General features: G+C 42.2%; 3 protein-coding genes across 7 annotated transcripts; all 3 read right to left on the bottom strand.

The window, feature by feature from the left end:
• Positions 1 to 18810: 18810 nt before the first annotated feature.
• Positions 18811 to 22526, bottom strand: LOC124019032 (ubiquitin carboxyl-terminal hydrolase 37-like). Its single transcript, XM_046334386.1, has 8 exons — positions 21517 to 22526; positions 20872 to 21069; positions 20466 to 20597; positions 19821 to 19953; positions 19575 to 19711; positions 19297 to 19396; positions 19092 to 19171; positions 18811 to 18898 (listed from the first exon to the last, which is right to left on the bottom strand). The coding sequence occupies exons 2-8, from the start codon at positions 21036 to 21038 to the stop codon at positions 18811 to 18813; spliced, it is 837 nt and encodes a 278-aa protein (XP_046190342.1). The 5' UTR covers positions 21039 to 21069; positions 21517 to 22526.
• Positions 22527 to 45796: 23270 nt separating this feature from the next.
• LOC124019034 (ubiquitin carboxyl-terminal hydrolase 37-like) lies at positions 45797 to 50732 on the bottom strand. Its single transcript, XM_046334387.1, has 10 exons — positions 50443 to 50732; positions 49794 to 49991; positions 49383 to 49514; positions 48628 to 48760; positions 48382 to 48518; positions 48106 to 48205; positions 47897 to 47976; positions 47452 to 47703; positions 46931 to 47012; positions 45797 to 45888 (listed from the first exon to the last, which is right to left on the bottom strand). Exons 2-9 carry the CDS (start codon positions 49925 to 49927, stop codon positions 46988 to 46990), a joined length of 993 nt encoding a protein of 330 aa, XP_046190343.1. The 5' UTR covers positions 49928 to 49991; positions 50443 to 50732; the 3' UTR covers positions 45797 to 45888; positions 46931 to 46987.
• Positions 50733 to 65953: 15221 nt separating this feature from the next.
• LOC124019035 (ubiquitin carboxyl-terminal hydrolase 37-like) lies at positions 65954 to 71967 on the bottom strand. Of its 5 annotated transcripts, none has more exons than XR_006835727.1 (11): positions 71445 to 71967; positions 70832 to 70993; positions 70420 to 70552; positions 69665 to 69797; positions 69419 to 69555; positions 69150 to 69249; positions 68941 to 69020; positions 68496 to 68746; positions 67022 to 67157; positions 66718 to 66952; positions 65954 to 66347 (listed from the first exon to the last, which is right to left on the bottom strand). XR_006835727.1 is itself a non-coding variant. In XM_046334388.1 (10 exons), exons 4-10 carry the CDS (start codon positions 69725 to 69727, stop codon positions 66916 to 66918), a joined length of 804 nt encoding a protein of 267 aa, XP_046190344.1. In that variant the 5' UTR covers positions 69728 to 69797; positions 70420 to 70552; positions 70832 to 70993; positions 71445 to 71967; the 3' UTR covers positions 65954 to 66915. The 5 variants fall into 5 exon arrangements, 3 of the variants coding, with proteins under 3 accessions (XP_046190344.1, XP_046190345.1, XP_046190347.1); XR_006835728.1 differs by adding an exon at positions 67975 to 68056 and having other exon boundaries at positions 65954 to 66952; XM_046334388.1 differs by having other exon boundaries at positions 65954 to 66952.
• Positions 71968 to 72089: the final 122 nt, after the last annotated feature.

Below are 72089 nucleotides of genomic sequence, written 5' to 3' on the forward strand. Positions count from 1 at the left end.
GGGTGCCACAGGGTTCAATTCTTGGACCGACTCTCTTCTCTGTATACATCAATGAGGTCGCTCTTGCTGCTGGTGAGTCCCTGATCCACCTCTACGCAGACGACACCATTCTGTATACTTCCGGCCCTTCTTTGGACACTGTGTTAACTACCCTCCAGGCAAGCTTCAATGCCATACAACTCTCCTTCCATGGCCTCCAATTGCTCTTAAATACAAGTAAAACTAAATGCATGCTCTTCAACCGATCGCTACCTGCACCTACCCGCCTGTCCAACATCACTACTCTGGACGGCTCTGACTTAGAATACGTGGACAACTACAAATACTTAGGTGTCTGGTTAGACTGTAAACTTCCAGACCCATATCAAACATCTCCAATCCAAAGTTAAATCTAGAATTGTCTTCCTATTTTGCAACAAAGCATCCTTCACTCATGCTGCCAAACATAACCTTGTAAAACTGACCATCCTACCAATCCTCGACTTTGGCGATGTCATTTACAAAATAGCCTCCAATAACCTACTCAACAAATTGGATGCAGTCTATCACAGTGCAATCCGTTTTGTCACCAAAGCCCCATATACTACCCACCATTGCGACCTGTACGCTCTCGTTGGCTGGCCCTCGCTTCATACTCGTCGCCAAACCCACTGGCTCCATGTCATCTACAAGACCGTGTTGGTAAAGTCCCCCCTTATCTCAGCTCGCTGGTCACCATAGCATCTCCCACCTGTAGCACACGCTCCAGCAGGTATATCTCTCTAGTCACCCACAAAACCAATTCTTTCTTTGGCCGCCTCTCCTTCCAGTTCTCTGCTGCCAATGACTGGAACGAACTACAAAAATCTCTGAAACTGGAAACACTTATCTCCCTCACTAGCTTTAAGCACCAACTGTCAGAGCATCTTACAGATTACTGCACCTGTACATAGCCCACCTATAATTTAGCCCAAACAACTACCTCTTTCCCAACTGTATTTAATTTATTTATTTATTTTGCTCCTTTGCACCCCATTATTTTTATTTCTACTTTGCACATTCTTCCATTGCAAAACTACCATTCCTGTGTTTTACTTGCTATATTGTATTTACTTTGCCACCATGGCCTTTTTTGCCTTTACCTCCCTTCTCCCTAATTTGCTCACATTGTATATAGACTTGTTTATACTGTATTATTGACTGTATGTTTGTTTTACTCTATGTGTAACTCTGTGTTGTTGTATCTGTCGAACTGCTTTGCTTTATCTTGGCCAGGTCGCAATTGTAAATGAGAACTTGTTCTCAACTTGCCTACCTGGTTAAATAAATGTGAGAAAAAAAAAAAAAAAATATATATATATATATTGGGCTCCCGAGCGGCGCAGTGGTCTAAGGCACTATATCTCAGTGCAAGAGGCTGCAGTACCTAGTTTGAATCCGAGCAGCAATGTCATATGGGCGTCACTGCAGTACCTAGTTTGAATCCGAGCAGCAATGTCATATGGGTGTCACTGCAGTACCTAGTTTGAATCCGAGCAGCAATGTCATATGGGCGTCACTGCAGTACCTAGTTTGAATCCGAGCAGCAATGTCATATGGGTGTCACTGCAGTACCTAGTTTGAATCCGAGCAGCAATGTCATATGGGCGTCACTGCAGTACCTAGTTTGAATCCGAGCAGCAATGTCATATGGGTGTCACTGCAGTACCTAGTTTGAATCCAGGCAGCAATGTCATATGGTACTGCAGTGACGCCCATATGACCTAGTTTGAATCCGAGCAGCAATGTCATATGGGTGTCACTGCAGTACCTAGTTCAAATCCAGGCAGCTTCACATCCGGCCGTGATTGGGAGTCCATCGGGCGGTGCACAGTTGGCCCAGCGTAGTCCGGGGTAGGCAGTCATTCTAAATAAGAATTTGTTCCTAGTTTAAATAAATGTTACATTTAAAAAATATGTTTTACCACCACAAACCGATGCTGGCACTAAGACCGCACTAAGACGAGTTGTATAAAGCCATAAGCAAACAAGAAAATGCTCATCCAGAGGCGACACTCCTAGTGGCCGGGGATTTTAATGCAGGGAAATCCGTTTCACCAAGTTTCTACCAGCATGTTACACGTGCAACCAGAGGGGAAAAAACTTTTACAAGCAAAAACTAAAGCAGGAAGAACCAGTGACTCGACTCGCTCAATACGGAAGTGGTCAGCAGATGCTAAGCTACAGGACTGTTTTGCTATCTCAGACTGAAATATGTTTGTAAAGCTATGATTGTCCAAAACGGGTCCCCACCCGTCTTCTACTGTTGTTCTCCTCTGCAGTCGTCCGGTATACGGGGACTTGTCGTGTAGTCCTGAACAGAGCTGCAGAGTTGATTCTTCCACTTCCATTCGCTCTGGAAGATGCTTCTTTGAAGATAGGCTAGCCAGCCGTGTCGATGGTTCCCAGTGGGGTGATGAGGGTAGCGTACTCTGGTGGTTTTGAGTAGCAGTAGTATGTTTCTACTGTAATTCACTTTTCTATATACTTTACTAAGGACAGCTAATCAGCCGTACCAGTGATTGTCCGGGAGGTGACTTTATCGTCTACCTCGAGTTGAGATTCAGAGTTCAAACCACTTTAAACGTGAGCTGCAGCTCTATGTCTCTCTGGTCTGATATGTTAATTCTTAACCCATCATTTTACATAGTTTGTTCAAAAGGGGCGGTTTCGTCAGGCTGACACGCTCTCTGACCACACTCAAGGGGGCGGTGACTACTTACTGTGCACAGTTCATTTCCTCTTATAGTTTCTAAAAATCACAACCCTCTCTTAACAAAAACACTTTCATCAGGTTTCATATAGCATGCGCAACGCAGAGGATGGACATTTTGTACATATAGTGTGTATACTTTTTAAGTTACAGTATTTCCTTTATAACATTTTTTATGACATCACAAAATAACATATGACAGTCTTCATTAGACCGCTTTTGACCATTCCTCACATTTTATGTTCGAAACATTGTTACATTATTCGCTTCAGAACGTGTTAGCGTTTTGGTGGGAAAAAGTATGTGAAACAAAGGCATATTCCTCTAGTGAACATTGGAGAGGGAGATGCTGAATGTTCTTGACTGTTCTTGATTTACAACAGGGTGTGAGGTGCTAACCCCCAAAAAGATTTGTCATGGGTCCTCAGATCCTCAAATTCCTACAGCTGCACCATCGAGAGCATGGTTGCATCACTGCCTGTTATGGCAACTGCTCGGCCTCTGACCGCAAGGTGCTACAGAGGGTAATGCGAACGGCCCAGTACATCACTGGGGCCAAGCTTCTTGCCATCCAGGACCTCTACACCAGGGGGTGTCAGAGGAAGGTCCTAAAAATTGACTCCAGCCAACCTAGTCATATACTGTTCTCTATGCTACCGCACGGCAAGCGATACTGGAGTGCCAAGTGTAGGTCCAAAAGGCTTCTTAACAGCTTCTACCCACAAACCATAAGACTGCTGAACAGCTAATCAAATGGCTACTCAGACTATTTGCATTGATTCCCCCAACCCTTTTTTTACGCTGCTGCAACTCACTATTTATTATCTATGCATAGTCGCTTTACCCCTACCTACATGTACAGGAATACCTAGGATAGGATAAAGTAATCCTTCTCACCCCCCCCCCCTTAAAATATGTAGATGCACTATTGTAAAGTGGCTGTTCCACTGGATGTCATAAGGTGAATGCACCAATTTGTAAGTCGCTCTGGATAAGAGCGTCTGCTAAATGACTTAAATGTAAATGTAAATGTACATATTACCTCAACTACCTGCACATTGACTCTGTACCTGTATCCCCTGTATATAGCCTTGTGATTGTTATTTTATTGTTGCTCTTCTATTTTTTTTAACCTTTGTTTATTTTGTCAATATTTTTCTTGACTCTTGACTTATTTTAAAAAATGCCATTGTTGGTCCAGGGCTTGTAAATTAGCCTTTCACTGAAATGTCTACACCTGTTGTATTCGGCACATGTCAAATATAATTTGATTTGAAAGCTTGTGTCTGAGAAAATGACTGATAGTGAGTAGTCTCAATAATAAGTAGTCTGTTTTAATGCAGCAGTCAGGTTTTTGTAGCAAATAGCCTAAAATTTCCCTCCTGTTCTTTCTTTTTGCTACAGTCTCGCTAACACCAGCCTCTACGTAATCCAAGCTAGTGGCTACTGCACTAAAGATCCAATCAAGAATTGCATGTTGCGTTGGCGCCATCTTGTGTGAGTTTTGGCCATCTCAATTGCAGAACAAAAAATGACATTTCCCCTGTCTTCTATTCGTTAGGGTAGGCAGATACACCCATATGTATCAACCATCCTATAGTAAGAGTTCTGATCTAGGATCAGGTCCCCTCTGTCCAGGTAATCTTATTTGTGGTGATCTACACTAAATGGCAAACCTGACCCTAAATCTGCTCTCCTACTATTGAGACACTCTTCTCTAACTTTTCTTAAATCACCACTGGGCAAGCAACCCATTGCAAAGTCACAGCTATGGAGCTAGCCCTAAACACCAACATCCACCCACCACTAGGCCGTCACAGAACAGCTCCTGGTTTCCCTAAAGCATCTTAACGCTAAGTTCCTCCTATGGTTCTAACCATAAACGTAGCCTTGTGAATCCGGGCCCATATCTGTGAGAGCTGTACTGGTCTGATGAGATGCCAAAGCCACAAAGAAGTCCAGTGGTATTCAGGTGGTGAGCCACACATCTGACACGCTGCCGTCACATTTAACAAGCATTTCAACAACCTGCTTCATTACGCTGTGTAGCATCAACAGCTTAAGTCCCTGTTTGGAGCAACAGTCAGCAAGATTGTAACCAAAGGCATCTGACTTGACATAATGCAGAGGACTGGGAGTTTGTTTGTGGTCCAAGATCAAGGGCTGAGTTGACTCCAATACACTTGAACATATGCAGCAAATGTTTATATGAATTTGGTAAACATTTCAATAAATGTAGTGTGGAGTGATGGGCATCGCCTCCTAAATACTACCACAAAAACCTCAATCCCCATATGGCATTGCTGCCTGGAGGCGTGGCTTTCTAATTAGACAGACTTGTAAAGGTGTGTGAGAGCACACAGCCAAGGTAACTAAGTATCCTTCTTAGAGATAGATATCAGTGCCATTATAGTGTTTGTGACAGCATAGGCAGAGCCATTGAGGTTACAACCCATTGGAATCCCCACCCAGTTGACTACTTGACTACATTCAAATGTCGGATGATGGCAATGTCCAATAACAATGGCAATGTGCATCCTATAATGTGTTATATCCACGATGAGTCCTCTATCTATCTCTATGGTAGCCTTGCACAAGCCTTGGCTTGTGGGTGCTGGAACAGCTCATAGGAGCAGGAGCCTGTCTCCTGTTTCTGTAGCGTGAGGCAGCTTGATGTACAAATAGGTATATCCCCTGGACAGGACGCTAGTCTATAGTAGGGCCTTGTATTACACCCCCTGGACAGGACGCTAGTCTATAGTAGGGCCTTGTATTACACCCCCTGGACAGGACGCTAGTCTATAGTAGGGCCTTGTATTACACCCCCTGGACAGGACGCTAGTCTATAGTAGGGCCTTGTATTACACCCCCTGGACAGGACGCTAGTCTATAGTAGGGCCTTGTATTACAACCCCTGGACAGGACGCTAGTCTATAGTAGGGCCTTGTATTACACCCCCTGGACAGGACACTAGTCTATAGTAGGGCCTTGTATTACACCCCCTGGACAGGACGCTAGTCTATAGTAGGGCCTTGTATTACACCCTCTGGACAGGACGCTAGTCTATAGTAGGGCCTTGTATTACACCCCCTGGACAGGACGCTAGTCTATAGTAGGGCCTTGTATTACACCCCCTGGACAGGACGCTAGTCTATAGTAGGGCCTTGTATTACACCCCTGGACAGGACGCTCGTCTATAGTAGGGCCTTGTATTACACCCCTGGACAGGACGCTAGTCTATAGTAGGGCCTTGTATTACACCCCTGGACAGGACGCTAGTCTATAGTAGGGCCTTGTATTACACCCCTGGACAGGACGCTAGTCTATAGTAGGGCCTTGTATTACACCCCCTGGACAGGACGCTAGTCTATAGTTGGGCCTTGTATTACACCCCCTGGACAGGACGCTAGTCTATAGTAGGGCCTTGTATTACACCCCCTGGACAGGACACTAGTCTATAGTTGGGCCTTGTATTACACCCCCTGGACAGGACGCTAGTCTATAGTAGGGCCTTGTATTACACCCCTGGACAGGACGCTAGTCTATAGTAGGGCCTTGTATTACACCCCTGGACAGGACGCTAGTCTATAGTAGGGCCTTGTATTACACCCCTGGACAGGAAGCTAGTCTATAGTAGGGCCTTGTATTACACCCCCTGGACAGGACGCTAGTCTATAGTAGGGCCTTGTATTACACCCCCTGGACAGGACGCTAGTCTATAGTAGGGCCTTGTATTACACCCCCTGGACAGGACGCTAGTCTATAGTAGGGCCTTGTATTACACCCCCTGGACAGGACGCTAGTCTATAGTAGGGCCTTGTATTACACCCCCTGGACAGGACGCTAGTCTATAGTAGGGCCTTGTATTACACCCCCTGGACAGGACGCTAGTCTATAGTAGGGCCTTGTATTACACCCCTGGACAGGACGCTAGTCTATAGTAGGGCCTTGTATTACACCCCTGGACAGGACGCTAGTCTATAGTAGGGCCTTGTATTACACCCCTGGACAGGACGCTAGTCTATAGTAGGGCCTTGTATTACACCCCTGGACAGGACGCTAGTCTATAGTAGGGCCTTGTATTACACCCCTGGACAGGACGCTAGTCTATAGTAGGGCCTTGTATTACACCCCTGGACAGGACGCTAGTCTATAGTAGGGCCTTGTATTACACCCCTGGACAGGACGCTAGTCTATAGTAGGGCCTTGTATTACACCCCTGGACAGGACGCTAGTCTATAGTAGGGCCTTGTATTACACCCCCTGGACAGGACACTAGTCTATAGTTGGGCCTTGTATTACACCCCCTGGACAGGACACTAGTCTATAGTAGGGCCTTGTATTACACCCCCTGGACAGGACACTAGTCTATAGTTGGGCCTTGTATTACACCCCCTGGACAGGACACTAGTCTATAGTAGGGCCTTGTATTACACCCCCTGGACAGGACACTAGTCTATAGTAGGGCCTTGTATTACACCCCCTGGACAGGACGCTAGTCTATAGTAGGGCCTTGTATTACACCCCCTGGACAGGACACTAGTCTATAGTTGGGCCTTGTATTACACCCCCTGGACAGGACGCTAGTCTATAGTAGGGCCTTGTATTACACCCCCTGGACAGGACACTAGTCTATAGTTGGGCCTTGTATTACACCCCCTGGACAGGACACTAGTCTATAGTAGGGCCTTGTATTACACCCCCTGGACAGGACACTAGTCTATAGTTGGGCCTTGTATTACACCCCTGGACAGGACGCTAGTCTATAGTAGGGCCTTGTATTACACCCCTGGACAGGACACTAGTCTATAGTTGGGCCTTGTATTACACCCCCTGGACAGGACACTAGTCTATAGTAGGGCCTTGTATTACACCCCCTGGACAGGACACTAGTCTATAGTTGGGCCTTGTATTACACCCCCTGGACAGGACGCTAGTCTATAGTAGGGCCTTGTATTACACCCCCTGGACAGGACACTAGTCTATAGTTGGGCCTTGTATTACACCCCCTGGACAGGACACTAGTCTATAGTAGGGCCTTGTATTACACCCCCTGGACAGGACACTAGTCTATAGTTGGGCCTTGTATTACACCCCCTGGACAGGACACTAGTCTATAGTTGGGCCTTGTATTACACCCCCTGGACAGGACACTAGTCTATAGTTGGGCCTTGTATTACACCCCCTGGACAGGACACTAGTCTATAGTTGGGCCTTGTATTACACCCCCTGGACAGGACACTAGTCTATAGTTGGGCCTTGTATTACACCCCCTGGACAGGACACTAGTCTATAGTTGGGCCTTACCCCCAATAAATCTCATTGTTGAGTGGCAAGGAGAGACTCTTTCAGTCCCATATTTACAATCTCTGTTGGAGGCTCCTACATTTAGGATGTATAGTAACTGCTATATATGCATATAGTCCTATGTAACTGGTCACTGTGTACTTCCTGTTGCTGTGAGAACCTGTATAACAACCACAAGTCCCCCTCAACAGGAAGAGAGATGGGGGCTGAGAAACCAGGCACCTATTCTTCATTTTTCATTTACAGATGATCCAAAAGAGATTCTTCAAACTTGGGATCTCTCACTATGGGGCGAATCCTGTCTTCTACCTAAGTGACATTTTCACTTATTCATGCATTGATGTATGTATAGTACCTGTGTCCACAGAACGCAGGGAAGAGACCCTTCCTACTTGCTGCATTGTGTCTGGGGCTGCTGTGTGTTCTACTGGCTGGGATCATAGGCCTGTCTGTCTACTATAAGCAACTCAACTTTATGTTACACTAAACCTCACCTAGACTGTGCCATTTCAGCATGTGATTTCTGCGGAGAAGTGTATGTTATTGGTCAGGGCTGTTTGTTGGGTTATTCTTCCTCTCTACAGATACCAGAGTGATTGGTGATAATGAGAAGAAACACAGTGTTCTGTATTACAACTACACTGTAGAGAGAGACCAGATAGAGACCAGCCTCAACCTGTTACAGATCAGCTACGAAGCCCTGACTAAAGAGATAGACCAGATAGAGACCAGCCTCAACCTGTTACAGATCAGCTACGAAGCCCTAACTAAAGAGAGAGACCAGATAGAGACCAGCCTCAACCTGTTACAGATCAGCTACGAAGCCCTAACTAAAGAGATAGACCAGATAGAGACCAGCCTCAACCTGTTACAGATCAGCTACGAAGCCCTAACTAAAGACAGAGACCAGATAGAGACCAGCCTCAACCTGTTACAGACCAGCTACGAAGCCCTAACTAAAGAGATAGACCAGATAGAGACCAGCCTCAACCTGTTACAGATCAGCTACGAAGCCCTGACTAAAGAGATAGACCAGATAGAGACCAGCCTCAACCTGTTACAGATCAGCTACGAAGCCCTAACTAAAGACAGAGACCAGATAGAGACCAGCCTCAACCTGTTACAGACCAGCTACGAAGCCCTAACTAAAGAGATAGACCAGATAGAGACCAGCCTCAACCTGTTACAGATCAGCTACGAAGCCCTGACTAAAGAGATAGACCAGATAGAGACCAGCCTCAACCTGTTACAGATCAGCTACGAAGCCCTAACTAAAGAGAGAGACCAGATAGAGACCAGCCTCAACCTGTTACAGATCAGCTACGAAGCCCTAACTAAAGAGATAGACCAGATAGAGACCAGCCTCAACCTGTTACAGATCAGATCTAAAGACAGAGACCAGATAGAGACCAGCCTCAACCTGCCCTGAACTAAAGAGATAGACCAGATAGAGACCAGCCTCAACCTGTTACAGATCAGCTACGAAGCCCTGACTAAAGAGATAGACCAGATAGAGACCAGCCTCAACCTGTTACAGATCAGCTACGAAGCCCTGACTAAAGAGAGAGACCAGATAGAGACCAGCCTCAACCTGTTACAGATCACTAAAGCCCTAACTAAAGAGATAGACCAGATAGAGACCAGCCTCAACTTGTTACAGATCAGCTACGAAGCCCTGACTAAAGAGATAGACCAGATAGAGACCAGCCTCAACCTGTTACAGATCAGCTACGAAGCCCTAACTAAAGAGAGAGACCAGATAGAGACCAGCCTCAACTTGTTACAGATCAGCTACGAAGCCCTGACTAAAGACAGAGACCAGATAGAGACCAGCCTCAACTTGTTACAGATCAGCTACGAAGCCCTGACTAAAGAGATAGACCAGATAGAGACCAGCCTCAACTTGTTACAGATCAGCTACGAAGCCCTGACTAAAGAGATAGACCAGATAGAGACCAGCCTCAACCTGTTACAGATCAGCTACGAAGCCCTAACTAAAGAGATAGACCAGATAGAGACCAGCCTCAACTTGTTACAGATCAGCTACGAAGCCCTGACTAAAGAGATAGACCAGATAGAGACCAGCCTCAACTTGTTACAGATCAGCTACGAAGCCCTGACTAAAGAGATAGACCAGATAGAGACCAGCCTCAACCTGTTACAGATCAGCTACGAAGCCCTAACTAAAGAGATAGACCAGATAGAGACCAGCCTCAACCTGTTACAGATCAGCTACGAAGCCCTGACTAAAGACAGAGACCAGATAGAGACCAGCCTCAACTTGTTACAGATCAGCTACGAAGCCCTAACTAAAGAGATAGACCAGATAGAGACCAGCCTCAACTTGTTACAGATCAGCTACGAAGCCCTGACTAAAGAGATAGACCAGATAGAGACCAGCCTCAACTTGTTACAGATCAGCTACGAAGCCCTGACTAAAGACAGAGACCAGATAGAGACCAGCTACAACTTGTTACAGACCAGCTACGATGTCTAGACTAAAGAGAGAGACCAGATAGAGACCAGCTACAACTTGTTACAGACCAGCTACAAAGCCCTGACTAAAGAGAGAGACCAGATAGAGACCAGCTACAACTTGTTACAGACCAGCTACGAAGCTCTAACTAAAGAGAGAGACCAGATAGAGACCAGCTACAACTTGTTACAGACCAGCTACGAAGCCCTAACTAAAGAGAGAGACCAGATAGAGACTAGCTACAACTTGTTACAGACCAGCTACGAAGCCCTGACTAAAGAGAGAGACCAGATAGAGACCAGCTACAACTTGTTACAGACCAGCTACGAAGCCCTAACTAAAGAGAGAGACCAGATAGAGACCAGCTACAACTTGTTACAGACCAGCTACAAAGCCCTGACTAAAGAGAGAGACCAGATAGAGACCAGCTACAACTTGTTACAGACCAGCTACAAAGCCCTGACTAAAGAGAGAGACCAGATAGAGACTAGCTACAACTTGCTACAGGCCAGCTACGAAGCCCTGACTAAAGAGAGAGACCTGCCACAGAGAGATCGAGACAGGTTTCAGGATATGTTTGCTGTGCTTGGTTCGTGCTGGACAATAACATGGCCAGCCTGGACATTTGGCAGGTATAGACAACCACCTAGAGGGGCAGATTAAAAAGGGCAGCATTTTATTCTCTATATGGTGCAATAATAGACAACAGTTACAGGAGTGTTACATTGCCCTGACCAATGAGATGGCAACCAGAGGAACCTTTACCGTCCGAGCCACCAACGATCGCAGATTCACTTCTTCCTTCCCTGCCAACATCTCCATGGTGACTGGGGGTGGTGCAGCCAATGGTACGGTGAGCCTCATGGCGCCCACCAACACCCCGTCAGGAACAGATGTAATTCTAAAATTTTATTTTTTTCAAAACTCTAAAACTCTAAAATGCCTTCCTTTTCTCATATCCTCTCTCCCTCGCAGCCACTGATTTGAAAGGAATTGGTTGCTGTTAGCTACCAGTTGTTATCAGCTACATCAGTTGTCTGACTTATTATTATTATATTATTATTTATTATTATATTACTAAGCTCTCTTGCTCTATCTATCTCTGTCTCTCGCTCTATCTATACCCTCTCCCTCTTACCCCCCTTCTCCTTCACTTCCTTCCTCCCTCCAGGTGACAGATTTTACCGCTCCCCAGTGGGGGCTACCAGGCGTCTCCTCCAAGGGACCTGCGTTCCGGTCTAGAAGCCCGGTTTTGATTGGTACTAGAGTTTAACGGACGCTTGCACCAGAAAGACCATTTTCCATACCCGGCCTCCATACACGGCCTCCATACACGGCCTCCATACACGGCCACATAGAGAATCCAGATTTGAATATTCCTAATTAGAAACTTTAGGGTTACGTTTGTGCACAAAACATCCATTGAATTCTTCAAATAATTGTCGCTGAGGCCGATTAAATTTTTTTTTTTTAACATTCATCCAATGTCTGCCATGTTTTTGGATGACGTAATGGTGTCGTTGCTGCTCAAATCAAATTGTATTGATTTTTTTTTGTATTTTATTTTATTTCACCTTTATTTAACCAGGTAGGCCAGTGGAGAACAAGTTCTCATTTACAACTGCGACCTGGTCAAGATAAAGCAAATCAGTGTGACATACAACGACACAGATTTACACATGGAGTAAAACAAACATACAGTCAATAATACAGTAGAAACAAGTCTATATACGATGTGAGCAAATGAGATGAGATAAGGGAGGTAAAGGCAAAAAAAGGCCATGGTGGCAAAGTAAATACAATATAGCAAGTAAAACACTGGAATGGTAGATTTGCAGTGGAAGAATGTGCAAAGTAGAAATAAAAATAATGGTGTGCAAAGGAGCAAAATAATAAAATAAAATAAAATAAAATAAATACAGTAGGGAAAGAGGTAGTTGTTTGGGCTAAATTATAGGTGGGCTATGTACAGGTGCAGTAATCTGTGAGCTGCTCTGACAGCTGGTGCTTAAAGCTAGTGAGGGAGATAAGTGTTTCCAGTTTCAGAGATTTTTAGTTCGTTCCAGTCATTGGCAGTCAATGAGTATGAAGCGAGGGCCAGCCAACGAGAGCGTACAGGTCACAATGGTGGGTAGTATATGGGGCTTTGGTGACAAAACAGATGGCACTGTGATAGATTGCATCCAATTTGTTGAGTAGTTTGTTGGAGGCTATTTTGTAAATGACATTGCCGAAGTCGAGGATTGGTAGGATGGTCAGTTGTACAAGGGTATGTTTGGCAGCATGAGTGAAGGATGCTTTGTTGCGAAATAGGAAGCCAATTCCTAGCTCCAACAGTGTAGTAACATACACAACAATACACACATCTAAAAGTCAAATAATGTAATTAAGAAATATACCGTATAAATATTAGAACGAGCAATGTCAGAGTAAAATTGACTAAAATACAGTAGAATAGAATACAGTATATAAATATGAGATGAGAAAAGCAGTATGTTAACATTATTAAAGAGACTAGTGTTCCATTATTAAAGTGGCCAGTGATTCCATGTCTATGTATATAGGGCAGCAACTCTAAGGTGCAGGGTTGAGTTCCCGGGTGGTACCAGGCCAGTGATGGCTATTTAACAGTGATGGCCTTGAGATAACAGCTGTTTTTCAGTCTCGCATTGGGCAGACCGTACCACCCTCTGGAGAGCCTCGCTCTGCTCCCTATACCCACTGAGTGCTAGTGAGCATGTGATGTTGGGCTGTGTAAACCGGATGCAACCCAGAAAAAGACGTCCATGCATCTGTGTATGTGAACGTGAATACCTTGAAAACAACAACATCTTGGACACAGTCTCCAGTTGTTATTATACCTCAGTGGTCTCCTCTGACTGTCCGTTAGCATGCAGCCCCTCAAACTGTTATTATACCTCAGTGGTCTCCTCTGACTGTCTGTTAGCATGCAGCCCCTCAAACTGTTGTTATTATACCTCAGTGGTCTCCTCTGACTGTCTGTTAGCATGCAGCTCCTCAAACTGTTGTTATTATACCTCAGTGGTCTCCTCTGACTGTCTGTTAGCATGCAGCCCCACAAACTGTTGTTATTATACCTCAGTGGTCTCCTCTGACTGTCTGTTAGCATGCAGCTCCTCAAACTGTTGTTATTATACCTCAGTGGTCTCCTCTGACTGTCGTTAGCATGCAGCCCCTCAAACTGTTGTTATTATACCTCAGTGGTCTCCTCTGACTGTCCGTTAGCATGCAGCTCCTCAAACTGTTGTTATTGTACCTCAGTGGTCTCATCTGACTGTCCGTTAGCATGCAGCACCTCAAACTGGCAGCTCTCTGCCATCCTCACTGACTGTGTCAAAGGGACAGGAATCATCTGCATCAGCCTATACCAGGGCAATGGGACCCTCAACACGTCTAGGGCAGTGGGCCTCAGGTCCAAGAATGTGACCAGGTTGGACTACAGCTTCACCTGCTGTTCAAAGAAGGTAGAGCTGGTGGTAGTGGACAGGTCAGGCAACGTGGGTGTGTGTCTGGGCTTAGTGAAGGACTCTGTGGGGGTGGTTGTGAGCTCTACAGCCCAGGGCCTGGTTTCCCAAAAGCATCTTAAGTCTAAGTCCATCGTTTCAACCATTGGATCCTACTTTTCTCAGATGAATTTAGCCTTAAAATGCTATTGGGAAACCGGGCCCAGGTCTCTATCACCAACACTACAGCTGTACCTGTAGTTAGTACAACATCCACCCAGGTCTCTATCACCAACACTACAGCTGTACCTGTAGTTAGTACTACATCCACCCAGGTCTCTGTCACCAACACTACAGTTGTACCTGTAGTTAGTACTACATCCACCCAAATCTATGGCAAGATCTGAAAATGGTTGTCTAGCAATGATCAACAACCAATTTGACAAACTTAAAGAATTTTGAAAAGAATAATGGTCACGTTGCACAATCCATGGGTGGAAAGCTCCTAGAGATTTACCAGGAAATACTCACAGCTTTTATCGCTGCCAAATCTGCTCCTACAAAGTATTGACTTAGGGATGTGAATACTTATGTAAAATCTATATTATATTTCATTTTCAATACATTTGCAAACATTTCTAAAAATATGGGGTATTTTGTGTAGTTGAGTGACAGAAAAATATATTTACTGCATTTTAAATTTAGTCGAACACAACAAACAAAAAAAGTCTAGGGGTGTGAATACTTTCTGAAGGCACTGTATGTTAAGATGAATTCTCTAATTGTAAGTCTGCTAAATGACTAAAATGGAAATGTAATAGTAATTCATGGTAAATAATGTATTGTGTAACTTTGGAGTCACTTTTATTGTAAATAAGAATAGAATACCATTATTAAAGACAATCATGAATGAATTGTGAATACTGATGAGTGAGGTATAAATATCATAACCTCCCTATTATTGGAAATGGTGAGAGGTATGATATAAAATGCTAACCTCCCCCCTTGGGGGTATGATATAAAATGCTAACCTCCCCTATTATTGGTAATGGTGAGAGGTTAGCATGTCTTGGGGGTATGATATAAAATGCTAACCTCCCCTATTATTGGTAATGGTGAGAGGTTAGCATGTCTTGGGGGTATGATATAAAATGCTAACCTCCCTATTATTGGTAATGGTGAGAGGTTATGTCTTGGGGTATGATATAAAATGCTAACCTCCCTATTATTGGTAATGGTGAGAGGTTAGCATGTCTTGGGGGTATGATATAAAATGCTAACCTCCCTATTATTGGTAATGGTGAGAGGTTAGCATGTCTTGGGGTATGATATAAAATGCTAACCTCCCCTATTATTGGTAATGGTGAGAGGCTAGCATGTCTTGGGGGTATGATATAAAATGCTAACCTCCCCTATTATTGGAAATGGTGAGAGGTATGATATAAAATGCTAACCTCCCCTATTATTGGTAATGGTATGATATAAAATGCTAACCTCCCTATTATTGGTAATGGTGAGAGGTATGATATAAAATGCTAACCTCCCCTATTATTGGTAATGGTGAGAGGTTAGCATGTCTTGGGGGTATGATATAAAATGCTAACCTCCCCTATTATTGGTAATGGTGAGAGGTTAGCATGTCTTGGGGGTATGATATAAAATGCTAACCTCCCCTATTATTGGAAATGGTGAGAGGTATGATATAAAATGCTAACCTCCCCTATTATTGGTACTGGTGAGAGGTTAGCATGTCTTGGGGGTATGATATAAAATGCTAACCTCCCCTATTATTGGTAATGGTGAGAGGTTAGCATGTCTTGGGGGTATGATATAAAACGCTAACCTCTCCTATTATTGGTAATGGTGAGAGGTTAGCATGTCTTGGGGGTATGATATAAAATGTTAACCTCCGCTATTATTGGTAATGGTGAGAGGTATGATATAAAATGCTAACCTCCCCTATTATTGGTAATGGTGAAAGGTTAGCATGTCTTGGCGGTATGATATAAAATGCTAACCTCCACTATTATTGGTAATGGTGAGAGGTTAGCATGTCTTGGGGGTATGATCCTCTGTAATTTTCTCATTTAACATGATTTACCATTCATTACCCTTAAATTAATGGTGACATTCTGTACAGTCACCGCATATGAAACATTTGATCTCCAATAGAAAAAAAGCCTTTAATAGTGACAGGTCACAATGGTACAGTAAGGGTGTGGCGTCATTGTAAACATCGTTGATATTAAGCATCTCAATCACATCACGATAAAGGGAAGGAGTTCCCATAGGTCGTTTGGTGACCCGTTACTCAACTCACAGTACCAAGGTCACATCCAAAGCCCAGCATTTTCATGTCTGTATTTATTCAAATGGAATACAACTGGAGAGTAACTTCAAAAGATTCTCATAGCATCTCTGAATCTTCATGTGACATTCCTCCTCCAGACCTGATTGGGTGTTAGAAGGCTCCATTACAGCTGCTTCCCTTTGTCACGTTTCCTGTTAGGACCGGCCTGAATCCCAGACGATAAATCTTCCTGAGTTAAAGAGTTACAACGGTCAACAGAATCATCTTAAATGGGATTTTCTTACATTTGCTTGTCTTTATTAATATTGCAGGTCTTCCGGTGTGACCATGCTGAATAAGAGGTTAGACACCACAGTGTATTTCACAACAGGAGGATTTCAAACCAAACCAAATAGAAGGGATGTTATATCCTCTAAATAATCACACTCTCTATCCACCACATATACATGTGTACTACATTTAGTGTGTATACTTTATACATTAGGTGAAGTAGTCAAAGGGCAGATATTTATGACATAAGCTACTGAAAGAATGTTCATGCTCGTGTTGAAGAGCAGCATGATTGAAGTTGGGCTGAATGCTGCACCTGTTGAGGCAGGTCTGTGGGTGTTGGGGCTGGGTCTTATTCTGCCCATGTTGAGACTGGGCCTGGTTCTTCCCATGTTGAGGCTGGGCTGGGTGTGTTGATGTTGGGCCAAGTGCTGCCCCTGTTGCTGGGCTGGGGGTTTTGAGACTGGTCCAGGTGCTGCCCCTGTTTAGGCTGGGGCTGATGCTGGTGGCCCTGTTAGGCCCTGTGTGCTGGGGCCTCCCGCTCTATTGCCCTGTAGGGTGAAAGGAACCGTTTACATAAATAGCAACACAAGAATATAGATGGCGAGAGTAAGCAGTACCTGAACATATAGAAGAGCATGTAGGCACTCCGGGCTCTGGTCCTCAGCACAGTGGCTTCATTGGACATTGACACCTGGCTGTCGTTACAGCTGAACCAGTTTCCACTGGCATGCAATATGTCACTAATGTAGTGCCCTGTGGAACAAGGAAGACAGACTAGAGGTCAAGGGTCAGGCTATTGTGGGTAATAGTGTGTTTTGTAACATTTAAACAGTTCATTTGGGAGGTATTTTATCGGTTACATGTGTCAAGTTTTGAAATCAGAGATAAACAAATACACATGGCATTAAATTAGGCATGCCTCTCCATTCTTTTGAATTAAATTGAGCAAACTCTAAACATATTGCAGTGCTTTTTGGGATGACACTTCACTCTGAAGCTTGCAGCCTTGCTCGCTTGGCCGAAATGGCTGTTGGAGGGCCTACTTATCCCCTAAAACAGGGTTCCACAAATTTTGCCTAAGGGTGATTTTATTTGCCCCCCCTATGTTTTCTGACATAATTGTTAAAAGACTGTAAAAACACCAGCAAATCAGCTCCAAGTGATTTTCATTTTGGAAATCTGTTTCAAAGTGTTCCCACACACAATAAAGAGATATATGTGGTTGTACACAAATGTTAGCAAGGTTTGAAATTAGGCAAATATTATATCTGTTTGGCCTTCCTACAGTATATTTGCAGTCTACAAATTATTTGTAATTTAGTTCCACACCCCTTCCCATCTGGCTAAGAAAAAAATGGACCCGAGGCTGAATCTAGTTGATGATCCCTGGCCTTCACCCTCGTTAATGTTCACTCCCTCAGCTTTGGGATACTTGTGTATACGGCAGAGGCACACGTGAACATGCAAATTGAGATCCAAGGAGAAGGGAGTGATTTGGAATTCAGCTGATGTCATATGTATTGTGCATCTGCATGTGTGTGTTTGATGGTATTTACTTACCGGAGTTTGCGGAGCCTCCCAAATGAGAGACTACGCCAGTCAGCTGGTAGTAACCATTCACTGACTGTACTGGCTTCTGCTTCTGTAAGAAAACACATGTGATCATAGGATTCTCATTCCCTCTACAGTCCACCACACTGTCTACAGTCTACTACAGTACTAGTCTACTACAGGTCTACTACATCATGTACTCCTCATAACTATCTCAGTGTTCTGTCATAACTTATTTTTCACTGGTTTCACTCTCTCTCTCTCTCTCTTCTCACCACTGAGGCTGTCAGCAACACTTTCCCTAGTTCCTGCTCCTTTGAATCTGAGGGGTCAAATATACATATCAAGAGCTGTGAAAACGTGGTCACTTGTCTGAATTGCTCTGGACTAAAACAGCTCCCATACATCACTAAAGATATCTGAGAAACATTTTAAATTGCAGCTTCCAGCTTCTCTGTCAGCAGGACCGTTTTGGGAGTGGGTGGTTTGTGTGGTGTTGGAGCAAGAATATTGTTATGGTGCCATGACCTACCTGAACAGCAGAGGGCGCTGTCTTTGGCCACTCCAGGTGGGCTGGAGACTTGGCTGGCGAGGGTCTGGGGGATGGACCCCTGGATGCTGGGGGCCTGGTTGGTGAGGGCCTGTGGGCTGGCACTGTGCAGGTGTGGCACCATGTCCCCACAGAGGGTGGAGAGCCTCAGCTCCGAAGGAAACAAAAAGAGGAGCCTCCAGCTTCTCCAACCCCCCCAGGTCCTCCAAACCTCTTCAGATGCAGAACCAGCACACTGCCCAGAAACAGAGAGGAAGAGAGATGAACAGACAGACAATGAAACCAGTCAACAAAATAACAGATGCGTGACATTTGTTTGTGGTGCTCACCTCTAAGTCCTACAACCTGCTCAGGAAGGTAACTACTCCTAAAGGCTCAGGACATTAAACACTGCTAGTACTATGAGAGGTTATAAAAGGACAACTCACAGAGGCAGTGTGTGGAACTGCTCCACCTTTGAGGCGTGGAGGCCTTTACAGCCCTCACATGTGAATTCAACCTGTTCACTCTGGTTAGAAACAAAAGCATTACATAATGAATGATACCACTACAATAATAAGCGTATTCTGAGGCAGTGGGCAGCTTGCCCTGGGTGTTAGTCTCTACATGCAGGGCTGAGCCCTAAGTGCTGACTTTGAAAGTGAGTGCTAGGCTGTTCAGCAAGGTGCGCTCAGGGCTGAAGTCCAATGAGAGGTGGTTGTAGTCCTCTCTGGTGGACGACTCGCGCCCACAGCTTCAGAAGCAGGACAAAGAGAAGAAAAATGCATCAAGTCTGTTTCTGTTTCAGGTCTCTACAATGTTTCTGTTCTGCCATGTGTTTTGTAATATTAATATATACTGTATATATATATATATACATATAGAAAGATCATGTTCTCAGTAGATACATTACAACCAATGGGAGCTCTTACCTGGTACATGTGCGCACCGACACAAGCTGGAACTCCAGCTGGGAAACAGGGCAGGTATAGTTCATCCCGAGTGTCTTCAGAATCATGCCCTCCTCCTTCAGCTGGCACAGCATATTGATGAGTAACTCGTGTGCGTCCTATGATGAGGAAGAGACAGAAACACACCAAGATAAAAGCAAATTAAAAAGAGAAAATGAACCCTTGTAAGAAGAGCACTCGTACACAAGAGAGTAGTGCCTCAGTTACCTGTTGCGTGTCCCCCAGATACTTCAAATCGTATCCCGACAAGGAGTACTTGACCTTCCACATGAGGTCTGCTTTTGAGGCCTGGTTTGCCACACTGTCAGGTAAACCCGAACGGTGCACATCAGACAGACTCCTGTAGGGGAGACAGAGAGTAAGTTAGCAGCTGACTGGATGGTGTCAACCTACTGGCTTACGCCTGAAGAGGCAGATGAGTAAATACAAATATGTTTTATCTAGTGGCACCCCATCATTAGAATTTATTCATTCCATTTGATGCAAATTCACCTTTGAGGACGGACAATGAAGCCAAAGTCAATGAGCATTATGGGTCAGGTAGTCATTCTACACTTTCCAAATTGGCCTACAAAATGCCTACATCATAATCAGTGTGTCATTGTTGTTCCTCTTGGTTATGAAGATTCCAAAAACAAAAGGAAACTGGAAAATAAACCATAAATACAATACACAGCAAAATATGAAGTGGTTAAGGTTAGGAAAAGGGTTAGGATTGGTGAAAGTGCTATCTTAACCTGCTACGACAATCCCTTTCTGTAGAAGTGGCATGAAAAGAGTGTTCCTTCTTTAATTTATGACCACAATTAATGGGTGTGTGGGGTGAGTGTCTGCTTTTGAGCCTTCACTTACCTGAGCAGGTTGGAGAAGGGGGAGGAGCTCCAGAGTTGTTCCTGGTGCAGGATTTCCTTTGAGAAGGAAGGCAGGACCAGGAGGCACTGCAGGGTGGCGTTAAGGAAGCAAGTGTTGCCAATGTTAGGCAACCTGTGAAGAAGAAGCAGGCATCAGTACACACATAGAGATTAATCATAACCTTCATATCTCTATAAAGTGATGATAATGGCAGGGGATAAGGGATACATTATATTTAACACAAAGAAGTGGATGTCCTTTAGACCAAGACTGACATAATTCATGGGTTTATAAATATCTAATAAAACGGACATGCTCGATAGTAAGCCTTATCCCCATAGTATATCAGACACTGATCTCTAAACAATAAATCACTTATATTCAATGCATGTGTGTTGTGGTTTACCCAAGAAGTTCCATGTTGACCAGTGCCACCCGTTCTCCTCTGGCCCCCTGGGTCTCTTCTGACCCTCTGGTGGCTGAGCTGGCCCTGTGAAGAGTCATGCTTCTGGGGGCTGAGCTGGCCCTGGGAAGAGTCATGCTTCTGGTGGCTGAGACTGGTCTCTGGGGCATTGGACTAGAGTGGTCCTGAAGAGACAGAGGTCTGGAGGAAGGAGAGAAACAGGTCTAACGCCTCCAACACAGAGATATTATCACTCTACACAGTCTCTCTATTAAATACTGTACTATAAACACAGCTGAGTAGTTATGCATGTACTGCTGTCCATATAAATGCAGTGTACCAAGTAGACCAGGCCAATAGGTTAGTACTCTCTTTATCCACTAGATGTAGACAGAAGAGGCTAAAACTAGTTTCTGGAAAATAACTTTCTGGGACTGTGTTTATCAAGTGTCTCAGAGTAGGAGTCTGATCTAGGACCAGTTTTGCATTTTAGATCATAGATCAATGAATCAGATTATTATAGACAGAGAGGACCTGATCCTAGATTAGCATTCATACTGTTGATTAACACTGGCCCTGGTCTGGTAGCACTAAACCCAACTCTCCAAAGAGACTCTAGGATGGCACTGTACTTGATGTTTGGATTACCTGACTGTTGTGCCCTCCTGACTGGTGTCTCCATGATGATCCAGAGGGTTGGTAGGAGAGGGAGAATTAGGGTGGGCCACCACTGGAGAAGATTTCACTGGGGAAGGGTTTTTGGCAGGTGACCGGGGTACAGAGGGTTGTTCAGCAGGAGAGCAAGGCTGAGAGGAACATTTAACAGGAGATGGAGGTGGATGGAGGGAGGAGAGTTGGTCAGAGGGTGAGGGGTCAGAGGTAGCGGAGCCATTCCGTTCAGAACGGTCAGATGGAATTGGAGAGGGGGATGAAGTGCCCCTCTCCTTCTTCTTTCTTGTCTTCTGCTCCACATCAACTGAATTTGCTTTCTGACGTTTTTTCTGTTGACAAGAAAATGTGATAGTGCTAAATACTTCCCCCCCCAGATCCCCAGCCAATGGAAGAGGGGGGTCATGAGAGCAGGAAGAGGTTGGCCTAAATGGAGAATCATAGGTATCTATCCTAAACCTCAAATAACACAGTATAGACAGGTTACATTGACTGACATTTGCAATAGCCGAACTTCATGTACATTTCATGTACACTTTTTACGTATTCGTCAATCAGAATGTCATTTTACTTTTATTCTTCCCACTAGGTTTAAGAGAAAAATACTACTCCAGAATTATAGTAGTTGTTAATTGATTAAATGACCTGATTTCATACCTTCTTGCACCAGCAGAAACAAGCCATGTCGATAACCAATGAAGACTGATACATTTCCTCATTAACCCATTGTTCAAATTGGCTTTAAGACCATTGTGATGTCATCGGTCATGTATGACATCACCACCTGGCAACCCAATCTATAACATTTTAAAATATATTGTTCAATGAACAAATATGTTTTATTGAAGAGCAAAGTTATGCAGTATACATACAATATTGTAGATAATATGCTCCATTGTATTCTTGTTTCTTTTTACATTCATTTTTTGTATGTTGTTTCATTAAACTTACGACCACAATAAAGGCATTTTAAGTGCCTTCATCTTCATCTTCATAGTTTTTCTTCATAGTTTTTAGCTTCCATGTTGTTTGCGGTTTGGTCATCGGTTTATTTAAATGCTAAATGCTTTTTCTCTTATTCACCAGCAGATGGACAAAGGGTTGGTTAAAAGAATGTGAACAGGTGATAAAGATTTAGCATAAACCTCAAACAACAATCCAGATTGGTTAAGGATAGTTTTCCGTATTCAATCTTGCCCTGAGGGCTGCTCTGTCTGACAACACTGACAGGTTAAAAAGTTGCATCATATTGCAGCACAACTTGCAGGCTGCCGCAGAATTCTATGGCACATTATTTATTATTTATTATTTAAGTGTCAGACATTGTTGCCATTAACGCTCGTTAGAGCTAGTTTGACCACCAGAGAGCATCTTTGAGAAACATTTAACCGTTTTTAATATGAAACTAATCGTTGGATAACAGATCTGCTCTCGGAACTCATTTACACACGTTACTGTGTGTGTTTCGATTCTCTCTCGCACAAACACACACATACACGCTCACCCTCTATAACCACTCTTATATTTACAGTGGTGATGAACAGCTGGAGGCATTTTGTTGTGAATTCTGAAAACAAGCCAACCAAACTCAGAAATACATTTCACTGGTTGCCATGGTGAATAATCCAATAACAATTGGTTGGACATATGAAAGGAAACAAAGAGTTTACCGGAAACTCAAAATGAAAATACTTGCAGATCAATTCAGATCAACAATTTTCAATAGTAGATCTCATTACATTTAGAGGATTCTAAATTAATATCCAATGATAATGCAGGGATAATAATAAATTCATATATTTGTTGGGGTTGGGCAAATCTGGTTTTAGAGTACTTAATTAAGCATTGAAGTTTTCCCATTTTGGCCTTTAGGCTACACTTTACAATAGGACTCATCTCTGACTGCCTGCAACATCTACAGTGGCACAATATAAATACATTTTTGAATTACTTTTTAAAAATGTATATGTTTATTAAGTTGTCTTGCTTTTCTCAGAGCAGCACAAAACGGTGCTGAAATAGTTGACCATACATAGGTAGGCTTTTGCTTCAAATCCTATTGTAACAATTGGATGACATTGGGAGTTCCAGTAAGCAACAATTTGTTGCCTTCATTAGCCTAATTTATTCTTAAAATAACTCCAGCACATAAAAGAGAAAGGAACCTTAATTAATTAACAATAAAGTGATTTAATTCACAAATGCATTTGACTGTACTTAATATTGGCCATCAACCAGAAACACACCGTGGTAGAAACATGTTGTTGATTTTTTACTATTTCAAAATGCACACGTTTAATCAGCTACTGTGCAGTCTGACAAGTAAACATAGCCCACAGTACATAGTAAACATAGCCCACAGTACATAGTAAACATAGCCCACAGTACATAGTAAACATATCCCACAGTACATAGTAAACATAGCCCACAGTACATAGTAAACATGGCCCACAGTACATAGTAAACATATCCCACAGTACATAGTAAACATAGCCCACAGTACATAGTAAACATGGCAAAGATGCTTCATTCCTTACATAAGGGAGAGCAGGCCATGTCAAGACTTTCTCAGTGACCTCAAATACTTATTAACTCTGTCTTTAATGGGTTTTTTCGGGATGCATCAGTCTTGGTCACAGTATTAATGATGAACACATGGAGGTTCACTGGTCAGCCACATTTGCCTCGGGATCCATCCCAGTTGGGGCGGCATGTAGTCTAGTGGTTAGAGCGTTGGGCCAGTAACCGGAAGGTTGTTGAATAAAATCCCTGAGCTGACAAGGTAAACATCTGTTGTTCTGCCCCTGAACAAGGCAGTTAACCCACTGTTCCTAGGACATCATTGTAAATAAGAATTTGTTCTTAAATGACTTGCCTAGTTAAATAAAAAATACAAGTATCTGTCTCTGTAAATAATGAGTGATACTGATTCACGTGCACCTTCATCAGATGAGCAGAATGGTACTGCTCTGCGTCCCCATCGATTGTGGTGTCCTATGATAGAAATGGTAGATCAATTAAGAATTAAAAGTGACTCCAACACACAAATGCTGCATAATGAAACATGTTTTAAGAATGTAGCAAAACCAACTGCTTTCATGGGAACCATGTGTTTTATCGGTGTGGCCCGTTGTCCAGCCCTTTGTCCACCGATCTCCACGGATGGTTGTCGGCATGGTTGTTTGCTCTGCAAAAACACATTCATGTTTTTAGTACACAAGTATCGATTGTATTACACAGTATGCCTACGCATGGACAGAATATATAAATAAAAAAATAAGTAAATGCATTGAATCCCAAAAAACTTTAGTTTTGGTGATCCTCCCAGCTCTGGCTCATTTTCTCAAGTCCTCTGGTGGTTACAGTCCTAACCCTGGAACATATAGCACCATAGAATGGGTGGAGTTTGGGGCAGGTAGAGGAGTACTGGAAAGGTGTGACTTTCAGGTTACTATAGGCCATAAGTATACAGCAGATCGCAGAAAAGTCCTCACTTTGATTATGCTGTAAGAACATACTGTAGCAACATGACCAGGATCTCTATTCATTTAAGTGAGCAGATTGGGGCTTTCAGGGGGAACAGACAATCTACTGGAGACATTTCAAAAGTACTGATAGACTTTAGGATTTTTGTCATGTCATCCAGGTCAGGATAAACAATTATTTATACAAAGTACTAACCCTGACTCTCGTTTTTTAAGTGTTCATAGGTCTCGGTCTATATATTCCTGGTGGGTTTTTTCACAAACAATGCTTGTTTTATTTAAACGCTCTTCACACACCATGCTTACTTGAGACCAAAACTAGGGATCTAATTGTAAAGTCGTGCAAGTTGGGGTTAATTTTCACGACTACATTAGCCGGGCTATGAAGAGTCTATTCTCCTGCTAATATTTCATCATGGGTGGATGGCTTCTTTTGTATTCCAAAGTATTGAATGAATGTATTAATTGCTGTAATTCATCATTCTCATTCTCAAAGGTGAGTTCACAATCTCATTCTCATGTTCATGTTTAAAAAATATTGATATTTTGGAGATGATTTTCTTTTCAAATAACTGAAAATGTGCAGATTTAATTTGAATAAAGGGAAAAGTGCCATTCTTGAACATGGGGTTAAACAATAGGCCCTTTTAATTTTGACTGGCTTGCCATTCCAAATCAAATTGAATATTTTTTCTCATATAATTTACAGGTCACTTGGTGTAGGCAAAACCATAAACAAGTTGGTAAACTGTGATATGACTAAATAGTTAAACAGGGTGATTATTCCACAAATAGACAGGTATTTTCATCAAGTACAGGAGATAAAGTTCCTCACAGGTGTGCCTGGCATGGATTGTGACTCAATCTCACTCCTCTTCAATGCATCATTTTTATTATATTGAACTTGGCAAGTCAGTTTAGAACAAATTCTTATTTTCAATGACAGCCTAGGAACAGTGGGTTAACTGCCTTGTTCAGGGGCAGATCAACAGATTTTTACCTTGTCAGCTCAGCGATTTGATCTTGCAACCTTTCGGTTACTAGTCCAACGCTCTAACCTCTAGGATACCTGCCACCCCATGACTCTCCGCATGACTCTCCGACCAATGCTGTCTGACTCTCCCCATGACTCTCCGCATGACTCTCCGACCAATGCTGTCTGACTCTCCCCATGACTCTCCGCATGACTCTCCGACCAATGCTGTCTGACTCTCCGCCAATGACGTGACACTCCACCAATAATTACATTTAGAGGACTGGAAGATTCTAAATTAATATCTAAGCAGCATTTTTTGTTAGCGCAAATCTGATCTGTGAGAATTCGGTGTATTTTTGGGGTGTGCATGTAGGACAGAGAAATAGCAATTCCTACACTATTTGTAACGGTTCTCTTGTGGTGAAGGAGAGTCGGACCAAAATGCAGCGTGTAGATTGCGATCCATGTTTATTCAACAAACGAAACACGAATCTAAATACAAACACTACAAAACAATAAACGTAACGAAAACCGAAACAGCCTCTACCAGTGTAAACTAACACAGAATAAGGACATCAAGACACTAAGGACAATCACCCACGAAACACTCAAAGAATATGGCTGCCTAAATATGGTTCCCAATCAGAGACAACAATACACACCTGCCTCTGATTGAGAACCACTCCAGACAGACATAGACTTTGCTAGATAATCCCACTAAGCCACACACCCAACACCCCACAAAACCCCAAGACAAAACACACCACAATAAACCCATGTCACACCCTGGCCTGACCAAATAAATGAAGAATCACAAAATACTTTGACCAGGGCGTGACACTATTGTTCTAAATTCAATCACCTTCTTCAATAGGGGCACAAGGATAACCAGATACAGACACAGGAGGCAGATGGTTCGAGCCCAATATATTTCTTAACAATCCAAAGGGGGTAGGCAAGATAATAGTCATGGACAAGCAAAAGGTCAAAACCAGTTCAGAGATCCAGAGGTACAGAATGGCAGGCAGGCTCGAGGTCAGGGCAGACAGAATGGTCAGGCAGGTGGGAATGGAGTCCAGAAAACAGGCAAATGTCAAAACTGGGAGGACTAGTAGAAGAGAATAGAAAAGTAGGAGCAGGGGAAAAAACACGCTGGTTGACTTGAACATACAAGACGTACTGGCACAGAGAGACAGGAAACACAGGGATAAATACACTGGTACAGAGAGACAGGAAACACAGGGATAAATACACTGGCACAGAGAAACAGGAAACACAGGTATAAATACACTGGCACAGAGAGTGTTATGCAGGTGAATGAGGACCCAAAAGCGACTTGGCGAAAACAGAGTCTTTATTCCAGTAAAGGAAATAGGCAATACTCCTGGACAATCAGAGCAGAAAACAAAACATAAAAAACTTAATTCCACTCGTAGTGACGAGGACAGACTGGAGACTCGACCATTAACTGTAGGTTGCCTCGGGAAGGCACCGACCGTAGCAGACCCAGACACCTGCTCACACGCAGCATCTGAGGGAAACAAGACACGACAGGGCGAGACAAAGACACAGCACGGCGAACAATATACAAGGATCCGACAGGACAGAAACGGAAAACAAGGGGAGAAATAGGGACTCTAATCAGAGGGCAAGATACGGAACAGGTGTGAAAAGACTAGATGATTGAGTAGGGGAATAGGAACAGCTGGGAGCAGGAACGGAACGATAGAGAGAAGAGAGAGAGGGAGGGAGAGAGAAAGAAGGGAACGAACCTAATAAGACCAGCAGGGGGAAACGAACAGAAGGGAAAGCAAAATGACAAGACAATATAAGACAAAACATGACAGTGAGACAGGAAACACAGGGATAAATACACTGGCACAGAGAAACAGGAAACACAGGGATAAATATACTGGCACAGAGAAACAGGAAACACAGGGATAAATACACTGGCACAGAGAAACAGGAAACACAGGGATAAATACACTGGCACAGAGAAACAGGAAACACAGGGATAAATACACTGGCACAGAGAAACAGGAAACACAGGGATAAATACACTGGCACAGAGAAACAGGAAACACAGGTATAAATACACTGGCACAGAGAAACAGGAAACACAGGGATAAATACACTGGCACAGAGAAACAGGAAACACAGGGATAAATACACTGGCACAGAGAAACAGGAAACACAGGTATAAATACACTGGCACAGAGAAACAGGAAACACAGGGATAAATACACTGGCACAGAGAAACAGGAAACACAGGGATAAATACACATGGGAAAATATGAGACACCTGGAGGGAGTGGAGACAATCACAAGAACAGGTGAAAAAGATCAGGGTGTGACATCTTCATCCTCATAATTCAGTTAATTCAAATACAATGTTGAATGCACAATATGAGTTTATATTTGGTTTATACCACCCATTCAATGACAGCATTAATTCAGGTAGAGACACATTAGGGGTTGGGACCCAAAAGCATAATCAGTGCAGGGAGAAGACACAGGTACAGACGCATATTAGAGTTGCGGTTAGAAGTAGAAGTTACTGTATTTGAGCACACACGCACACAACACACACACACACACACACACACACACACACACACACACACACACACACACACAAAACACTGAAAAACTAACACACACACACACTTTTTAAAATGATTTTACCTTCACACACACTAGAATAATACACAAGCACATGACTGAAAACACTGAAAAATGCTAATTGATATCAAGTCACAGTGGAAGCACTTTTTAAAATGATTTTACCTTCAATTATGCAAATAGAATAATGGAAATAGTGGAACTTCCCACAGTAGACCAGGAAGTTACTCAGGAATCAGATAACAAGGTGAAAAGAAGAAGAAAGTGTCCCAACTATAACCAGCCAGGACATGTTACTGTATAACCAGCCAGGACATGTTACTGTATAACCAGCCAGGACATGTTACTGTATAACCAGCCAGGACATGTTACTGTATAACCAGCCAGGACATGTTACTGTATAACCAGCCAGGACATGTTACTGTATAACCAGCCAGGACATGTTACTGTATAACCAGCCAGGACATGCCAGGACATGTTACTGTATAACCAGCCCATGGACATGTTACTGTATAACCAGCCAGGACATGTTACTGTATAACCAGCCAGGACATGTTACTGTATAACCAGCCAGGACATGTTACTGTATAACCAGCCAGGACATGTTACTGTATAACCAGCCAGGACATGTTACTGTATAACCAGCCAGGACATGTTACTGTATAACCAGCCAGGACATGTTACTGTATAACCAGCCAGGACATGTTACTGTATAACCAGCCAGGACATGTTACTGTATAACCAGCCAGGACATGTTACTGTATAACCAGCCAGGACATGTTACTGTATAACCAGCCAGGACATGTTACTGTATAACCAGCCAGGACATGTTACTGTATAACCAGCCAGGACTGTATAACCAGCCAGGACATGTTACTGTATAACCAGCCAGGACATGTTACTGTATAACCAGCCAGGACATGTTACTGTATAACCAGCCAGGACATGTTACTGTATAACCAGCCAGGACATGTTACTGTATAACCAGCCAGGACATGTTACTGAATAACCAGCCAGGACATGTTTCTGTTTCTTTTCCACAAATCCCCACCTACAACAGGGTTACTGTATAAAGCCAAATGTTACTGAATAACCAGCCATGACATGTTTCTGTATTATTAACCAGCCATGACACAAAAAGAATGGTCAAAAGAATGGCCACATAACAGTTACAACACCCTTACTGAAGAGAGAGAGACCAGCTACAGACTAGCTAAGACCACCTGACCAAAGAGAGACCAGCTACAAACCAGTTACAACACCCTGACTAAAGAGAGAGACCAGCTACAAACCAGTTACAACAATTTAACTGAAGAGAGAGACAAGCTACAAACCAGTTACAACACCCTGACTAAAGAGAGAGACCAGCTACAGACAAGCTACAACAACTTAACTGAAGGGAGAGGCAAGCTACAAACCAGTTACAACACCCTGACTAAAGAGAGAGACCAGCTACAGACAAGCTACAACATCTTGACTAAAGAGAGAGACCAGTTACAGAGGAAGAGAGATGATTTTGAAGGTTGGTTCGACATCTTGACCAAGAATAAAAACTGGAGAGACAGCAGACAGGACTGTACCAACAGAGCCTTGAGGCCTCATGTATCGATACTACCTCTACTTAACCCATCAGAGTCTAAGCTCTGTTTCGTCCATAGTTTTCCACCATTTCAGTCCCCTTCATCGTAGAAACGGCCTGCAGAACCGAAGGAACCTTTACCGTCCGAGCCACCAACGATCACAGATTCAATTCTTCCTTCTCTGCCAACATCTCCATGGTGACTGGGGGCGGTGCAGTCAACGGTACGGTGAGCCTCATGGTGCCCGCAAGCACCCAATCAGGAACGGATGTACTGTAACCCTGTACGTTGTCAGCAAAGTAAGGGTCTTGTTTCAAAACTCTAAAATGTCTTTCTTTTCTCATATCCTCTCTCCCTCACAGCCACTGATTTGAAAGGAATTGGTTGCTGTAAGCTACTCTTTGTTATCAGCTACATTATCTCTATCTATCTCCTCTCCCCCCCCCCCTTTTCCTTCCCTTCCTTCCTCCCTACAGGAGACAGATTTTACCACTCCCCAGAATGGGCTACCAGGCGTCTCCTCCAAGGGACCAGGGTTTTGGACTAGAAGCCTAGTTTCGATGGCTCCTACAGTTTTGTTTCGGTACAGCAGTTTAACGGACGCTTGACCCAGAAAGCAACTTTCCATACACGGCCACATAGAGAATACAGATTTGAACATTTCAAATTAAACACTTTAGTCATCACCTTTGTGCACAAAACGTCTATTGAATTATTCAAATGACTTTTTTTAAACATGAAGTATTCATCCTATGTCTGCCTTGTTATTGGATGTTATGACATCTATGCTGCTCACGCTGCTCCTTGTGCACACTGAGTGATAGTGCACATGTGATGTTGGAGAGTGTAAACAGGATGCAACCCGGATATAGAAGTCCATCTGCGTATGCGAAGGTGAATAAGTTGAAAACAACGGGCGGACATCTTGGACACAGTCTCCAGTTCTTATTATACCTCAGTGGTCTCCTCTGACTGTCTGTTAGCATGCAGCTCCTCAAACTGTTATTATACCTCAGTGGTCTCCTCTGACTGTCTGTTAGCATGCAGCTCCTCAAACTGTTATTATACCTCAGTGGTCTCCTCTGACTGTCTGTTAGCATGCAGCTCCTCAAACTGTTGTTATTATACCTCAGTGGTCTCCTCTGACTGTCTGTTAGCATGCAGCACCTCAAACTGTTGTTATTATACCTCAGTGGTCTCCTCTGACTGTCTGTTAGCATGCAGCACCTCAAACTGTTGTTATTATACCTCAGTGGTCTCCTCTGACTGTCTGTTAGCATGCAGCACCTCAAACTGTTGTTATTATACCTCAGTGGTCTCCTCTGACTGTCTGTTAGCATGCAGCTCCTCAAACTGTTGTTATTATACCTCAGTGGTCTCCTCTGACTGTCTGTTAGCATGCAGCACCTCAAACTGTTGTTATTATACCTCAGTGGTCTCCTCTGACTGTCTGTTAGCATGCATCACCTCAAACTGTTGTTATTATACCTCAGTGGTCTCCTCTGACTGTCTGTTAGCATGCAGCACCTCAAACTGTTGTTATTATACCTCAGTGGTCTCCTCTGACTGTCTGTTAGCATGCAGCTCCTCAAACTGTTATTATACCTCAGTGGTCTCCTCTGACTGTCGTTAGCATGCAGCACCTCAAACTGTTGTTATTATACCTCAGTGGTCTCCTCTGACTGTCTGTTAGCATGCAGCACCTCAAACTGTTGTTATTATACCTCAGTGGTCTCCTCTGACTGTCTGTTAGCATGCAGCACCTCAAACTGTTGTTATTATACCTCAGTGGTCTCCTCTGACTGTCTGTTAGCATGCAGCTCCTCAAACTGTTGTTATTATACCTCAGTGGTCTCCTCTGACTGTCGTTAGCATGTAGCTCCTCAAACTGTTGTTATTATACCTCAGTGGTCTCCTCTGACTGTCTGTTAGCATGCAGCTCCTCAAACTGTTGTTATTATACCTCAGTGGTCTCCTCTGACTGTCTGTTAGCATGCAGCACCTCAAACTGTTGTTATTATACCTCAGTGGTCTCCTCTGACTGTCTGTTAGCATGCAGCACCTCAAACTGTTGTTATTATACCTCAGTGGTCTCCTCTGACTGTCGTTAGCATGCAGCACCTCAAACTGTTGTTATTATACCTCAGTGGTCTCCTCTGACTGTCTGTTAGCATGCAGCACCTCAAACTGTTGTTATTATACCTCAGTGGTCTCCTCTGACTGTCTGTTAGCATGCAGCTCCTCAAACTGTTGTTATTATTCAGTGGTCTCCTCTGATACAGCTCCTCAAACTGTTGTTATTATACCTCAGTGGTCCTCTGACTGTCTGTTAGCATGCAGCTCCTCAAACTGTTATTATACCTCAGTGGTCTCCTGTGACTGTCTGTTAGCATGTAGCTCCTCAAACTGTTGTTATTATACCTCAGTGGTCTCCTCTGACTGTCTGTTAGCATTCAGCACCTCAAACTGTTGTTATTATACCTCAGTGGTCTCCTCTGACTGTCTGTTAGCATGCAGCTCCTCAAACTGTTGTAATTATACCTCAGTGGTCTCCTCTGACTGTCCGTTAGCATGCAGCTCCTCAAACTGTTGTTATTGTACCTCAGTGGTCTCCTCTGACTGTCCGTTAGCATGCAGCACCTCAAACTGGCAGCTCTCTGCCAACCTCACTGACTGTGTCAAAGGGACAGGAATCATCTGCATCAGCCTATACCAGGGCAATGGGACCCTCAACACGTCTAGGGCAGTGGGCCTCAGGTCTAAGAATGTGACCAGGTTGGACTACAGCTTCACCTGCTGTTCAAAGAAGGTAGAGCTGGTGGTAGTGGACAGGTCAGGCAACGTGGGTGTGTGTCTGGGCTTAGTGAAGGACTCTGTGGGGGTGGTTGTGAGCTCTACAGCCCAGGGCCTGGTTTCCCAAAAGCATCTTAAGTCTAAGTCCATCATTTCAACCATTGGATCCTACTTTTCTCAGATGAATTTAGCCTTAAAATGCTATTGGGAAACCGGGCCCAGGTCTCTATCACCAACACTACAGCTGTACCTGTAGTTAGTACAACATCCACCCAGGTCTCTATCACCAACACTACAGCTGTACCTGTAGTTAGTACTACATCCACCCAGGTCTCTGTCACCAACACTACAGCTGTACTTGTAGTTAGTACTACATCCACCCAGGTCTCTGTCACCAACACTACAGCTGTACCTGTAGTTAGTACTACATCCACCCAGGTCTCTGTCACCAACACTACAGCTGTACCTGTAGTTAGTACTACATCCAACCAGGTCTCTGTCACCAACACTACATCTGTACCTGTAGTTAGTACTACATCCACCCAGGTCTCTGTCACCAATCCTACAGATGTACCTGTAGTTAGTACTACATCCACTCAGGTCTCTGTCACCAACACTACAGTCTCTGTACCTGATAGTTAGTACTACATCCACCAGGTCTCTGTCACCAACACTACAGATGTACCTGTAGTTAGTACTACATCCACCCAGGTCTCTGTCACCAACACTACAGTTGTACCTGTAGTTAGTACTCCATCTGTCACCAACACTACAGTTGTACTTGTAGTTAGTACTCCATCCCAGAGGGCCACCTTTAACTCTGTCCCTATCTAATGATCTGTGTGATGCTTTCTCTCCTCCTGTGGAATAGAGTAGAGCTGTAGAGTTGTATAATAGTTCATGAAGGTAGATGTCATGTTGAACAGTGGAATCAGTGCAGAGAGAGTTGTGTCATTAGATGTAACCAGTATGTATATGTGATGTTGTACTGAAAGACAGGGTGGAAATATTAACTTATATTAATGAACTTTTTGTCATAAAACGTGAATTTTTGAAATCCTTTTTCTTTTCTCTTAAATATGTCAAACTGAAAATATGGATATTTTCAGAACTTCTGCTTTTTCATTCTGAGCAACTCTTCACAGACAGCACAGGTAGAAAGATCCCTGTATGGCCATTGGTGGCCGGTCACACTACGGGGGGAAGTTTCCCCTAGGTACAGATCTAGGATCAGGTCTTTCTCCCCCAATCCTAACCTTAACCATTTGTGGTGGAAATGCAAATCCGACCAAAGATCAGCGTCTAGGGGCAACTTCCCCCCACACCACCAGTCACAGAGTGAGATCCATAATGTGTTCTCCATTTGAATGCTGGGGGTGCAGTAAACTCAGTCAGGATATATGTAGTGTATATGTCAATTAACAGGATACACATTTATTTTAGCAGATACAAAATTGTTAACCTGTGAATTCACACTGGTGGGAGTCATATAATGTATTATATTATCACACTAAGACTGGTGGGAGTCATATCATGTATTATATTATCACACTAAGACTGGTGGGAGTCATATAATGTATTATATTATCACACTAAGACTGGTGGGAGTCATATCATGTATTATATTATCACACTAAGACTGGTGGGAGTCATATCATGTATTATATTATCACACTAAGACTGGTGGGAGTCATATCATGTAGTATATTATATTATCACACTAAGACTGGTGGGAGTCATATCTAAGATGTAGTCATATCATGTATTATATTATCACACTAAGACTGGTGGGAGTCATATCATGTATTATATTATCACACTAAGACTGGTGGGAGTCATATCATGTATTATATTATCACACTAAGACTGGTGGGAGTCATATCATGTATTATATTATCACACTAAGACTGGTGGGAGTCATATCATGTATTATATTATCACACTAAGACTGGTGGGAGTCATATCATGTATTATATTATCACACTAAGACTGGTGGGAGTCATATCATGTAGTATATTATCACACTAAGACTGGTGGGAGTCATATCATGTAGTGTATTATATTATCACACTAAGACTGGTGGGAGTCATATCATGTAGTATATTATCACACTAAGACTGGTGGGAGTCATATCATGTATTATATTATCACACTAAGACTGGTGGGAGTCATATCATGTATTATATTATCACACTAAGACTGGTGGGAGTCATATCATGTAGTATATTATCACACTAAGACTGGTGGGAGTCATATCATATGTATTATATTATCACACTAAGACTGGTGGGAGTCATATCATGTAGTATATTATCACACTAAGACTGGTGGGAGTCATATCATGTATTATATTATCACACTAAGACTGGTGGGAGTCATATCATGTATTATATTATCACACTAAGACTGGTGGGAGTCATATCATGTATTATATTATCACACTAAGACTGGTGGGAGTCATATCATGTATTATATTATCACACTAAGACTGGTGGGAGTCATATCATGTAGTGTATTATATTATCACACTAAGACTGGTGGGAGTCATATCATGTATTATATTATCACACTAAGACTGGTGGGAGTCATATCATGTAGTATATTATCACACTAAGACTGGTGGGAGTCATATCATGTAGTATATTATCACACTAAGACTGGTGGGAGTCATATCATGTATTATATTATCACACTAAGACTGGTGGGAGTCATATCATATGTATTATATTATCACACTAAGACTGGTGGGAGTCATATCATGTAGTATATTATCACACTAAGACTGGTGGGAGTCATATCATGTAGTATATCACACTAAGACTGGTGGGAGTCATATCATGTAGTATATTATCACACTAAGACTGGTGGGAGTCATATCATGTATTATATTATCACACTAAGACTGGTGGGAGTCATATCATGTATTATATTATCACACTAAGACTGGTGGGAGTCATATCATGTATTATATTATCACACTAAGACTGGTGGGAGTCATATCATGTATTATATTATCACACTAAGACTGGTGGGAGTCATATCATGTATTATATTATCACACTAAGACTGGTGGGAGTCATATCATGTAGTATATTATCACACTAAGACTGGTGGGAGTCATATCATGTATGTATATTATCACACTAAGACTGGTGGGAGTCATATCATGTATTATATTATCACACTAAGACTGGTGGGAGTCATATCATGTAGTATATTATATTATCACACTAAGACTGGTGGGAGTCATATCATGTATTATATTATATTATCACACTAAGACTGGTGGGAGTCATATCATGTAGTATTATATTATCACACTAAGACTGGTGGGAGTCATATCATGTATTATATTATCACACTAAGACTGGTGGGAGTCATATCATGTAGTATTATATTATCACACTAAGACTGGTGGGAGTCATATCATGTATTATATTATCACACTAAGACTGGTGGGAGTCATATCATGTATTATATTATCACACTAAGACTGGTGGGAGTCATATCATGTATTATATTATCACACTAAGACTGGTGGGAGTCATATCATGTATTATATTATCACACTAAGACTGGTAGTCATATCATGTATTATATTATCACACTAAGACTGGTGGGAGTCATATCATGTAGTGTATTATATTATCACACTAAGACTGGTGGGAGTCATATCATGTATTATATTATCACACTAAGACTGGTGGGAGTCATATCATGTATTATATTATCACACTAAGACTGGTGGGAGTCATATCATGTAGTATATTATCACACTAAGACTGGTGGGAGTCATATCATCATATCAATTATATTATCACACTAAGACTGGTGGGAGTCATATCATGTAGTTATATTATCATACTAAGACTGGTGGGAGTCATATCATGTATTATATTATCACACTAAGACTGGTGGGAGTCATATCATATGTATTATATTATCACACTAAGACTGGTGGGAGTCATATCATGTATTATATTATCACACTAAGACTGGTGGGAGTCATATCATGTATTATATTATATTATCACACTAAGACTGGTGGGAGTCATATCATATGTATTATATTATCACACTAAGACTGGTGGGAGTCATATCATGTATTATATTATCACACTAAGACTGGTGGGAGTCATATCATGTATTATATTATCACACTAAGACTGGTGGGAGTCATATCATGTATTATATTATCACACTAAGACTGGTGGGAGTCATATCATGTATTATATTATCACACTAAGACTGGTGGGAGTCATATCATGTAGTATATTATCACACTAAGACTGGTGGGAGTCATATCATGTATTATATTATCACACTAAGACTGGTGGGAGTCATATCATGTATTATATTATCACACTAAGACTGGTGGGAGTCATATCATGTATTATATTATCACACTAAGACTGGTGGGAGTCATATCATGTATTATATCACACTAAGATATCACACTAAGACTGGTGGGAGTCATATCATGTATTATATTATCACACTAAGATGTCATATCATGTATTATATTATCACACTAAGACTGGTGGGAGTCATATCATGTATTATATTATCACACTAAGACTGGTGGGAGTCATATCATGTAGTATATTATCACACTAAGACTGGTGGGAGTCATATCATGTATTATATTATCACACTAAGACTGGTGGGAGTCATATCATGTATTATATTATCACACTAAGACTGGTGGGAGTCATATCATGTAGTATATTATCACACTAAGACTGGTGGGAGTCATATCATGTAGTATATTATCACACTAAGACTGGTGGGAGTCATATCATGTATTATATTATCACACTAAGACTGGTGGGAGTCATATCATGTATTATATTATATTATCACACTAAGACTGGTGGGAGTCATATCATGTAGTATATTATCACACTAAGACTGGTGGGAGTCATATCATGTATTATATTATCACACTAAGACTGGTGGGAGTCATATCATGTATTATATTATCACACTAAGACTGGTGGGAGTCATATCATGTATTATATTATCACACTAAGACTGGTGGGAGTCATATCATGTATTATATTATCACACTAAGACTGGTGGGAGTCATATCATGTATTATATTATCACACTAAGACTGGTGGGAGTCATATCATGTATTATATTATCACACTAAGACTGGTGGGAGTCATATCATGTAGTATATTATCACACTAAGACTGGTGGGAGTCATATCATGTAGTATATTATCACACTAAGACTGGTGGGAGTCATATCATGTAGTATATTATCACACTAAGACTGGTGGGAGTCATATCATGTATTATATTATCACACTAAGACTGGTGGGAGTCATATCATGTATTATATTATCACACTAAGACTGGTGGGAGTCATATCATGTAGTATATTATCACACTAAGACTGGTGGGAGTCATATCATGTAGTATATTATATTATCACACTAAGACTGGTGGGAGTCATATCATGTAGTATATTATCACACTAAGACTGGTGGGAGTCATATCATGTAGTATATTATCACACTAAGACTGGTGGGAGTCATATCATGTAGTATATTATCACACTAAGACTGGTGGGAGTCATATCATGTATTATATTATCACACTAAGACTGGTGGGAGTCATATCATGTAGTATATTATCACACTAAGACTGGTGGGAGTCATATCATGTAGTATATTATCACACTAAGACTGGTGGGAGTCATATCATGTAGTATATTATCACACTAAGACTGGTGGGAGTCATATCATGTATTATATTATCACACTAAGACTGGTGGGAGTCATATCATGTATTATATTACACTAAGACTGGTGGGAGTCATATCATGTATTATATTATCACACTAAGACTGGTGGGAGTCATATCATGTATTATATTATCACACTAAGACTGGTGGGAGTCATATCATGTAGTATATTATCACACTAAGACTGGTGGGAGTCATATCATGTATTATATTATCACACTAAGACTGGTGGGAGTCATATCATGTAGTGTATTATATTATCACACTAAGACTGGTGGGAGTCATATCATCATGTATTATATTATCACACTAAGACTGGTGGGAGTCATATCATGTATGTATTATATTATCACACTAAGACTGGTGGGAGTCATATCATGTATTATATTATCACACTAAGACTGGTGGGAGTCATATCATGTATATTATATTATCACACTAAGACTGGTGGGAGTCATATCATGTAGTATATTATCCTAAGACTGGTGGGAGTCATATCATGTAGTATTATATTATCACACTAAGACTGGTGGGAGTCATATCATGTAGTGTATTATATTATCACACTAAGACTGGTGGGAGTCATATCATGTATTATATTATCACACTAAGACTGGTGGGAGTCATATCATGTAGTATATTATATTATCACACTAAGACTGGTGGGAGTCATATCATGTAGTATATTATATCACACTAAGACTGGTGGGAGTCATATCATGTAGTATATTATCACACTAAGACTGGTGGGAGTCATATCATGTATTATATTATCACACTAAGACTGGTGGGAGTCATATCATGTAGTGTATTATATTATCACACTAAGACTGGTGGGAGTCATATCATGTATTATATTATCACACTAAGACTGGTGGGAGTCATATCATGTATTATATTATCACACTAAGACTGGTGGGAGTCATATCATGTAGTATATTATCACACTAAGACTGGTGGGAGTCATATCATGTAGTATATTATCACACTAAGACTGGTGGGAGTCATATCATGTATTATATTATCACACTAAGACTGGTGGGAGTCATATCATGTAGTGTATTATATTATCACACTAAGACTGGTGGGAGTCATATCATGTATTATATTATCACACTAAGACTGGTGGGAGTCATATCATGTATTATATTATCACACTAAGACTGGTGGGAGTCATATCATGTATTATATTATCACACTAAGACTGGTGGGAGTCATATCATGTAGTATATTATCACACTAAGACTGGTGGGAGTCATATCATGTATTATATTATCACACTAAGACTGGTGGGAGTCATATCATGTAGTATATTATCACACTAAGACTGGTGGGAGTCATATCATGTAGTGTATTATATTATCACACTAAGACTGGTGGGAGTCATATCATGTAGTGTATTATATTATCACACTAAGACTGGTGGGAGTCATATCATGTATTATATTATCACACTAAGACTGGTGGGAGTCATATCATGTATTATATTATCACACTAAGACTGGTGGGAGTCATATCATGTAGTATATTATATTATCACACTAAGACTGGTGGGAGTCATATCATGTATTATATTATCACACTAAGACTGGTGGGAGTCATATCATGTATTATATTATCACACTAAGACTGGTGGGAGTCATATCATGTATTATATTTATATTATCATACTAAGACTGGTGGGAGTCATATCATGTATTATATTATCACACTAAGACTGGTGGGAGTCATATCATGTATTATATTATCACACTAAGACTGGTGGGAGTCATATCATATCATGTATTATATTATCACACTAAGACTGGTGGGAGTCATATCATGTATTATATTATCACACTAAGACTGGTGGGAGTCATATCATGTATTATATTATCACACTAAGACTGGTGGGAGTCATATCATGTATTATATTATCACACTAAGACTGGTGGGAGTCATATCATGTATTATATTATATTATCACACTAAGACTGGTGGGAGTCATATCATGTATTATATTATCACACTAAGACTGGTGGGAGTCATATCATGTATTATATTATCACACTAAGACTGGTGGGAGTCATATCATGTATTATATTATCACACTAAGACTGGTGGGAGTCATATCATGTATTATATTATCACACTAAGACTGGTGGGAGTCATATCATGTATTATATTATCACACTAAGACTGGTGGGAGTCATATCATGTATTATATTATCACACTAAGACTGGTGGGAGTCATATCATGTATTATATTATCACACTAAGACTGGTGGGAGTCATATCATGTATTATATTATCACACTAAGACTGGTGGGAGTCATATCATGTATTATATTATCACACTAAGACTGGTGGGAGTATTATATTATCTAAGACTGGTGGGAGTCATATCATGTATTATATTATCACACTAAGACTGGTGGGAGTCATATCATGTATTATATTATCACACTAAGACTGGTGGGAGTCATATCATGTAGTATATTATCACACTAAGACTGGTGGGAGTCATATCATGTATTATATTATCACACTAAGACTGGTGGGAGTCATATCATGTATTATATTATCACACTAAGACTGGTGGGAGTCATGGGAGTCATACTAAGACTGGTGGGAGTCATATCATGTATTATATTATCACACTAAGACTGGTGGGAGTCATATCATGTATTATATTATCACACTAAGACTGGTGGGAGTCATATCATGTATTATATTATATTACCACACTAAGACTGGTGGGAGTCATATCATGTAGTATATTATCACACTAAGACTGGTGGGAGTCATATCATGTAGTATATTATCACACTAAGACTGGTGGGAGTCATATCATGTAGTATATTATCACACTAAGACTGGTGGGAGTCATATCATGTATTATATTATATTATCACACTAAGACTGGTGGGAGTCATATCATGTAGTATATTATCACACTAAGACTGGTGGGAGTCATATCATGTAGTATATTATCACACTAAGACTGGTGGGAGTCATATCATGTATAAGTATATATTACACTAAGACTGGTGGGAGTCATATCATGTATTATATTATCACACTAAGACTGGTGGGAGTCATATCATGTATTATATTATCACACTAAGACTGGTGGGAGTCATATCATGTATTATATTATCACACTAAGACTGGTGGGAGTCATATCATGTAGTATATTATCACACTAAGACTGGTGGGAGTCATATCATGTAGTGTATTATATTATCACACTAAGACTGGTGGGAGTCATATCATGTAGTGTATTATATTATCACACTAAGACTGGTGGGAGTCATATCATGTAGTATTATATTATCACACTAAGACTGGTGGGAGTCATATCATGTAGTATATTATATTATCACACTAAGACTGGTGGGAGTCATATCATGTAGTATATTATTCACACTAAGACTGGTATCACACTAAGACTGTGTGGGGTCATATCATGTATGTATTATATTATCACACTAAGACTGGTGGGAGTCATATCATGTATTATATTATCACACTAAGACTGGTGGGAGTCATATCATGTAGTATATTATATTATCACACTAAGACTGGTGGGAGTCATATCATGTATTATATTATCACACTAAGACTGGTGGGAGTCATATCATGTAGTATATTATCACTAATGGGAGTCATATCATGTAGTATATTATCACACTAAGACTGGTGGGAGTCATATCATGTAGTATATTATCACACTAAGACTGGTGGGAGTCATATCTAAGACTGGTGGGAGTCATATCATGTAGTATATTATCACACTAAGACTGGTGGGAGTCATATCATGTAGTATATTATCACACTAAGACTGGTGGTAGTAGTATTATCACTAAGACTGGTGGGAGTCATATCATGTATATTATCACACTAAGACTGGTGGGAGTCATATGGTGGCCAGTGTTTCTAATCCACTGTGGTTGACTAGTTTTATTATCACACAGTATGTCAAGGTATGGTAATTGTTAAGGACTGGGGTGTTGAGCTCAACACAGGAAAAATCATAGAGGAATACTTGGTTCAGTCTGCTTTCTGCCAGGGAGATTATTACCTTTCAGCAGGACAATAACCTAAAACACGAGGCCAAATATACATTGGAGTTGCTTACCAAGAAGACATTGAATGTAACTGAGTGGCCAAGTTACAGTTTTGACGTAAATCTACTTGAAAATCTATGGCAAGACCTAAAATGGTTGTCTAGCAATGATCAACAACCAATTTGACAAACTTAAAGAATTTTGAAAAGAATAATGGTCATGTTGCACAATCCATGTGTGGAAAGCTCCTAGAGATTTACCAGGAAATACTCACAGCTGTTATTGCTGCCAAATGTGCTTCTACAAAGTATTGACTTAGGGATGTCAATACTTATGTAAAATCTATATTATATTTCATTTTCAATACATTTGCAAACATTTCTAAATATATGGGGTATTTTGTGTAGTTGAGTGATATATTTACTGCATTTTAAATTTAGTCGAACACAACAAAATGTGGAAAAAGTCTAGGGGTGTGAATACTTTCTGAAGGCACTGTATGTTAAGATGAATTCTCTAATTGTAAGTCTGCTAAATGACTAAAATGGAAATGTAATAGTAATTAATGGTAAATAATGTATTGTGTAATTTTGGAGTCACATTTATTGTAAATAAGAATAGAATACCATTATTAAAGACAATCATGAATGAATTGTGAATACTGATGAGTGAGTATTAAATCATAATACCCCCCAAAAATGCTAACCTCCCCTATTATTGGTAATGGTGAGAGGTTAGCATGTCTTGGGGTATGATATAAAATGCTAACCTCCCTATTATTGGTAATGGTGAGAGGTTAGCATGTCTTGGGGGTATGATATAAAATGCTAACCGCTGCTATTATTGGAAATGGTGATGGTGCGAGGAGGTATGATATAAAATGCTAACCTCCCTATTATTGGTAATGGTGAGAGGTCTCTGATATGAATAAAATGCTAACCTGCTAACCCCTATTATTGGTAATGGTGAGAGTTTAGCATGTCTTGGGGATATGATATAAAATGCTAACCTCCACTATTATTGGTAATGGTGAGAGGTTAGCATGTTGTGGGGGTATGATATAAAATGCTAACCTCCCCTATTATTGGTAATGGTGCGAGGTTAGCATGTCTTGGGGGTATGATATAAAATGCTAACCTCCGCTATTATTGGTAATGGTGAGAGGTATGATATAAAATGCTAACCTCCCCTATTATTGGTAATGGTGAGAAGTTAGCATGTCGTGAGGGTAAGATATAAAATGCTAACCTCCCCTATTATTGGTAATGGTGAGAGGTTAGCATGTCTTGGGGGTATGATATAAAATGCTAACCGCTGCTATTATTGGTAATGGTGAGCGGTATGATATAAAATGCTAACCTCCCCTATTATTGGTAATGGTGAGTGGTTAGCATGTCTTGGGGGTATGATATAAAATGCTAACCTCCCTATTATTGGTAATGGTGAGAGGTTAGCATGTCGTGGGGGTATGATATAAAATGCTAACCTCCCCTATTATTGGTAATGGTGCGAGGTTAGCATGTCTTGGGGGTATGATATAAAATGCTAACCTCCCCATTATTGGTAATGGTGAGAGGTTAGCATGTCTTGGGGGTATGATAAAATGCTAACCTCTACTATTATTGGTAATGGTGAGAGGTTAGCATGTCTTGGGGGTATGATATAAAATGCTAACCTCCACTATTATTGGTAATGGTGAGAGGTTAGCATGTCTTGGGGGTATGATATAAAATGCTAACCACCCCGATTATTGGTAATGGTGAGAGGTTAGCATGTCTTGGGGGTATGATATAAAATGCTAACCTCCACTATTATTGGTAATGGTGAGAGGTTAGCATGTCTTGGGGGTATGATATAAAATGCCAACCACCCCGATTATTGGTAATGGTGAGAGGTTAGCATGTCTTGGGGGTATGATCCTCTGTAACTTTCTCATTCAACATGATTTACCATTCATTACCCTTAAATTAATGGTGACATTCTGTACAGTGTGAAATATATGAAACATTTGATCTCCAATAGAAAAAAAGCATTTAATAGTGACAGGTCACAATGGTACAGTAAGGGTGTGGCGTCATTGTAAACATCGTTGATATTAAGCATCTCAATCACATCACGATAAAGGGAAGGAGTTCCCATAGGTCGTTTGGTGACCCGTTACTCAACTCACAGTACCAAGGTCACATCCATAGCCCAGCATTTTCATGTCTGTATTTATTCAAATGGAATACAACTGGAGAGTAACTTCAAAAGATTCTCATAGCATCTCTGAATCTTTATGTGACATTCCTCCTCCAGACCTGATTGGGTGTTAGAAGGCTCCATTACAGCTGCTTCCCTTTGTCACGTTTCCTGTTAGGACCGGCCTGAATCCCAGACGATAAATCTTCCTGAGTTAAAGAGTTACAACGGTCAACAGAATCATCTTAAATGGGATTTTCTTACATTTGCTTGTCTTTATTAATATTGCAGGTCTTCCGGTGTGACCATGCTGAATAAGAGGTTAGACACCACAGTGTATTTCACAACAGGAGGATTTCAAACCAAACCAAATAGAAGGGATGTTATATCCTCTAAATAATCACACTCTCTATCCACCACATCTACTTATGTACTACATTTAGTGTGTATAATTTATACGCTTTATACATGAGGTGAAGTAGTCAAATCAAGGGCAGATATTTATGACATAAGCTACTGAAAGAATGTTAATGCTCGTGTTGAAGAGCAGCATGATTGAAGTTGGGCTGAATGCTGCACCTGTTGAGGCAGGTCTGAGGGTGTTGGGGCTGGATCTTATTCTGCCCATGTTGAGACTGGGCCTGGTTCTTCCCATGTTGAGGCTGGGCTGGGTGTGTTGATGTTGGGCCAAGTGCTGCCCCTGTTGTGGCTGGGCTGGGGGTTTTGAGACTGGGCCTGGTACTACCCCTGTTGAGGCTGGGCTGGGGGTTTTGAGGCTGGGCCTGGTACTACCCTTGTTGAGACAGAACTGAGTGTTTGGAGGCTGGTCCAGGTGCTGCCCCTGTTTAGGCTGGGGCTGATGCTGGTGGCCCTGTTAGGCCCTGTGTGCTGGGGCCTCCCGCTCTATTGCCCTGTAGGGTGAAAGGAACCGTACACATAAATAGCAACACAAGAATATAGATGGTGAGAGTAAGCAGTACCTGAACATATAGAAGAGCATGTAGGCACTCCGGGCTCTGGTCCTCAGCACAGTGGCTTCATTGGACATTGACACCTGGCTGTCGTTACAGCAGAACCAGTTTCCACTGGCATGCAATATGTCACTAATGTAGTGCCCTGTGGAACAAGGAAGACAGACTAGAGGTCAAGGGTCAGGCTATTGTGGGTAATAGAGTGTTTTGTAACAGTTAAACCATTCATTTGGGAGGTCATTTTATCAGTTACATGTGTCAAGTTTTGAAATCAGAGATACAAATACACATGGCATTAAATGAGGCATGCCTCTCCATTCTTTTGAATTAAATTGAGCAAACTCTAAACATATTGCAGTGCTTGTTGGGATGACACTTCACTCTGAAGCCTGCAGCCTTGCTCGCTTGGCTGAAATGGCTGTTGGAGGGTCTAATTATCCCCTACCCCAGGGTTCCCCAAATGGCGCCCCGCGGGATAAATTTTGCCCAAGGGTGATTTTATTTGGCCCCCTATGTTTTCTGACCAAATAAAACATAATTGTTAAAAGACTGTAAAAACACCAGCAAATCAGCTCCAAGTTATTTTCATTTTGGAAATCTGTTTGAAAGTATTCCCACGCACAATAAAGAGATATATGTGGTTGTACACAAATGTAAGCAAGGTTTGAAATTAGTCAAATATTATATCTGTTTGGCCTTCCTACGGTATATTTGCAGTTTACAAATTATTTGTAATTTTGTTCCACACCCCTTCCCATCTGGCTAAGAAAAAAAAACTGGACCCGAGGCTGAATCTAGTTGATGATCCCTGGCCTTCACCCTCGTTAATGTTCACTTCCTCAGCTTTGGGATACTTGTGTATACGGCAGAGGCACACGTGAACATGCAAATTGAGATCCAAGGAGAAGGGAGTGATTTGGAATTCAGCTGATGTCATATGTATTGTGCATCTGCATGTGTGTGTTTGATGGTATTTACTTACCGGAGTTTGCGGAGCCTCCCAAATGAGAGACTACGCCAGTCAGCTGGTAGTAACCATTCACTGACTGTACTGGCTTCTGCTTCTGTAAGAAAACACATGTGATCATAGGATTCTCATTCCCTCTACAGTCCACCACACTGTCTACAGTCTACTACAGTACTAGTCTACTACAGGTCTACTACATCATGTACTCCTCATAACTATCTCAGTGTTCTGTCATAACTTATTTTTCACTGGTTTCACTCTCTCTCTCTCTCTTCTCACCACTGAGGCTGTCAGCAACACTTTCCCTAGTTCCTGCTCCTTTGAATCTGAGGGGTTAAATATACATATCAAGAGCTGTGAAAACGTGGTCACTTGTCTGAATTGCTCTGGACTAAAACAGCTCCCATACATCACTAAAGATATCTGAGAAACATTTTAAATTGCAGCTTCCAGCTTCTCTGTCAGCAGGACCGTTTTGGGAGTGGGTGGTTTGTGTGGTGTTGGAGCAAGAATAGTATTATGGTGCCATGACCTACATGAACAGCAGAGGGCGCTGTCTTTGGCCACTCCAGGTGGGCTGGAGACTTGGCTGGCAAGGGTCTGGGGGATGGACCCCTGGATGCTGGGGGCCTGGTTGGTGAGGGCCTGTGGGCTGGCACTGTGCAGGTGTGGCACCATGTCCCCACAGAGGGTGGAGAGCCTCAGCTCCGAAGGAAACAAAAGAGGAGCCTCCAGCTTCTCCAACCCCCCCAGGTCCTCCAAACCTCTTCAGATGCAAAACCAGCACACTGCCCAGAAACAGAGAGGAAGAGAGATGAACAGACAGACAATGAAACCAGTCAACAAAATAACAGATGAGTGAAATTTGTTTGTGGTGCTCAGCTCTAAGTCCTACAACCTGCTCAGGAAGGTAACTACTCCTAAAGGCTCAGGACATTAAACACTGCTAGTACTATGAGAGGTTATAAAGGGACAACTCACAGAGGCAGTGTGTGGAACTGCTCCACCTTTGAGGCGTGGAGGCCTTTACAGCCCTCACATGTGAATTCAACCTGTTCACTCTGGTTAGAAACAAAAGCATTACATAATGAATGATACCACTACAATAATAACATAGCGTATTCTGAGGCAGTGGGCAGCTTGCCCTGGGTGTTAGTCTCTACATGCAGGGCTGAGCCCTAAGTGCTTACTTTGAAAGTGAGTGCTAGGCTGTTCAGCAAGGTGCGCTCAGGGCTGAAGTCCAATGAGAGGTGGTTGTAGTCCTCTCTGGTGGACGACTCGCGCCCACAGCTTCAGAAGCAGGACAAAGAGAAGAAAAATGCATCAAGTCTGTTTCTGTTTCAGGTCTCTACAATGTTTCTGTTATGCCATGTGTTTTGTAATATTAATATATACTGTATATATATATATACATATAGAAAGATCATGTTCTCAGTAGATACATTACAACCAATGGGAGCTCTTACCTGGTACATGTGCGCACCGACACAAGCTGGAACTCCAGCTGGGAAACAGGGCAGGTATAGTTCATCCCGAGTGTCTTCAGAATCATGCCCTCCTCCTTCAGCTGGCACAGCATATTGACAAGTAACTCGTGTGCATCCTATGATGAGGAAGAGACAGAAACACACCAAGATAAAAGCAAATGATGAAGATAAAATGAACCCTTGCAAGAAGAGCACTCGTACACAAGAGAGTAGTGCCTCAGTTACCTGTTGCGTGTCCCCCAGATACTTCAAATCGTATCCCGACAAGGAGTACTTGACCTTCCACATGAGGTCTGCTTTTGAGGCCTGGTTTTCCACACTGTCAGGTAAACCTGAACGGTGCACATCAGACAGACTCCTGTAGGGGAGACAGAGAGTAAGTTAGCAGCTGACTGGATGGTGTCAACCTACTGGCTTACGCCTGAAGAGGCAGATGAGTAAATACAAATATGTTTTATCTAGTGGCACCCCATCATTAGAATTTATTCATTCCATTTGATGCAAATTCACCTTTGAGGACGGACAATGAAGCCAAACAACAAAAATGTGTTGTTTATTCTCATAAGATATTTGGTTTGGATACTGCTCTCAATTCCAGAGCATTTTAAAAAACTACCAAATTTCCCACGGTAAGGTGGAATGTTCAGTCAATGAGCATTATGGGTCATGTAGTCATTCTACACTTTCCAAATTGGCCTACAAAATGCCTACATCATAATCAGTGTGTCATTGTTGTTCCTCTTGGTTATGAAGATTCCAAAAACAAAAGGAAACTGGAAAAGAAACCATAAATACAATACACAGCAAAATATGAAGTGGTTACGTTTAGGAAAAGGGTTAGGATTAGTGAAAGTGCTATCTTAACCTGCTACGACAATCCCTTTCTGTAGAAGTGGCATGAAAAGAGTGTTCCTTCTTTAATTTATGACCACAATTAATGGGTGTGTGGGGTGAGTGTCTGCTTTTGAGCCTTCACTTACCTGAGCAGGTTGGAGAAGGGGGAGGAGCTCCAGAGTTGTTCCTGGTGCAGGATTTCCTTTGAGAAGGAAGGCAGGACCAGGAGGCACTGCAGGGTGGCGTTAAGGAAGCAAGTGTTGCCAATGTTAGGCAACCTGTGAAGAAGAAGCAGTCATCAGTACACACATACAGATTAATCATAACCTTCATATCTCTATAAAGTGATGATAATGGCAGGGGATAAGGGATACATTATATTTAACACAAAGAAGTGGATGTCCTTTAGACCAAGATTGACATAATTCATGGGTTTATAAATATCTAATAAAACGGACATGCTCGATAGTAAGCCCTATCCCCATAGTATATCAGACACTGATCTCTAAACAATAAATCACTTATATTCAATGCATTTGCAGTGTGTTGTGGTTTACCCAAGAAGTTCCATGTTGACCAGTGCCACCTGTTCTCCTCTGGCCCCCTGGGTCTCTTCTGACCCTCTGGTGGCTGAGCTGGTCCTGGGAAGAGTCATGCTTCTGGTGGCTGAGCTGGCCCTGGGAAGAGTCATGCTTCTGGTGGCTGAGACTGGTCTCTGGGGCCTTGGACTGGAGTGGTCCTGAAGAGACAGAGGTCTGGAAGGAGAGTAACAGGTCTTACGCCTCCAACACAGAGATATTATCACTCTACACAGTCTCTCTATTAAATACTGTACTGTACTATAAACACAGCTGAGTAGTTATGCATGTACTGCTGTCCATATACATGCAGTGTACCAAGTAGACCAGGCCAATAGGTTAGTACTCTCTTTATCCACTAGATGTAGACAGAAGAGGCTGAAACTACAGTTTGAGGAAAATAACTTTCTGGAACTGTGTTTATCAAGTGTCTCAGAGTAGGAGTCTGATCTCGGACCAGTTTTACATTTTAGATCATAGATCAATGAATCAGATTATTATGGACAGAGAGGACCTGATCCTAGATCAGCACTCATACTGTTGATTAACACTGGCCCTGGTCTGGTAGCACTAAACCCAACTCTCCAAAGAGACTCTAGGATGGCACTGTACTTTATGTTTGGATTACCTGACTGTTGTGCCCTCCTGACTGGTGTCTCCATGACGATCCAGAGGGTTGGTAGGAGAGGGAGAACTAGGGTGGGACACCACTGGAGAGGATTTCACTGGGGAAGGGTTTTTGGCAGGTGACTGGGGTACAGAGGGTTGTTCAGCAGGAGAGCAAGGCTGAGAGGAACATTTAACAGGAGAGGGAGGTGGATGGAGGGAGGAGAGTTGGTCAGAGGGTGAGGGGTCAGAGGTAGCGGAGCCATTCCGTTCAGAACGGTCAGATGGAATTGGAGAGGGGATGAAGTGCCCCTCTCCTTCTTCTTTCTTGTCTTCTGCTCCACATCAACTGAATTTGCTTTCTGACGTTTTTTCTGTTGACAAGAAAATGTGATAGTGCTAAATCCTTCCCCCCCCAGATCCCCAGCCAATGGAAGAGGGGGGTCATGAGAGCAGGAAGAGGTTGGCCTAAATGGAGAATCATAGGTATCTATCCTAAATCTCAAATAACACAGTATAGACAGGTTACATTGAGTGACATTTGCAATAGCCGAACTTCATGTACATTTCATGTACACTTTTTACGTATTTGTCAATCAGAATGTCATTTTACTTTTATTCTTCCCACTAGGTTTAAGAGAAAAATACTACTCCAGAATTATAGTAGTTGTTAATTGATTAAATGACCTGATTTCATACCTTCTTGCACCAGCAGAAACAAGCCATGTCGATAACCAATGAAGACTGATACATTTCCTCATTAACCCATTGTTCAAATTGGCTTTAAGACCATTGTGATGTCATCGGTCATGTATGACATCACCACCTGGCAACCCAATCTATAACATTTTAAAATATATTGTTCAATGAACAAATATGTTTTATTGAAGAGCAAAGTTATGCAGTATACATACAATATTGTAGATAATATGCTCCATTGTATTCTTGTTTCTTTTTACATTCATTTTTTGTATGTTGTTTCATTAAACTTACGACCACAATAAAGGCATTTTAAGTGCCTTCATCTTCATCTTCATAGTTTTTTGATAGCTTCCATGTTGTTTGTGGTTTGGTCATCGGTTTATTTAAATGCTAAATGCTTTTTCTCTTATTCACCAGCAGATGGACAAAGGGTTGGTTAAAAGAATGTGAACAGGTGATAAAGATTTAGCATAAACCTCAAACAACAATCCAGATTGGTTAAGGATAGTGCTGTCTTGCCAACTCCTACCAGCTAGAGTCCCAGGTCTGTTTAGTGCTGTCTTGCCAACTCCTACCAGCTAGAGTCCCAGGTCTGTTTAGTGCTGTCTTGTCAACTCCTACTAGCAAGAGTCCCAGGTCTGTTTAGTGATGTCTTGCCAACTCCTACTAGCTAGAGTCCCAGGTCTGTTTAGTGATGTCTTGCCAACTCCTACTAGCTAGAGTCCCAGGTCTGTTTAGTGCTGTCTTGTCAACTCCTACTAGCTAGAGTCCCAGGTCTGTTTAGTGCTGTCTTGTCAACTCCTACTAGCTAGAGTCCCAGGTCTGTTTAGTGATGTCTTGCCAACTCCTACTAGCTAGAGTCCCAGGTCTGTTTAGTGCTGTCTTGCCAACTCCTACTAGCTAGAGTCCCAGGTCTGTTTAGTGCTGTCTTGCCAACTCCTACTAGCTAGAGTCCCAGGTCTGTTTAGTGATGTCTTGCCAACTCCTACAGTCCCAGGTCTGTTTAGTGATGTCTCAGAGCTAGAGTCCCAGGTCTGTTTAGTGCTGTCTTGTCAACTCCTACTAGCAAGAGTCCCAGGTCTGTTTAGTGCTGTCTTGTCAACTCCTACTAGCTAGAGTCCCAGGTCTGTTTAGTGATGTCTTGCCAACTCCTACTAGCTAGAGTCCCAGGTCTGTTTAGTGATGTCTTGTCAACTCCTACTAGCAAGAGTCCCAGGTCTGTTTAGTGATGTCTTGCCAACTCCTACTAGCTAGAGTCCCAGGTCTGTTTAGTGCTGTCTTGCCAACTCCTACTAGCAAGAGTCCCAGGTCTGTTTAGTGCTGTCTTGTCAACTCCTACTAGCTAGAGTCCCAGGTCTGTTTAGTTATGTATTTAACTCCTCAGTGGTTCTTCCATTAAAGTTGCATCATATTGCAGCACAGTTTGACCACCAGAGAGCATTCTATGAGAAACATTTAACCGTTTTTATTGAAATTATTTAATAACAGAGATTGTTGCCATTAACACACGTTACTGTGTTGTTTTTCTCTCTCGCAAAAACACACACATACACGCTCACCCTCTATAACCACTCTTATATTTACAGTGGTGATGAACAGCTGGAGGCATTTTGTTGTGAATTCTGAAAACAAGTCAACCAAACTCAGAAATACATTTCACTGGTTGCCATGGTGAATAATCCGATAATAATTGGTTGGACACATGAAAGGAAACAAAGAGTTTACCGGAATCTCAAAAGGAAAATACTACTAAATACTCAACAATTTTCAATAGTAGATCTAATTACATTTAGAGGATTCTAAATTAATATCGAATTGGTTTTTATACAATGATAATGCAGGGATAATAATAAATGCATATATTTGTAGGGGTTGGGCAAATCTGGTTTTAAAGTACTTAAGCATTGAATACATTGAAGTTTTCCCATTTTGGCCTTTAGGCTACACTTTACAATAGGACTCATCTCTGACTGCCTGCAACATCTACAGTGGTACAATATAAATATATTTTTGAATTACTTTAAAAAATATATATGTTTATTAAGTTGTCTTGCTTTTCTCAGAGCAGCACAAAACGGTGCTGAAATAGTTGACCATATGCAGGTAGGCTTTTGCTTCAAATCCTATTGTAACAATTGGATGACATTGGGAGTTTCAGTAAGCAACAATTTGTTGCCTTCATTAGCCTACTTTATTCTTAAAATAACTCCAGCACATAAAAGAGAAAGGAGCCTTAATTAATTAACAATAAAGTGATTTAATTCACAAATGCATTTGACTGTACTTAATATTGGCCATCAACCAGAAACACACCGTGGTAGAAACATGTTGTTGATTTATTTATATTTTTTTACTATTTCAAAATGCACACGTTTAATCAGCTACTGTGCAGTCTGACAAGTAAACATAGCCCACAGTACATCGTAAACATATCCCACAGTACATAGTAAACATAGCCCACAGTACATAGTAAACATGGCCCACAGTAGATAGTAAACATATCCCACAGTACATAGTAAACATAGCCCACAGTACATAGTAAACATAGCCCACAGTAGATAGTAAACATGGCAAAGATGCTTCATTCCTTACATAAGGGAGAGCAGGCCATGTCAAGACTTTCTCAGTGACCTCAAGTACTCATTAACTCTGTATTGAATGTTTTTTCGGGATGCATCAGTCTTGGTCACAGTATTAATGATGAACACCTGGAGGTTCACTGGTCAGCCACATTTGCCTCGGGATCCATCCCAGTTGGGGCGGCATGTAGTCTAGTGGTTAGAGCGTAGGGCCAGTAACCGGAAGGTTGTTGAAACAAATCCCTGAGCTGACAAGGTAAACATCTGTTGTTCTGCCCCTGAACAAGGCAGTTAACCCACTGTTCCTAGGACATCATTGTAAATAAGAATTTGTTCTTAAATGACTTGCCTCGTTAAATAAAAAATACAAGTATCTGTCTCTGTAAATAATGAGTGATACTGATTCACGTGCACCTTCATCAGATGAGCAGAATGGTACTGCTCTGCGCCCCCATCGATTGTGGTGTCCTATGATAGAAATGGTAGATCAATTAAGAATTAAAAGTGACTCCAACACACAAATGCTGCATAATGAAACATGTTTTAAGAATGTAGCAAAACCAACTGCTTTCATGGGAACCATGTGTTTTATCGGTGTGGCCCGTTGTCCAGCCCTTTGTCCACCGATCTCCACGGATGGTTGTCGGCATGGTTGTTTGCTCTGAAAAAACACATTCATGTTTTTAGTACAGAAGTATCGATTGTATTACACAGTATGCCTACGCATGGACAGACTATATAAATAAAAAAATAAGTAAATGCATTGAATCCCAAAAAACTTTAGTTTTGGTGATCCTCCCAGCTCTGGCTCATTTTCTCAAGTCCTCTGGTGGTTACAGTCCTAACCCTGGAACATATAGCACCATAGAATGGGTGGAGTTTGGGGCAGGTAGAGGAGTACTGGAAAGGTGTGACTTTCAGGTTACTATAGGCCATAAGTATACAGCAGATCGCCGAAAAGTCCTCACTTTGATTATGTTGTAAGAACATACTGTAGCAACATGACCAGGATCTCTATTCATTTAAGTGAGCAGATTGGGGCTTTCAGGGGGAACAGACAATCTAATGGAGACATTTCAAAAGTACTGGTAGACTTTAGGATTTTTGTCATGTCATCCAGGTCAGGATATACAATTATTTATACAAAGTACTAACCCTGACTCTCGTTTTTTAAGTGTTCATAGGTCTCGGTCTATATATTCCTGGTGGGTTTTTTCACAAACAATGCTTATTTTATTTAAACGCTCTTCACACACCATGCTTACTTGAGACCAAAACTAGGGATCAATTGTAAAGTCGTGCAAGTTGGGGGAATTTTCACGCCTACATTAGCCGGGCTATGAAGAGTCTATTCTCCTGCTAATATTTCATCATGTGTGGATGGCTTCTTTTGTATTCCAATGTATTGAATGAATGTATTTATTGCTGTAATTTATCATTCTCATGTTCATGTTTAAAAAATATTGATATTTTGGAGATTATTTTGTTTTCCTATAACTGAAAATGTGCGGTTTTAATTTTATTAAAGGGAAAAAGGCTATTCTTGAACATGGGGTTAAACAATAGGCCCTTTTAATTTTGTCTGGCTTGCCATTCCAAATCAAATTGAATATTTTTTCTCATATAATTTACAGGTCGCTAGGTGTAGGCAAAACCATAAACAAGTAGGTAAACTGTGATATGACTAAATAGTTAATCAGGGTGATTCTTCCACAAATAGACAGGTATTTTCATCAAGTACAGGAGATGGAGTTCCTCACAGGTGTGCCTGGCATGGATTGTGACTCAATCTCATTCCTCTTCAATGCATCATTTTTATTATATTGAACTTGGCAAGTCAGTTTAGAACAAATTCTTATTTTCTGTGACAGCCTAGGAACAGTGGGTTAACTGCCTTGTTCAGGGGCAGATCAACAGATTTTTACCTTGTCAGCTCAGCGATTTGATCTTGCAACCTTTCGGTTACTAGTCCAACGCTCTAACCTCTAGGATACCTGCCACCCCATGACTCTCCGCATGACTCTCCGACCAATGCTGTCTGACTCTCCGACCAATGCTGTCTGACTCTCCGACCAATGCTGTCTGACTCTCCGACCAATGCTGTCTGACTCTCCGACCAATGCTGTCTGACTCTCCGACCAATGCTGTCTGACTCTCCGACCAATGCTGTCTGACTCTCCGACCAATGCTGTCTGACTCTCCGACCAATGCTGTCTGACTCTCCGACCAATGCTGTCTGACTCTCCGACCAATGCTGCCTGACTCTCCACTAATGACTTGACACTCCACCAATAATTACATTTAGAGGACTGGAAGATTCTAAATTAATATCTAAGCAACATTTTTTGTTAGGGCAAATCTGATCTGTGAGAATTCTGTGTATTTTTGGGGTGTGTGTGTAGGACAGAGAAATAGCCATTCCTACACTGTTGTTCTAAATTCAATCACATTCTTCAATAGGGGCACAAGGAGAACCAGATGCAGACACAGGAGGCAGATGGTTCGAGCCCAATATATTTATTAACAATCCAAAGGGGGTAGGCAAGATAATAGTCATGGACAAGCAAAAGGTCAAAACCAGTTCAGAGATCCAGAGGTACAGAATGGCAGGCAGGCTCGAGGTCAGGGCAGACAGAATGGTCAGGCAGGTGGGAATGGAGTCCAGAAAACAGGCAAAGGTCAAAACTGGGAGGACTAGTAGAAGAGAATAGAAAAGTAGGAGCAGGGGAAAAAACACGCTGGTTGACTTGAACATACTGTCAGGACCCGGTTACAAACCCGGGTCTCCGGAGTGAGAAACAGTCACTTAACCAACTGAGCTACGAATAGTCGGCAGAACCCACAAGATGAGGCAGACACAGCAGTACTTGAGACAGTGTATTTAATGAAGTAAAAAAAGTGAAGTCCTTCAGGAAAACATGTAACTCCACAACCTCAAAAGGAATTCCACAAGAACAAAGGTAATCCTCCAAGACAAAAAGGTAAATCCACAAGGTGGTAGGTATAGCATAAAAAGCCTCAAAAGATACTCAAAAATAAATAAACAAGAACAAAAAACAGAATTCCACAAGAGAGTCCACCGGGATCAACAAGAGTACACAGAATACTAGGGCTGGGTGCTAACATACAAACACAGAGCACAGAACTGAGGTAAACTAAGGGTTTAAATACAATCAGGGGAAACGAGGCACAGGTGCAAATAATAATGGGGATCAAGGGAAAACAAAAGGTCAAAAAGCACAATGGGGGCATCTAGTGACCAAAAACCGGAACAACCCTGGCCAAATCCTGACACATACAAGACGTACTGGCACCGAGAGACAGGAAACACAGGGATAAATACACTGGCACCGAGAGACAGGAAACACAGGGATAAATACACTGGCACTGAGAGACAGGAAACACGGGGATAAATACACTGGCACAGAGAGACAGGAAACACAGGGATAAATACACATGGGAAAATATGCGACACCTGGAGGGAGTGGAGACAATCACAAGAACAGGTGAAAAAGATCAGGGTGTGACATCTTCATCCTCATCATTCAGTTAATTGAAATACAATTTTGAATGCACAATATGAGTTTATATTTGGTTTATACCACCCATTCAATGACAGCATTAATTCAAGTAGAGACACATTAGGGGTTGGGACCCAAAAGCATAATCAGTGCAGGGAGAAGACACACACACACACACACACACACACACACACACACACACACACACACACACACACACACACACACACACACACACACACACACACACACACACACACACACACACACACACACACACACACACACACACACACACACACACACACACACGACTGAAAACACTGAAAAATGCTAACTGATGTCAAGTCACAGTGGAAGCGCTTTTTAAAATGATTTTACCATCAATTATGCAAATAGATGAATGCTTTAAGTGTATTCATTGGTATTAAAGAGGAAATCTGCTGTAAAACCCAAATCCTGTAGCTGTGCTTGGTTGAGCTTGTCTGGCTTAATGGAACCAATAGAATAGTCCCAAACGCTAAAAGTAGTGGACAGATTTCAAATAGTTTTAAACCCAGGTCTGATTATTCATTATTTTTTTAAGCATTCAGAGACATTATTAAGATGTATACATCCAATATGTTAATCAGCGATATAGAGTAGTAAGAGATCATAGAAGAGGGTGGAACTTCCCCCAGTAGACCAGGAAGTTACTCAGGAATCAGATAACAAGGTGAAAAGAAGAAGAAAGTGTCCCAACTATAACCAGCCAGGACATGTTACTGTATAACCAGCCAGGACATGTTACTGTATAACCAGCCAGGACATGTTACTGTATAACCAGCCAGGACATGTTACTGTATAACCAGCCAGGACATGTTACTGTATAACCAGCCAGGACATGTTACTGTATAACCAGCCAGGACATGTTACTGTATAACCAGCCAGGACATGTTACTGTATAACCAGCCAGGACATGTTACTGTATAACCAGCCAGGACATGTTACTGTATAACCAGCCAGGACATGTTACCAGGACATGTTACTGTATAACCAGCCAGGACATGTACTGTATAACCAGCCCACTGTATAACCAGGACATGTTACTGTATAACCAGCCAGGACATGTTACTGTATAACCAGCCAGGACATGTTACTGTATAACCAGCCAGGACATGTTACTGTATAACCAGCCAGGACATGTTACTGTATAACCAGCCAGGACATGTTACTGTATAACCAGCCAGGACATGTTACTGTATAACCAGCCAGGACATGTTACTGTATAACCAGCCAGGACATGTTACTGTATAACCAGCCAGGACATGTTACTGTATAACCAGCCAGGACATGTTACTGTATAACCAGCCAGGACATGTTACTGTATAACCAGCCAGGACATGTTACTGTATAACCAGACAGGACATGTTACTGTATAACCAGCCAGGACATGTTACTGTATAACCAGCCAGGACATGTTACTGTATAACCAGCCAGGACATGTTACTGTATAACCAGCCAGGACATGTTACTGTATAACCAGCCAGGACATGTTACTGTATAACCAGCCAGGACATGTTACTGTATAACCAGCCAGGACACATACTGTATAACCAGCCAGGACATGTTACTGTATAACCAGCCAGGACATGTTACTGTATAACCAGCCAGGACATGTTACTGTATAACCAGCCAGGACATGTTACTGTATAACCAGCCAGGACATGTTACTGTATAACCAGCCAGGACATGTTACTGTATAACCAGCCAGGACATGTTACTGTATAACCAGCCAGGACATGTTACTGTATAACCAGCCAGGACATGATACTGTATAACCAGCCAGGACATGTTACTGTATAACCAGCCAGGACATGTTTCTGTTCCACAACTCCCCACCTACAACAGGTTTAAAAGCAGTCATCTTCAGACTCAGACACTCTGTACTGGGGGCCTCCTCTGGGTGAACGTTTAGTTTTTTACTACAGACCAGTTACAACAACCTGACTGAAGAGAGAGACAAGATACAGACCAGTTACAACACCCTGACTGAGAAAAAAACTAGTGTATTACCAATATTATTTCCTCTTTATATCAGTAGTTATTTCCACAGATTCTAGCTTCTTGTATACCAGTAGTTGTTTGACAAATCAACATTACATTAGTACATTTTACTTTGTGCACACGGCATGTGGTGCATTTCATCATTTCCATTTCAAATATATGAATCGTTCTTTCTACAGAATGTTAGAAAACCCCTACTGACGCCCCGGAACACAATAAAAATATCTTCATCAAAATCTGTCAGTTTAAGCAGCAGATATCTATTTTTTGCATGGGCCACGTCTCAATCCACCACATCCTCCGATATCACCCTTCCTCATCTGTGGAGGAAGGTGGCCGTACTATAGCGGTGTTTGTCAGAACATGAGACATCCCCAAAATCGCTCTTCTTACAAGAACGTCTGTGGGGTCTGAGCGGTTTGGCCTACAAACTAACATGAACACATTGTGGAAAGGAGAGATTCTGCTGAACTGTCCTAGCAGGTCGACCAGCTTCCTGATTGAATGTGATTGAATACTTAGAACAGTTTCGCCTGCAGTTCGTCATTGACAGAGATCAGAAAAGTACTGAGAGGACAAACACACAAGCACCTACACACTCAAGGACACACACACACACACACACACAGAGACACGCACACACACACAAACATATTTAAAGTTCCCCTCTGATTAAGATGCAGACATAGATTTCCAACATTTCCATCCCCTTCACCATGGAAACGGCCAACAGAACCGGAGGAACCTTTACTGTCGGGAGCCACCAACAATCTCAGATTCACTTCCTCCTTCCCTGCCAGCATCTCTCTCCATGATGGCCGGCCAATGGTACGGTGAGCGTCATGGCGCCCGCCAACACCCCGTCAGGACCGGATATCACCCTGACCATCGATGCCGAGGCTGCTGGAGCCACAGACTTGAACAACAAATTCCTGCGTCTCTCCGTTGTAAGCAAGGTAAGGGTCTTGTTTCAAAACTCTAAAATGGCCTCCTTCTCTCATATCCTCTCAACATGATATGAAAGGAATTGGTTGTGTAAGCTACCAGTTCTTATCAGCTACATCAGTTGTCAGACTAAGCTCTCTCTCTCTCTCTCTCTCTCTCTCTCTCTCTCTCTCTCTCTCTCTCTCTCTCTCTCTCTCTCTCTCTCTCTCTCTCTATCTTTCCCCTCTCTTTGTTCCCCCCTTCTCCGTCCCTCCCTGCCTCCCTCCCTCCCTACAGGAGACAGGTTTTACCACTCCCCAGAACGGGCTACCAGGCGTCTCCTCCAAGTTACCAGGATTCTGGTCTAGAAGCACGGTTACGATTGCTAATACAGTTTTGTTTCGGTACTGCAGGTTAACGGACGCTTGGCACAGAAAGGCAATTTCCATACACGGCCACATAGAGAAATCAGATTTGAAAAATAAAATAAGTCACTTCAGACATCACCTACGTGAAAAAAATATCCATTGAATTATTCAAATAATTGTCGCTGAGGTCGATAACATTTGTATATTTTATATTCATCCAATGTCTGCCATGTTTTAGGATGACATAATGACGACATCACTGCTCACGCTGCTCCCTGTGTGAACTGAGTGCTAGTGTGCATGTGATGTTGGGCTGAGTAAACCAGATGCATCCTGGATATACACAGGATTACCTTGATAACAACGGGCAGACACACTGGACGCAGACTCCAGTTCTTATTAGAAGGACCGAGCACGCCCCCATTCTTGTCGACGGGGCTGTAGTGGAGCAGGCTGAGAGCTTCAAGTTCCTTGGGGTCCACATCACCAACAAACTAACTTGGTCCAAGCACAACAAGACAGTCACGAAGAGGGCACGACAAAACCTATTCCCCCTCAGGAGACTGAAAAGATTTGGCATGGGTCCTCAGATCCTCAAAGGTTTTACAGCTGCACCATCGCGAGCATCCTGACGGGTTGCATCACTGCATGGAATGGCAACTGCTCTGCCTCCATGGCACTATAGAGGGTAGTGCGAAAGGCCCAGTACATTACCGGGGCCAAGCTTCCTGCCATCCAGTACCAACAACAACGAGATGGCCTACAGGGAGGAGGTGAGGGCCCTCAGAGTGTGGTTTCAGGAAAATAACCTCACACTCAATGTCAACAAAACAAAGAAGATGATTGTGGACTTCATGAAACAGCAGAGGGAGCAGCCCCCTATCCACGATGGGACAGTAGTGGAGAGGGTGGAAAGTTTAAAGTTCCTCGGTGTACACATCATGGACAAACTGAAATGGTCCACCTACACAGACAACGTGGGTCATCTGTACCTGTAGTTAGTTCTACATCCACCCAGGTCTCTTTCACCAACACGACAGCTGTACCTGTAGTTAGTACTACATCCACCCAGGTCTCTGTCACCAACACTGCAGTTTTATAATAGTTCATGTAGGTATGTATGTATGTAATATGATATAATGTAGTATATTATCAAACTAAGACTGGTGTGAGTCATATCATGTAGTATATATTCAAACTAAGACTGGTGTGAGTCATATCATGTAGTATATATTCAAACTAAGACTGGTGTGAGTCATATGGCCATGCCTTCTGCCTGGCTACTCCTACCTCGGCCAACAGCTCCGCCCCCCCGCAGCTCCTCGCCCAAGCCTCTCCAGGTTCTCCTTTACCCAAATCCAGATAGCAGATGTTCTGAAAGAGCTGCAAAACCTGGACCCGTATAAATCAGCTGGGCTTGACAATCTGGACCCTCTATTTCTGAAACTATCCGCCGTCATTGTCGCAACCCCTATTACCAGCCTGTTCAACCTCTCTTTCATATCGTCTGAGATCCCCAAGAATTGGAAAGCTGCCGCAGTCATCCCCCTCTTCAAAGGGGGAGACACCCTGGACCCAAACTGTTACAGACCTATATCCATCCTGCCCTGCCTATCTAAGGTCTTCGAAAGCCAAGTCAACAAACAGGTCACTGACCATCTCGAACCCCACCGTACCTTCTCCGCTATGCAATCTGGTTTCCGAGCCGGTCACGGGTGCACCTCAGCCACACTCAAGGTACTAAACGACATCATAACTGCCATCAATATAAAAGACAGTACTGTGCAGCCATCTTCATCGACCTTGCCAAGGCTTTCGACTCTGTCAATAACCATATTCTTATCGGCAGACTCAGTAGCCTCGGTTTTTCGGATGACTGCCTTGTCTGGTTCACCAATTACTTTGCAGACAGAGTTCAGTGTGTCAAATCGGAGGGCATGTTGTCCGGTCCTCTGGCAGTCTCTATGGGGGTGCCACAGGGTTCAATTCTCGGGCCGACTCGTTTCTCTGTATATATATATGATGTTGCTCTTGCTGCGGGCGATTCCCTGATCCACCTCTACGCAGACGACACCATTGTATACACTTTCGGCCCGTCATTGGACACTGTGCTATCTAACCTATAATCGAGCTTCAATGCCATACAACACTCCTTCCATGGCCTCCAACTGCTCTTAAACGCTAGTAAAACCAAATGCATGCTTTTCAACCGATCGCTGCCTGCACCCGCATGCCCGACTAGCATCACCACACTGGATGGTTCCGACCTTGAATATGTGGACACCTATAAGTACCTAGGTGTCTGGCTAGACTGCAAACTCTCCTTCCAGACCCATATCAAACATCTCCAATCGAAAATCAAATCAAGAATCGGCTTTCTATTCCGCAACAAAGCCTCCTTCACTCACGCTGCCAAGCTTACCCTAGTAAAACTGACTATCCTACCGATCCTCGACTTCGGCGACATCATCTAGAAAATTGCTTCCAACACTCTACTCAGCAAACTGGATGCAGTTTATCACAGTGCCATCCGTTTTGTCACTAAAGCACCTTATACTACCCACCACTGCGACTTGTATGCTCTAGTCGGCTGGCCCTCGCTACATATTCGTCGCCAGACCCACTGGCTTCAGGTCATCTACAAGGCCATGCTAGGCAAAGCTCCGCCTTATCTCAGCTCACTGGTCACGATGGCAACACCCATCCGTAGCACGCGCTCCAGCAGGTGTATCTCATTGATCATCCCTAAAGCCAACACCTCATTCGGCCGCCTTTCGTTCCAGTACTCTGCTGCCTGTGACTGGAACGAATTGCAAAAATCGCTGAAGTTTGAGACTTTTATCTCCCTCACCAACTTCAAACATCAGCTAGCTGAGCAGCTAACCGATCGCTGCAGCTGTACATAATCTATTGGTAAATACCACACCCATTTTCACCTACCTCATCCCCACAGTTTTTATTTATTTACTTTTCTGCTCATTTGCACACCAATATCTCTACCTGTACATGATCATCTGATCATTTATCACTCCAGTGTTAATCTGCAATATTGTAATTATTCGCCTACCTCCTCATGCCTTTTGCACACATTGTATATAGACTCCCCTTTTTTCTCTGTGTTATTGACTTGTTAATTGTTTACTCCATGTGTAACTCTGTGTTGTCTGTTCACACTGCTATGCTTTATCTTGGCCAGGTCGCAGTTGCAAATGAGAACCTGTTCTCAACTAGCCTACCTGGTTAAATAAAGGTGAAATAAAAAAAAATATATAATGTAGTATATATTCAAACTAAGACTGGTGTGAGTCATATCATGTAGTATATATTCAAACTAAGACTGGTGTGAGTCATATCATGTAGTATATATTCAAACTAAGACTGGTGTGAGTCATATCATGAAGTATATATTCAAACTAAGACTGGTGTGAGTCATATCATGTAGTATATATTCAAACTAAGACTGGTGTGAGTCATATAATGTAGTATATATTCAAACTAAGACTGGTGTGAGTCATATCATGTAGTATATATTCAAACTAAGACTGGTGTGAGTCATATCATGTAGTATATATTCAAACTAAGACTGGTGTGAGTCATATCATGTAGTATATATTCAAACTAAGACTGGTGTGAGTCATATCATGTAGTATATTATCAAACTAAGGCTGGTAGGAGTCATATCATGTAGTATATATTCAAACTAAGACTGGTGTGAGTCATATCATGTAGTATATATTCAAACTAAGACTGGTAGGAGTCATATCATGTAGTATATTATCAAACTAAGGCTGGTAGGAGTCATATCATGTAGTATATTATCACATTAAGGCTGGTAGGAGTCATATCATGTAGTATATTATCACATTAAGGCTGGTAGGAGTCATATCATGTAGTATATTAACAGACTTAGGCTGGTAGGAGTCATATCATGTAGTATATTATCAAACTAAGGCTGGTAGGAGTCATATCATGTAGTATATTATCAAACTAAGACTGGTAGGAGTCATATCATGTAGTATATTATCAAACTAAGACTGGTAGGAGTCATATCATGTAGTATATTATCAAACTAAGACTGGTAGGAGTCATATCATGTAGTATATTATCACACTAAGACTGGTAGGAGTCATATCATGTATTATATTAGCATGTCTTGGGGTATGATATAAAATGCTAACCTCCACTATTATTGGTAATGGTGAGAGGTTAGCATGTCTTGGGGGTATGATATAAAATGCTATTATTGGTAATGGTGAGAGGTTAGCATGTCTTGGGGGTATGATATAAAATGCTAACCTCCTATTATTGGTAATGGTGAGAGGTTAGCAACTACCTCCACTATTATTGGTAATGGTGAGAGGTTAGCATGTCTTGGGGGTATGATATAAAATGCTAACCTCCACTATTATTGGTAATGGTGAGAGGTTAGCATGTCTTGGGGGTATGATATAAAATGCTAACCTCCACTATTATTGGTAATGGTGAGAGGTTAGCATGTCTTGGGGGTATGATATAAAATGCTACCTCCACTATTATTGGTAATGGTGAGAGGTTAGCATAAAATGCTAACCTCCACTATTATTGGTAATGGTGAGAGGTTAGCATGTCTTGGGGTATGATATAAAATGCTAACCTCCCCTATTATTGGTAATGGTGTTAGCAGGTTAGCATGTCTTGGGGGTATGATATAAAATGCTAACCTCCCTATTATTGGTAATGGTGAGAGGTTAGCATGTCTTGGGGGTATGATATAAAATGCTAACCTCCCCTATTATTGGTAATGGTGAGAGGTTAGCATGTCTTGGGGGTATGATATAAAATGCTAACCTCCCTATTATTGGTAATGGTGAGAGGTTAGCATGTCTTGGGGTATGATATAAAATGCTAACCTCCCTATTATTGGTAATGGTGAAAATGTCTTGGGGGTATGATATAAAATGCTAACCTCCACTATTATTGGTAATGGTGAGAGGTTAGCATGTCTTGGGGGTATGATATAAAATGCTAAACTCCACTATTATTGGTAATGGTGAGAGGTTAGCATGTCTTGGGGGTATGATATAAAATGCTAACCTCCACTATTATTGGTAATGGTGAGAGGTTAGCATGTCCACTATTATTGGTAATGGTGAGAGGTTATGATATAAAATGCTAACCTCCACCATTATTGGTAATAGGTTGAGAGGTTAGCATGTCTTGAGAGGTTAGCAGTGGGGGTTTGATCCTCTGTAACTTTCTCACTCAACATTATTTACCATTCATTAAATTAAAGGTGACATTCTGTACAGTCACCCCATATGAAACATTTGATCTCCAATCCAACACGCTGGCGTATCGAGCCAAATGAAAAGTTGTAGCTTCACTGTCCAAATAAATACGTAAGGGAGCGTATAGGAGATAAGAAAAGACAGTATGTCACGTCACACAGCCTTTAATAGTGACAGGTCACAATGGTACAGTAAGGGTGTGGCGTCATTGTAAACATCGTTGATATTAAGCATCTCAATCACATCACGATAAAGGGAAGGAGTTCCCATAGGTCGTTTGGTGACCCGTTACTCTACTCACAGAACCAAGGTCACATCCAAAGCCCAGCATTTTCATGTCTGTATTTATTCAAATGGATACAACTGGAGAGTAACTTCAAAAGATTCTCATAGCATCTCTGAATCTTTATGTGACATTCCTCCTCCAGACCTGATTGGGTGTTAGAAGGCTCCATTACAGCTGCTTCCCTTTGTCACGTTTCCTGTTAGGACCGGCCTGAATCCCAGACGATAAATCTTCCTGAGTTAAAGAGTTACAACGGTCAACAGAATCATCTTAAATGGGATTGTCTTACATTTGCTTGTCTTTATTAATATTGCAGGTCTTCCGGTGTGACCATGCTGAATAAGAGGTTAGACACCACAGTGTATTTCACAACAGGAGGATTTCAAACCAAACCAAATAGAAGGGATGTTATATCCTCTAAATAATCACACTCTCTATCCACCACATCTACATGTGTACTACATTTAGTGTGTATACTTGATACGCTTTATACATTAGGTGAAGTAGTCAAATCAAGGGCAGATATTTATGACATAAGCTACTGAAAGAATGTTCATGCTCGTGTTGAAGAGCAGCATGATTGAAGTTGGGCTGAATGCTGCACCTGTTGAGGCAGGTCTGTGGGTGTTGGGGCTGGGTCTTATTCTGCCCATGTTGAGACTGGGCCTGGTTCTTCCCATGTTGAGGCTGGGCTGGGTGTGTTGATGTTGGGCCAAGTGCTGCCCCTGTTGCTGGGCTGGGGGTTTTGAGACTGGTCCAGGTGCTGCCCCTGTTTAGGCTGGGGCTGATGCTGGTGGCCCTGTTAGGCCCTGTGTGCTGGGGCCTCCCGCTCTATTGCCCTGTAGGGTGAAAGGAACCGTAACCATAAATAGCAACACAAGAATATAGATGGCGAGAGTAAGCAGTACCTGAACATATAGAAGAGCATGTAGGCACTCCGGGCTCTGGTCCTCAGCACAGTGGCTTCATTGGACATTGACACCTGGCTGTCGTTACAGCAGAACCAGTTTCCACTGGCATGCAATATGTCACTAATGTAGTGCCCTGTGGAACAAGGAAGACAGACTAGAGGTCAAGGGTCAGGCTATTGTGGGTAATAGTGTGTTTTGTAACATTTAAACAGTTCATTTGGGAGGTATTTTATCGGTTACATGTGTCAAGTTTTGAAATCAGAGATAAACAAATACACATGGCATTAAATTAGGCATGCCTCTCCATTCTTTTGAATTAAATTGAGCAAACTCTAAACATATTGCAGTGCTTGTTGGGATGACACTTCACTCTGAAGCCTGCAGCCTTGCTCGCTTGGCCGAAATGGCTGTTGGAGGGCCTACTTATCCCCTAAAACAGGGTTCCACAAATTTTGCCCAAGGGTGATTTTATTTGCCCCCCCTATGTTTTCTGACCAAATAAAACATAATTGTTAAAAGACTGTAAAAACACCAGCAAATCAGCTCCAAGTGATTTTCATTTTGGAAATCTGTTTCAAAGTGTTCCCACACACAATAAAGAGATATATGTGGTTGTACACAAATGTTAGCAAGGTTTGAAATTAGGCAAATATTATATCTGTTTGGCCTTCCTACGGTATATTTGCAGTCTACAAATTATTTGTAATTTAGTTCCACACCCCTTCCCATCTGGCTAAGAAAAAAATGGACCCGAGGTTGAATCTAGTTGATGATCCCTGGCCTTCACCCTCGTTAATGTTCACTTCCTCAGCTTTGGGATACTTGTGTATACGGCAGAGGCACACGTGAACATGCAAATTGAGATCCAAGGAGAAGGGAGTGATTTGGAATTCAGCTGATGTCATATGTATTGTGCATCTGCATGTGTGTGTTTGATGGTATTTACTTACCGGAGTTTGCGGAGCCTCCCAAATGAGAGACTACGCCAGTCAGCTGGTAGTAACCATTCACTGACTGTACTGGCTTCTGCTTCTGTAAGAAAACACATGTGATCATAGGATTCTCATTCCCTCTACAGTCCACCACACTGTCTACAGTCTACTACAGTACTAGTCTACTACAGGTCTACTACATCATGTACTCCTCATAACTATCTCAGTGTTCTGTCATAACTTATTTTTCACTGGTTTCACTCTCTCTCTCTCTCTTCTCACCACTGAGGCTGTCAGCAACACTTTCCCTAGTTCCTGCTCCTTTGAATCTGAGGGGTTAAATATACATATCAAGAGCTGTGAAAACGTGGTTACTTGTCTGAATTGCTCTGGACTAAAACAGCTCCCATATATCACTAAAGATGTCTGAGAAACATTTTAAATTGCAGCTTCCAGCTTCTCTGTCAGCAGGACCGTTTTGGGAGTGGGTGGTTTGTGTGGTGTTGGAGCAAGAATAGTATTATGGTGCCATGACCTACCTGAACAGCAGAGGGCGCTGTCTTTGGACGCTCCAGGTGGGCTGGAGACTTGGCTGGCGAGGGTCTGGGGGATGGACCCCTGGATGCTGGGGGCCTGGTTGGTGAGGGCCTGTGGGCTGGCACTGTGCAGGTGTGGCACCATGTCCCCACAGAGGGTGGAGAGCCTCAGCTCCGAAGGAAACAAAAGAGGAGCCTCCAGCTTCTCCAACCCCCCAGGTCCTCCAAACCTCTTCAGGTGCAAAACCAGCACACTGCCCAGAAACAGAGAGGAAGAGAGATGAACAGACAGACAATGAAACCAGTCAACAAAATAACAGATGAGTGAAATTTGTTTGGTGGTGCTCAGCTCTAAGTCCTACAACCTGCTCAGGAAGGTAACTACTCCTAAAGGCTCAGGACATTAAACACTGCTAGTACTACGAGAGGTTATAAAGGGACAACTCACAGAGGCAGTGTGTGGAACTGCTCCACCTTTGAGGCGTGGAGGCCTTTACAGCCCTCACATGTGAATTCAACCTGTTCACTCTGGTTAGAAACAAAAGCATTACATAATGAATGATACCACTACAATAATAAGATAGCGTATTCTGAGGTAGTGGGCAGCTTGCCCTGGGTGTTAGTCTCTACATGCAGGGCTGAGCCCTAAGTGCTGACTTTGAAAGTGAGTGCTAGGCTGTTCAGCAAGGTGCGCTCAGGGCTGAAGTCCAATGAGAGGTGGTTGTAGTCCTCTCTGGCGGACGACTCGCGGCCACAGCTTCAGAAGCAGGACAAAGAGAAGAAAAATTTCTGTTTCAGGTCTCTACAATGTTTCTGTTCTGCCATGTGTTTTGTAATATTAATATATACTGTATATATATATATATATACACATATAGAAAGATCATGTTCTCAGTAGATACATTACAACCAATGGGAGCTCTTACCTGGTACATGTGCGCACCGACACAAGCTGGAACTCCAGCTGGGAAACAGGGCAGGTATAGTTCATCCCGAGTGTCTTCAGAATCATGCCCTCCTCCTTCAGCTGGCACAGCATATTGACAAGTAACTCGTGTGCATCCTATGATGAGGAAGAGACAGAAACACACCAAGATAAAAGCAAATGATGAAGATAAAATGAACCCTTGCAAGAAGAGCACTCGTACACAAGAGAGTAGTGCCTCAGTTACCTGTTGCGTGTCCCCCAGATACTTCAAATCGTATCCCGACAAGGAGTACTTGACCTTCCACATGAGGTCTGCTTTTGAGGCCTGGTTTTCCACACTGTCAGGTAAACCTGAACGGTGCACATCAGACAGACTCCTGTAGGGGAGACAGAGAGTAAGTTAGCAGCTGACTGGATGGTGTCAACCTACTGGCTTACGCCTGAAGAGGCAGATGAGTAAATACAAATATGTTTTATCTAGTGGCACCCCATCATTAGAATTTATTCATTCCATTTGATGCAAATTCACCTTTGAGGACGGACAATGAAGCCAAACAACAAAAAGTATTGTTTATTCTCATAAGATATTTGGTTTGGATACTGCTCTCAATTCCAGAGCATTTTAAAAAACTACCAAATTTCCCACGGTAAGGTGGAATGTTCAGTCAATGAGCATTATGGGTCATGTAGTCATTCTACACTTTCCAAATTGGCCTACAAAATGCCTACATCATAATCAGTGTGTCATTGTTGTTCCTCTTGGTTATGAAGATTCCAAAAACAAAAGGAAACTGGAAAATAAACCATAAATACAATACACAGCAAAATATGAAGTGGTTACGTTTAGGAAAAGGGTTAGGATTAGTGAAAGTGCTATCTTAACCTGCTACGACAATCCCTTTCTGTAGAAGTGGCGTGAAAAGAGTGTCCCCTTCTTTAATTTATGACCACAATTAATGGGTGTGTGGGGTGAGTGTCTGCTTTTGAGCCTTCACTTACCTGAGCAGGTTGGAGAAGGGGGGAGGAGCTCCAGAGTTGTTCCTGGTGCAGGATTTCCTTTGAGAAGGAAGGCAGGACCAGGAGGCACTGCAGGGTGGCGTTAAGGAAGCAAGTGTTGCCAATGTTAGGCAACCTGTGAAGAAGAAGCAGCCATCAGTACACACATACAGATTAATCATAACCTTCATATCTCTATAAAGTGATGATAATGGCAGGGGATAAGGGATACATTATATTTAACACAAAGAAGTGGATGTCCTTTAGACCAAGATTGACATAATTCATGGGTTTATAAATATCTAATAAAACGGACATGCTCGATAGTAAGCCCTATCCCCATAGTATATCAGACACTGATCTCTAAACAATAAATCACTTATATTCAATGCATTTGCAGTGTGTTGTGGTTTACCCAAGAAGTTCCATGTTGACCAGTGCCACCTGTTCTCCTCTGGCCCCCTGGGTCTCTTCTGACCCTCTGGTGGCTGAGCTGGCCCTGGGAAGAGTCATGCTTCTGGTGGCTGAGACTGGTCTCTGGGGCCTTGGACTGGAGTGGTCCTGAAGAGACAGAGGTCTGGAAGGAGAGAAACAGGTCTAACGCCTCCAACACAGAGATATTATCACTCTACACAGTCTCTCTATTAAATACTGTACTGTACTATAAACACAGCTGAGTAGTTATGCATGTACTGCTGTCCATATACATGCAGTGTACCAAGTAGACCAGGCCAATAGGTTAGTACTCTCTTTATCCACTAGATGTAGACAGAAGAGGCTAAAACTACAGTTTGAGGAAAATAACTTTCTGGGACTGTGTTTATCAAGTGTCTCAGAGTAGGAGTCTGATCTAGGACCAGTTTTGCATTTTAGATCATAGATCAATGAATCAGATTATTATGGACAGAGAGGACCTGATCCTAGATCAGCACTCATACTGTTGATTAACACTGGCCCTGGTCTGGTAGCACTAAACCCAACTCTCCAAAGAGACTCGAGGATGGCACTGTACTTTATGTTTGGATTACCTGACTGTTGTGCCCTCCTGACTGGTGTCTCCATGACGGTCCAGAGGGTTGGTAGGAGAGGGAGAACTAGGGTGGGACACCACTGGAGAGGATTTCACTGGGGAAGGGTTTTTGGCAGGTGACCGGGGTACAGAGGGTTGTTTAGCAGGAGAGCAAGGCTGAGAGGAACATTTAACAGGAGAGGGAGGTGGATGGAGGGAGGAGAGTTGGTCAGAGGGTGAGGGGTCAGAGGTAGCGGAGCCATTCCGTTCAGAACGGTCAGATGGAATTGGAGAGGGGGATGAAGTGCCCCTCTCCTTCTTCTTTCTTGTCTTCTGCTCCACATCAACTGAATTTGCTTTCTGACGTTTTTTCTGTTGACAAGAAAATGTGATAGTGCTAAATCCTTCCCCCCCAGATCCCCAGCCAATGGAAGAGGGGGGTCATGAGAGCAGGAAGAGGTTGGCCTAAATGGAGAATCATAGGTATCTATCCTAAACCTCAAATAACACAGTATAGACAGGTTACATTGACTGACATTTGCAATAGCTGAACTTCATGTACATTTCATGTACACTTTTACGTATTGTCAATCAGAATGTCATTTTACTTTTATTCTTCCCACTAGGTTTAAGAGAAAAATACTACTCCAGAATTATAGTAGTT

The sequence above is a fragment of the Oncorhynchus gorbuscha genome, unplaced genomic scaffold (genome assembly GCF_021184085.1).
Source record: "Oncorhynchus gorbuscha isolate QuinsamMale2020 ecotype Even-year unplaced genomic scaffold, OgorEven_v1.0 Un_scaffold_602, whole genome shotgun sequence".
Taxonomy (NCBI): Eukaryota; Metazoa; Chordata; class Actinopteri; order Salmoniformes; family Salmonidae; genus Oncorhynchus; species Oncorhynchus gorbuscha.

Excerpts from the sequence above, each read along its gene's own strand:
- LOC124019032 (XM_046334386.1), bottom strand. The coding sequence starts at position 21,038 with ATGCCCCAGAGACCAGTCTCAGCCACCAGAAGCATGACTCTTCCCAGG. Across the intron at positions 20,598-20,871 it reads GTCAACATGGAACTTCTTGG|GTTGCCTAACATTGGCAACA; the intron begins GTAAACCACAAC and ends TCTTCTTCACAG. Across the intron at positions 19,954-20,465 it reads CCCTTCTCCAACCTGCTCAG|GAGTCTGTCTGATGTGCACC; the intron begins GTAAGTGAAGGC and ends TCTCCCCTACAG.
- LOC124019034 (XM_046334387.1), bottom strand. The coding sequence starts at position 49,927 with ATGACTCTTCCCAGGGCCAGCTCAGCCACCAGAAGCATGACTCTTCCC. Across the intron at positions 48,206-48,381 it reads TCGGTGCGCACATGTACCAG|CTGTGGGCGCGAGTCGTCCA; the intron begins GTAAGAGCTCCC and ends CTGCTTCTGAAG. Across the intron at positions 47,013-47,451 it reads CAGCGCCCTCTGCTGTTCAT|AAGCAGAAGCCAGTACAGTC; the intron begins GTAGGTCATGGC and ends GTTTTCTTACAG.
- LOC124019035 (XM_046334388.1), bottom strand. The coding sequence starts at position 69,727 with ATGTGGAAGGTCAAGTACTCCTTGTCGGGATACGATTTGAAGTATCTG. Across the intron at positions 69,250-69,418 it reads TCGGTGCGCACATGTACCAG|CTGTGGCCGCGAGTCGTCCG; the intron begins GTAAGAGCTCCC and ends CTGCTTCTGAAG. Across the intron at positions 67,158-68,495 it reads CAGCGCCCTCTGCTGTTCAG|GGCACTACATTAGTGACATA; the intron begins GTAGGTCATGGC and ends CTTGTTCCACAG.